General features: G+C 37.0%; 6 protein-coding genes across 6 annotated transcripts in view; 5 read left to right on the forward strand and 1 right to left on the reverse strand.

The window, feature by feature from the left end:
• Positions 1 to 1,529: 1,529 nt before the first annotated feature.
• LOC120625207 lies at positions 1,530 to 16,294 on the forward strand. Its single transcript, XM_039892235.1, has 2 exons — positions 1,530 to 3,284; positions 16,145 to 16,294. Exons 1-2 carry the CDS (start codon positions 1,530 to 1,532, stop codon positions 16,292 to 16,294), a joined length of 1,905 nt encoding a protein of 634 aa, XP_039748169.1.
• A 33,379-nt stretch (positions 16,295 to 49,673) lies between these two features.
• On the forward strand, positions 49,674 to 51,095 carry LOC120625546. The gene is made up of 2 exons (XM_039892632.1): positions 49,674 to 49,700; positions 50,454 to 51,095. Exons 1-2 carry the CDS (start codon positions 49,698 to 49,700, stop codon positions 51,093 to 51,095), a joined length of 645 nt encoding a protein of 214 aa, XP_039748566.1. The 5' UTR covers positions 49,674 to 49,697.
• A 3,412-nt stretch (positions 51,096 to 54,507) lies between these two features.
• LOC120624780 lies at positions 54,508 to 56,036 on the forward strand. The gene has a single exon (XM_039891515.1). The coding sequence runs from the start codon at positions 54,582 to 54,584 to the stop codon at positions 55,989 to 55,991; it is 1,410 nt and encodes a 469-aa protein (XP_039747449.1). The 5' UTR covers positions 54,508 to 54,581; the 3' UTR covers positions 55,992 to 56,036.
• Positions 56,037 to 56,833: 797 nt separating this feature from the next.
• LOC120626729 (kxDL motif-containing protein CG10681) lies at positions 56,834 to 59,263 on the forward strand. The gene is made up of 3 exons (XM_039894391.1): positions 56,834 to 57,065; positions 57,615 to 57,788; positions 58,504 to 59,263. Exons 1-3 carry the CDS (start codon positions 56,926 to 56,928, stop codon positions 58,811 to 58,813), a joined length of 624 nt encoding a protein of 207 aa, XP_039750325.1. The 5' UTR covers positions 56,834 to 56,925; the 3' UTR covers positions 58,814 to 59,263.
• A 631-nt stretch (positions 59,264 to 59,894) lies between these two features.
• Positions 59,895 to 63,072, reverse strand: LOC120625667 (ubiquitin-conjugating enzyme E2 T-like). The gene is made up of 2 exons (XM_039892789.1): positions 62,384 to 63,072; positions 59,895 to 61,435 (listed from the first exon to the last, which is right to left on the reverse strand). Exons 1-2 carry the CDS (start codon positions 62,634 to 62,636, stop codon positions 61,215 to 61,217), a joined length of 474 nt encoding a protein of 157 aa, XP_039748723.1. The 5' UTR covers positions 62,637 to 63,072; the 3' UTR covers positions 59,895 to 61,214.
• A 196-nt stretch (positions 63,073 to 63,268) lies between these two features.
• LOC120624457 (oxidative stress-induced growth inhibitor 1-like) overlaps positions 63,269 to 72,089 on the forward strand; it is a 65,649-nt gene continuing 56,828 nt past the window's right edge. The window contains exon 1 of the mRNA XM_039891014.1: positions 63,269 to 63,539. The gene's annotated coding sequence lies outside the window, so the exon portion shown is untranslated. The remainder of the gene's footprint in view (positions 63,540 to 72,089) is intronic.

Consider the following 72,089-nt stretch of genomic DNA (forward strand, 5'->3'; position numbering starts at 1 on the left):
GAAACTAGGTATTTAGCTTCAATAATACTGTTAATTAATGAAAGATCTAAGTGCCATCCTGAACATTGTTGGTATTGAAGTGAATATCTGAATACCTGGGCCCTTCATTTCTCTATATTTTTTTAGCATCAGAAGTGGGATCCTATTCATGTCCAATTTATGCCTTTCTCTAATGCAGATTTACTTTTTTTAGAACCATCCCGTCAAATGTGGAAATAATAAAGAATTTGATGTTTATGATGATGCCTCAACTTTTTGCTGCTATGTGCTGAAACAGAAACACTCTGGAGACAAAGCACCATGCTTGTTGAAATTCTATATAAGGATATGTGGTCCGGAGAACCAATTGATGTGATATTTTTATTTTTTATTTTTGTTGTTTCTACTTTGCAAAGATAATACTTATTATTTGAAACTGGTATGGCCTAGTGGCTCTTTTTTACTTGGAGTCAAAAATAGAATTGATTTATATTTGTTTTGTTTGTTATAAACCAACTAGTCAAGTTAGCCAAATAAAATGTGTGATAAGTTTGATAAATTTGAAATTTCAAGTTTTATTTAACTAGTCAGGTTAACCAAATGGAATTTGTGTTAAGTTTTATTTTATTAGTCTGTCCAGGCTAAAATAAATTAACTGGTCAGGTTAGCCGAACGGAATGTGTAACAGATTTTTCTTTTAATTCTTATTTATTACATACAAGATTTCAAGTTTATATTGAGCAACTAGTCAGGTTAGCTGAGCTGTTAACTTTTATTTAGGAACTTTTCTATGTACTTCGAGATCGAAGTACTTGTCAGGAAAGCCGAGATAGGAGAGATTATGTAAATTATTCAGAACATATCAAAGAATACACATAAAACAAAACAAAACAAAACAAAAAAAAAATTTGTTGGTAGAATAGAATAGAATATGATTATGTATCAGAACAATACATATAGGGAAAATTACTAGTGAATAGCTAAATGAAATAGTTTATATGTTGGGTTGTGTGAAGAAAAGAATTAGGAGTCAGCTTAAATGTTGTGGGTTAGGTTAGGTTAGAGATCTTTCAGTATGATGTTGAGAGAAGTTCTTAAAAATGATATAAATAAAATACAATTATAAACAAAATAATGTTGCTGCTGCAAAGGAAAATATATTAGTTGCATTATAAATAATTAGATTATATTCTGTTAAACAGGTGGTTTAATTGATGTTTAGATTGAAATAAAGAGGTCAGAGGTCATGGGGGTCAGAGTTGCTCGCGTCCGTAGGTTTTACCAAAGACAGGTTGGAACCCTCGTTACCCTACACGTGGCCCCTGGGTGGTGCAAAATGAGCAACAAAAACAAAGGTGGTAGGTTTGGTCCGTGGCTTGAAATACCACCCTGCGAGCAAAGCCGCGCCGCTAAATGATTTGCCATGTGTCACGATTTACTGTGTCATACGACTGGTCGTGTTCCGGAGCGATGCTCGTAGTAGCTAATTGAGGGGAAATGGGTTTGTACAGTTGTGCTGCATTTGATGATAGGTTTTGATCCGTGTTGTCATGGCGCCGGGCGTCTCGATTTGGAGAGCAGCGGGATCCGAAGCACGGTGCACCGCTGGCCGACCGCAGGTAGTAGGGGGCCCAATTAGTAGGTTAGCCACCTATGAAAGGCTGCCCCGCCACCTCGCGAAAAATCCTGGGATGGCCTTCATCGTGCCGGTTGGCGACCGGAGAGAGGTCCCGATGGCGATTCCCAGGGGGGTTCGGGCGTCCCCGCGGTCTCCAGTCGAGTCTACCATCAGCGTCGCGGTGACGAAGGTCATGGTATCTAAAATGCTGCATCTCGTACAACTTCCAATTCCCCTACCTATCCACTACCCCCACATAATAATGAAGCGTAACAGAAAAAGAAGTAAGGTTACACAGCGGCTGCACTACCTCTCATTCACAGTGCACCTCTCTAACATTCGAGGACTGCACTCCAATCTCTACGCGGTTCATCACCATCTTGAGACCTCTAAGCCGCATATGCTTTTCCTTACGGAGACGCAAATAGTCAGTCCTGCAGATGTAGGATACCTGCAGTACCCCGGGTACTCGCTTGAGCACAATTTTAAACCTCGCGCAGGGGTCTGCATGTACGTTCGAGACAACATCTGCTGCCAACGTCTCCGTAATTTGGAGGTACCAAACTTCTCTGTTCTGTGGTGCTTGGTAGATACGGGTTTAGAGCGTACGATTTATGCGTGCGTCTATCGTTCGCATAGCGGCGACCAGGAGACCACTCAGCTGTTCAACTATCTCTGCGAAAGGGCAGATACCGTTCAGCGTCGGTATCCGACTGCTAGGCTTGTATTTCTGGGGGATTTTAATGCCCACCACCAAGAGTGGCTATACCCGTACCAGAAAACCGATCATGCTGGGAGAGAGGCGCGCAAATTTGCATTATCGTTAGATCTCTCTCAGCTCGTTCACGTAGCCACGCGGATACCTGATGTTAACGGTCATACACCCAATTGTTTGGACCTTCTGCTAACAACCGACCCAGACAGTTTTTCGGTGTCAGTTTCAGCTCCCTTAGGTACTTCCGACCACTGTCTGGTGAAGTCTGTATCAAACTACTACCCTCCCGCCTCTGATTCCACTGTTAAGAGACGAGTGTGGCGATACAGGTTGGCAGATTGGGATGAGATGCGTCATTTCTTTGCATCCTATCCTTGGCGGCAAATTTGTTTCTCTTCCAAAGACCCTTCGAGCTGTGAGAAAGCTATATCAGGCGTGATACGTCAGGCAATGGAGTTCTTCATACCATTCTCTGACGTATCACTAGCTGGCAAAACTCCCCCGTGGTACAACGCTGAATGTGCCAGTGCAGAGGCACGAAAACAGTCTGCGTTTGTAGCTTGGGCGGATGCTCGTGCTCATAAGGCTTTGGACGTCAGGGATAAGAAAAAAGAATTCAATATTGCCGCCAAATCCTACAAGCGGGTCCTCAAAAAGTCTCGCTTCGGCCGCACCAATCGCATTGGACGTAAACTAGCTGCTCTTCCCAGTGGTAGTAAAGCTTTCTGGTCACTCGCGAAGTCGGTCGAGGCAAACTTTTGTCGTTCTTCGCTGCCGCCCTTGCAGAAACCTGACGGGTCATTGGCAGTGTCTGCAGCAGAAAAAGCAAATCTCCTTGCATCTCTGTTTGCGGAAAACTCGCGTCTGGATGCTGGAAGTACCCCCCCACCGCGCTTTCTACCGTGCGACTCAGTCATGTCTGAGATCCATATACACCAGCACGAGGTCTTAAAAGCACTTCGCAACCTTGACGTGAGTAAAGCCAGTGGCCCAGATGGTATATCTGCAGTTGTCCTGCGGAACTGTGCTTCTGAGTTGTCTCCTGTGCTGACACGCTTGTTTCGACTCTCTCTAAATTCTGCTCAAGTCCCAAAATCTTGGAAGATTGCGAATGTGCAGCCAGTACCCAAGAAAGGTAGTCGTGCGGACCCGGCCAATTACAGACCTATTGCCATCACGTCCATACTCTGTAAAACTATGGAACGTGTACTCAATAACAAGCTCCTCTCATACCTAGAAGGAAACGATCTTATATCAGACCGACAGTATGGTTTCCGTAAGAACCGGTCTACTGGTGATCTTCTAGTGTATGCCACTCATACATGGGGCGAAGCCATTGAGAAACACGGTGAGGCACTTGCTGTCTCTCTGGATATCTCCAAGGCTTTTGATCGGGTCTGGCACGGCGGCCTTCTCAGTAAGCTTTCTGCTTACGGAATACCTGCTGGCCTTTGCAGCTGGATATCTGATTTTTTGAGGGAACGGTCTTTTCGAGTGGTTGTCGATGGCCACTCTTCTAACCTCATGGCTGTCAATGCCGGTGTTCCTCAGGGATCTGTCCTCTCCGCTACTCTCTTTCTGCTACACATCAACGATCTTTTGAATCCCAATCTTTTTGGGTACGCTGATGACAGCACCGTTACGGAGAGGTACTTGTCCAGCCCTAGGGCCAGTGCTAATGATATCCTTGAGCATAGAGAGTCCTTGGTGGAGCGTATTAACTTGACTCTAAAAGAGGTGTCTGATTGGGGTGACGCCAATTTGGTTAAGTTCAATGCTGCCAAGACGCAGTCGTGTTTATTTTCCGCAAAAAAGAGCCCTTTCACCTTGGCTCCCACTTTCCGGGGTGTATCCGTACCAATTAGCGACCATATTGAGCTCTTGGGTGTCAACATCTCATCCAATCTCAATTTTGGCAAATGCATCGAGTCCAAAGCCAAAGTGGCAGCTAAAAAACTTGGTATCCTCAATAAGGTTAGGCGGTACTTCACGCCAGGTCAACGCCTCGCACTGTACCAGGCTCAAGTGCGAACCTGCATGGAGTACTGTAGTCACCTGTGGGGTGGCTCTGCCAAGTACCAACTTGAAGCTTTGGATTCGGTGGATCGTCGCGCCAGGAGAATTATAGGCGACAATTCGTTAACGCAGGCGAAACTACATAGTCTCCAGCACCGACGCAATGTTGCCTGTTTATCGGTTTTTTACCGGATATACTTCGGTGAGTGTGCTCAGGAACTTCACAATCTTGTTCCCCCTTCCCCGTTTTACCACAGAACAGCGAGACACCGAGAGCGGTGGCATCCTTATGTGGTTGATATCCCATCAACACGCACGAAACGTTTTTTATCCACGTTTCTGATACGTGCCGCTAAGATGTGGAACGCCCTCCCGGTAACTGTGTTTCCTGCCACGTATAATTTAGGTACCTTCAAGGCTAGAGTGAATAGGCTTTTTCTAGGCAAGCGTGCTCCAACCTAGACCTCATCATTGCTTTCTAACGGGCATGATTGTCGTCAAACGCTGGCCTATCGTTAATAAAAAAAAAAAAAAAAAAAAAAACATTGAATAATAGAAATAACAATTGAACAAACATTGAATATATACCTTGGCTTTTATGAGATGATAAAAAAAAAAGATGTAAACTAATAGAAATAATTCCATCTTAGCGTTTTTATATTAATTTATTTATATTTATCTTATATATTACTTGACTTGGACAGTGGGAAAAATATGAATATCACCAGTGGGTGATGATGTTATTGATATCACTTGAGAGTGATGATGATGTGGATATCACCAGTGGGTGATGATGTTATTGATATAACTTGAGAGTGATGTTGTTGTTGATATCACCAGTGGGTGATGATGTTATTGATATCACTTGAGAGTGATGATGTTGTTGATATCACCAGTGGGTGATGATGTTATTGATATCACTTGAGAGTGATGATGTTGTTGATATCACCAGTGGGTGTTGGTGTTTTGGTATATATTGGTTTGACTATTAGACTGTACCTATTGCATCTGTGACTAAATGAGACTAACAATGCAAATAACAGAATTGAGGAGAAATACAATTATGTGTATATTTTGATAAAGTTGGACTGGAGGCAAATGGATAAATTGTTTGAGATTTATATTGAGATGGAAATATTTGGATTGTGATTGTACATGTTAAAATGTACAAGATAAATGAAAATGAGTATTTTTGATTTACATTGTTGAAAATTAATCATTTTTTTTTTTTTTACTTTGGTAGAGGTATTACATTGTTATAATTTGTTAAATGGTGTTGAATTTTGATGAAAATATTGTTTACAGTTTATTGATAAAAGTGTATACAGAATGTAACTGATTTGATGATTTTTTATGCTTATATACCATTTGAACTAATTTTATAGAGGTGTACATAAGATGATGTACTTATAAGGATGTTCTTTGAACCTAAAGACTTATGATACAATACATATACCTAAAAAGAATAACCCTATGTACTTCGAGAACGAAGTACTTGTCAGAATGGCCGTGTTAGGAAATAGGGAATTACAGCACTTTATCTATGATAAACCCGATGATTATATTAAATATATCAACAAATAATAGTTTGTATACTCATTGATAATGTATTGAAAATAGAATAATGGACTTTAGTAGACTGTCAAATAAAAGTATAGGATCTATGGCGGGAGACGCGAGTTTGACAAGTTAGATTGGCGGCAAAGAAAAGGGAGGACGGATTTAAATTAATGAATTGAGAATAGAAGATTAAGTAAAGTATTGTGGATAGAACGTTACAAATTGGGAATAGATGATTTATAATGGAAACGATAAACGTAACGAAATACTGTTGTGGCGGAACAAGAGTTGTATATACTGGTGATGGAGTTGAGATAAGTTGTTAAAAGTTGTTGGTACTATGGTTGTACCTGATGTTGCATCAGATAAGTATATCTCATCCTTTGGGTTATTTATTGGTATCATATATGGAGCCCTAGCATTATTTTACACACACAGTTTATGTAGCAGAGGTTGCTCTATACAAACAACTTGTTCCAAAAGTCCTGATGTTATAAGTGATCATAGTAGTTATGTTTTAACTGTCTTAAAATATGTCTTGTATCAAAGGGCCTAGCGTTATTACATATGATGTTGTAATTGTGTTTATAAGTTGTTTTAATTGATTGAATAAAAGAGCAACGGTAGAGTTTCTTGCCAGTGGTCTTCTCTGCCGAAGACAGCATTCCGAACTGGTAGTAGAGTCATTTGAAGGTAACAAGTAATATGAATTATAGAGAAGCCTAATATACAGTATTAGAGTCAGTCTAGTTGTTTTATTTCACTCCTTGGGAAGTCAGGTTTATCTAGTACCGACCCACAACACTGCTCTAAAGCAGGTTGGTGGGCTTTAATGATGTCTTTTATAAAATGAATACTTTAATATGAGAAACTAGGTATTTAGCTTCAATAATACTGTTAATTAATGAAAGATCTAAGTGCCATCCTGAACATTGTTGGTATTGAAGTGAATATCTGAATACCTGGGCCCTTCATTTCTCTATATTTTTTTAGCACGCGCATGAATGTGATGCAGCGATTCATTAAAGTCGAAAGCTGAATCGGCCGCGCATAGACAGTGTAGCGGTATCAGGCGATATAAATAACCCGATCGCACGGTCAGTTTATATGGCGCCAAATGTTGGGATTAAAATATTAAAGAGCGGCCCTAAGATTTGCCAATCCACAATTTTTTTTTTCATATACCCGTTACTATATCCCATCTCAGAAAACAAGCACCTATATCTAATTATAAAATGTAAAATGTAAATTGTTGATATTGGAAAAGAGCAACTGCTGAGTTTCTTGCCGGCTTCTTCTCGGTAGATTCGCCTTCCGAACCGGTGGTAGAGTCACAACACACCGGCAGACTGTACGTTCCAAAAGTGCTTATATTAGGCCTACTTGAAATAAATGAACTTTTTTTTTTTTTTATTATACGTATATGTGCGAAATACACGAAGTTATCCAAAAAGATACCTGACATCGATAATTTCCATGACTGACCCACAGCTTTTAGGAAAAAACTCACCGAATACCTTATCGGTGAGTTAAATTTTACATGTTACATGACGCTTTGTCAATGCTATGTGCACTTGTAATTGATGTGCATATCAGTGCATGTTTTTGTGCGTGTGCTATGTTTAAAAACGTGTATTATGCATGTTGTTAGTACTAGCTCTTAATAAATAAATAAGACTATTGTATTTGGCGAGTTAAATTTGCCGATCTCCCTGGCGCAGTGGTGACCGTGGTATACAGTGGAAGGTTCCGGGTTCGATTCCGGCAGCGGTAATTTGGAGCAAAAAACGTTGGCATTGTATTATGGCCCTTTGAAAAAGGTTCTTAATAGATGGCGCTACAGTCGCTATAAGACTGACCGATTGCTTAATTGGTTAAAGTCGCAGGTTCAACTTCTGTCGGTTTCGAACATTCTTATATGCATTTAAAAACACTAATTAAAATTATAACATAGTACATGATCTACATATCTCTCATTAGTCGGTCCCTCGCGAATAAGGTTCGTAACTACTTCTATGGCGAGTAATCTTGTGATATATGATGTCTCTAGATAGGTTCTACATATCCAACCATATTTGCGAGCAAATTTATGTTTATTTATTAAGCTAATTTATTAATAATTGCCAACCCCTTATCTGCGTTGCGCGGGATACGACAAGCCGATTGAAACTAATCGTGTTTTAGCGCTTCAGTTACTTTAGTTCTCTGTCTTATTCCGTCGTTATGCCACCATTAATAAGGCCCATAAAGTGTTAGGTCCTGAACATTATTTATCTGGCCTTTAACGCACGTGGGAATGGTGAAACGCACCTGGGGCATTCGTTCGCAGCCAATACATTACACAGACTCGTCAGACATAACGTAATGCGGTGCAGAAGGCCATGTGCGTTGCGGGCGCGGCGCACCCACTTGGAATATTTAGTGTGTGTACACGCACGTCATTGGGCACGTAATACGTGCAACGGAAGATGGTTTATGTTTGAGTCGACCTTACTTGCGTAGTTGGGTACAGTTGTATGGGGTTACGGGGGTAGTTGTATGGTTTTAATTATACCTCCCCATCATCATCATATCAACTCTTTACCGGCCCACTATAGAGCACGGGTCTCCTACGAAAGTTAGGTGGAGTTAAGGCCGTAGTCCACCACGCTGGCCCAGTGCGGTTTGGTGGGCTTTAACGACTTTTATCTCAAGTTAGTGATAAAAACCGGGACTGATGTGATTGCTTAACGTGCTCTCCGAGACACAGGACACTGACAATTATCTCCGTGCTGGTACTGACAACACCCGGACTTAGTAAATTGGATTTTTTTATATGAATATGCTAACACGTAATCCGGGTTTCAAACCCAGGAAAGCGTTATCCGTAAGCTGAGCATGCTAACCATTCAACCGAGCAGTCGTTGTATTAGATATTAAGTGCAAAAAGCTCTGTGTACATACAAACTAACTTTATTTTCTGCGCAGTAAAACTAAAACAATTTTGAGTTTAGTGGAGCGGAGAATCAAAGTTTTATATACAATTTTAAGCAAATGCCTATCGATTGCGCCAGGGGGCACCATCTGGCGAGAATCTTTTCTATATTAATGCGGGCGACAGTTGGCGACCACTGATATCAATATACTGTATTGTCTATTATGAAACTGGGAGTAAGATCTACAACTTTGGTAACGGATGTGACGTTTGCGGTGTGTTAAATAACAGACCAAGTAAAGCGAGATTCCAGAATTTACTTCGGTGAAATACTTTTTATGAAGTAGTTTTTCAAGTTGAAGCGGTGATATAGCCTAGAGGGTAAGGCTTCGGCCTCTTATCGATGAGACCAAGTTCAATCCCCGGCATGCACGTTGAACTTTTCGGAGTTATGTGCGTTTGTGACTTAAGCAATTTAAGTTGCTTTAACGGTGACGGAAAATATCGTGAGAAAACCTGCATGGCTGAATGTTTCGGAAGTCCACCGATCCGCATTTGGCCAGCGTGGTGGACGCCGGGCCTAAGCCCTTCTTGTTCTAAAAGGACATCCTTGCCCTGTAATGGGTCGGAAATGGGTAGATATTAAAGATGAGTAGAGCTATTTTTGACAGAGCTCGTCCGAGAAAGTGCTACCGCGGTCCTTTTTTCTTTCACAAAGCAACATAGCAGTGTTCCGATCTGTAGGGCGTATCATCATCATTAATCAACCTTTTACTGGCCCACTATGGGCACGGGTCTCCTCCCATAGCGGGAAGGGGCCAAGGTCCACCACGCTGGCTCTGTGCTGATTGGTGGACTTCACACACCTTTGAGAATATTATGGAGAACTGTCAGGTATGCAGGTTTCCTCACGATGTTTTCCTTCGCTGTTAAAGGGGGGGTTGGGGCTAGGGTGCTGCACCTTACATTGGCACAGGGCGTTACTTTACGTACTTTATACACACGTATTACAATAAGAATTTTTAAAAATGCCCCTAATAGGTTGGCTGGCTACCATCTTACACTAATTCGTCTCACCATGAGAAACTAGTAATTATGTCTTTCTCGTCCTATTTCTATGAGATAGAGCGAGACAATTGATATCTATATCTATTATAATTATCTAAGCTAGCAGGTGACATTGCTGACAAAGGTTAGTGTTTAAGGCAAGAAAAAGGAAAAAAATATCGTTGTTGCTGCGCATTATACAATTGGCTACAGCATGTTTGTTTGTACACACGTATGTTTTATCGCAAGAACCAAGTAACGTAGCGTTAAGTCCGTTAAAATGCGCTTTAACAAACAAGCAAACAGAGAGCGGTGCGGGCCGCAGCTGACGCCCCTGGCCGCGCGCGTAAACACGCATAAATACGGGATAATTACGGATTTGCGCGACGGACGGTGTGTGCGCTTAGAATTACTTAATGGGGCAATACAAATTTTGGTAATACATTTTGAGTATGGAAACAGTAATAGCCCAGTGGTGAGTGACTTCGCGCATGCATCGCTAACTTATAGTAGCTACGTGCGTTATAAACAAGATCACTTACTTTAAAGGATGAAGGTAAATGGCGTGAGGAAACCTGCATGCCTGAGAGCCCTCCATAATGTTCTTAAAGATTTTAAACTAAGATTTTCGTGGTTAATCATAATTTGTTAAATATAGTTCAACGGGTTGTAGCGGTCTCCACATTACAGAACTAGATGGCGCTACAAAAATCCTGTATCGCGGCAGCGAAGTGTTAACGAAGAATGCCTATATATACAACTTCCAAAAATTAATGTTCGGACCTCAGTCCCCGAACACGATCATCCGCTCGGAGGAAGATCTTCCTATTGTTACGGTCGAGCGTATGACCATAGCTCCCGTACATGACCCTGTGGTCATACGGGGGATATTTCAACCTAGTTGCATGGATCGTGGTCACGACGGGACTGCGGAGGTACGATATGTCAAGTTGGATGTCACGAGCAGAATCTGACTACCCTTTTTTTTTTTGTCGTGGTGGAAAAGCTTTATGGCTACCTCTGTTCTTTTGGGCAGGACAGAGGTTATGTGGGACTCGTTTACCCGGACTAAAAACCACCACGGCATGTCCCTCTCGTTGGCTTTATTGGACGTCCGGGGAACCCGTTGTATGCTTTCCAGACGTCTACCAACAACCCCAACTGATTGCCAGGGCTAATACGCTGAGGAGGAGGGCATCAGGACAGTTTGACCCCCCCTCGACAGTAAGGAGACTCATATAGGGACGTGTAGCTAGCCCAATAACTACCCGCCGCCTCCCAGGGCAAGCAGACGTGCGGCAAAGAATCTGACTACCCTAGAAATATCGATAAATCCCCAAATATTATCGTGGTATATACCGGTTGAACTATATTTAAGAAATGTTCTTAAAAATGTGTGAAGCCATTATTTATTTATTTATTTACTTGCATCCATGCCTTTACATAGTCATTCTGCCCTAACACTACGTATCAAATTTTGGCCATTTTGGTCAACCGAGGAATTATTTGTATGGAGCAGGCATGGAGGTAGTTTAAAGGAAGGGGAGTAACATAGGTTTTAACTTTTTATCCCAGGAAACTAAAGGTTCCCACGGGATTTGTAAAGAAAGTTATTAAACGCTAGCGTAGATCAGATAGTTATGAAAAATTTACCACATAATTTCTCCCAAAACAACTGCCTAAGCTATAAACAGCTGAGAAGTTTTTTTATGTATCACAAGCTTATTTAAAGAAATGCCAGTCAAATTAAAACAATTATTTGTCTGTGTACCTATTAGGTAAATCAGTTTGTCTATTGAGAAAGGACGCTTCGGGTAATGCGGGTGGAAAAATACGGGTGTGCAATTCTAATTCAAACTCAAAAGTAAGTAATTAAACTTAGCTAGTGTTATGGGAACTAACATGACTGACGAATATTGTTTTTATGAAGAATACATATAATACTCATAATATATATACATGTTCACCACTCAAACATTTTTCAAATCGAACACACGGCCTTGGACTCAAAAAGCAGGGTGGCTGCCCACTGCGCCAATTAGGCGTTCATACATAGATATATGTTATTTTTTTTTGGTAGGAACTACATTTGTTAACTTAAAACTAAAGCTACGATCCGCTATGGCAGGTGGAACGCCGAATTCAAAATTATGACGTCACGTCTATATAAACATAAATTTGTACCGCTTCAACTTCGAGCATCTCTGCTATATCAAGTATTTTCCGATTTCATACCATCAGTTGCTAAGTTTTTGGTATCATAACTTGATTACCTAGCTAGCCTAGCTATTAAAAAAGGTCGTACTAAAGATTTCATTTGCCTATGACGTAACACCCGGCGAGCGTTTTAGCGGGATATATTTTTTTATTAATTTAATTTGCAATTCATATCAACAAAATAGAATTTATTTTTTAATATAGTAGATACTTCCGAACGTTATAGAGCATATTATATCGTTCATGTGATTTTATTTTATATTAGGATTTTTCTATATGTTGACATTTGGTACCAAGTTTCAACTTATTAAGATTGATACAATTGTATAACTCCTCATTTTGGAAGTCGGTTGATAAATGAATGGCTAATGGTTTCCAGGGCACGGGGCACTCCTGGCACAAAATCCGCCATTATCCACAATATATATGTTTACGTACAGCGTACTCGCGCGGCCTGGACACGGCATCTGCGGCCCGGGATTTATATGTTTGCTGATAAAACACACACTTTGTTGTCTTTAGGGCAATTAATATATTAAACGAACATACCTACCGTTGATCCTAGCCTGGTAGTTAGGGCGATAAATACAATTACGTTCAAAAACCCGGCTACTGAGAAATTGAATTTTTCTAGAAATCTAAAAGCTATAAGCTGAAAGCAAGTAGTTAACTATAAAATGTTTAAAAACCGCTATTGAATAACAAAGATCTTCTATTAATCTCCTAGGGACCTCCACATACAAGACCACTGCACCAGGAAGTCGTCAACAAGGAAGTCCATCATAACACGGTCGTTTCTACATGTGCATCGCGGCCTATTAATTTTTTGGTTTGGTTGGTACTTCAAGGTCACGTTTAGATAAGTACTTTTTTACATGAGAGAGAAGAAAAATATAACGTAGAAACTAAGGCAAAAGCCAAAGTCAAATATTTCTTTATTCAAATAGGCACAAAATGTTTTTATATACAAAATGTGTACATAGTAGTGAGTAGTGATGGCGATAACTACATTTTTTTTTAATTCTTTACTTATTCGGGACTTACATAATTTGAATTTGTAAACTTAAAACTAAAGCTACCCTCGTAGCTTCCAAAGGCGCCCTGGTCTAAGAAAAACAAACTTAGCTGGGTGTTTTTTTGTTGTCACCATCTCACATTGTCATTTGAAAATATTTAAGAAGTAACCTGGTTAGAGCAATAGTTCACATCCAAGCATTTTTTATCGTTTACGTAATCCTTTATACTACGTTAAACATTACGTTCCTAAGATTACGACAAGTAATTATACCTATTTGTCAACTCAAAACTAAAGGTACAGGTTTGAAGTGCGTCCAAGAGTATTAAAAGTAGTTCACAACAGACTAAGTGGGTATTCCTTTTGTTATCACTATCTCGCAATATTATAATGGAAAATTTCAAAGGGAAGTACGCACTTTTAACTTGGAATAGCTTGTACCCCTAGATGTATTTAACATTATATAAACCGGCGAAGCGGAGGCGGGTTGCGGAGTGCAGGGGCGAGGGGGAATGTCAACAACATTTGCATTAGGGTTGAGGGTCGACGGATTTTCCAAGAACATCGATATTTTCATTACTATGATCGATATTATCTACCTCAACAGGAAAAATCTGAAAATTTATTTTCCGATTTTTCTATACGATATGCCTGAACAAAGCTAGTTCATATCTAGGTTGGATTACTCTTGCTTAGAAAGATTCTTTCAACTCTTTCCTATTTCTAAGGAGCTAAAGAATTCGGAAGGGTGCTACGAGCTATAGCAGTTTGTTCACTCTAGCTTTATATGCCGGAAGGGTGATCAACGCGTCAGAGCTTTCTATCTCAAACGGAAGTCAACCAGTCACGTGGTCACACTGTTTTGTGGTAGAAATGTAGAGAAAAAGCGAGATTGTACATACACACTTATCGAGGTAAATGACTCCGAGCCATAAATACACTATAATTTTTTTAGACATAAATAAACAGATAAGTATACTACGACAATACTCACATCGCCATCTAGCCCCAAAGTAAGCGTAGCTTGTACTATGGGTACTAAGATGACTGATGAATATTTTATGAATAATAGATGTAAATATTAAATACTTATAAAATACAGATAAACACACAAAACATTCATGTTCATCACAGAAATTTTTTCCAGTTGTTGGAATCGTTGGGCCTTGGTCTCAGAAAGCAGGGTCGCTGGCCACTGCACCAATCGACCAATAATCCAAACTAACCAATAATCGGACCAATTAGGAAAAAACCTAAATTATTTCACTTCGGGATGACTATTAATGTTTATTCTGAATTTGTAGTATGTGAAAGTACAACATTTTTCTATACAGATCGATGTATTCAGTAATATATGGATCGATATTATAATCACATCGATGGTGAACATCGATATGTTAACTAACGATGCCCTTCCCTAACTTTCATACTCGTGGGAAACACCACCTGTGTCATCTCCGCAGAACATCTCTGCTACTCAATATAAAGGACTCGCAACACTTTAATAACCTCTGGCGCAGTGGTGCAAGCGGACTTGTCTGAGAGTGGCCTTATCGCTACATAGCGATCTCTTGCAGGCAACCAAAGGCGTAAAAGAAAAGAGGTAGGTGGCACAATAAATAAGATATAAACATTATATATGAATAAAATATTTTGGACATGTAATCCGGAACACCAATAAGAACTTCTTCAAATTATCAAAATTACAAAAAAAATCTTAATTCATTTATTTCAAGAAGGCCTAGTTTAAAAGCACTTCAAGTCAGTCTGTTGTAGTGACTCTACCACCGGTTCGGAAGGCGGATTTCACTGAGAAGAGCCGGCAAGAAACTCAGCAGATTGCTGTTTTCCAACATCATTTTATAGCTTAACAATCTTTGGAATTTTTCTGTTTTGTGAGAGTTGAGAGCCTGCTTCCAAGCAGCCTTGTCGTTAAGGCATACATCAATCGTATAGTAACCACGATTGGTTAAATGTGTTTTCATATAAGTATTGTTTTAACTTAGGTAAAGGTATATCTAAGAATACCTATGGTATCATGTTGTAAAAGCATATACCCATCCATACAATGTCAAGTGGCAGACCGAAGAAAGCCCGACCATTTTCTTTCCTTTGTGAAAAATTTAAACAAATAGGATTACTAACAGTTTGACGGCCAACTGGTGCATTGGCCCTGCTTTCAGTGAGTCCAAGGCAGTGGATACGATTCCCACAACTGGAAAATTTGTGTGTGATAAATATGAATATTTTTCATTGTCCGGGTGTTTATTTGTATTTTATAAGTATTTATGTAAATTATTCATAAAATTATTCAGTCATCTTAGTACCCATAACACAATCTACGCTTACTTTGGGGCTGGATGACCGTATTGTCGTAGTATATTTATTTATTTACATTAGCATCACAATATGGCCAAGGGAGTCCAAGTTTCCACAAAATAAATGGAAAATGTTTTATGCGTCGCTCAAAACCTACGACAATGGTTTGGAAAGAGCACAAAATCGTTATTTAGAGCAGCGGTGTCCAAAATAGAGATAGCCTTAAAGAGCAAACCTTCGTAAGGAAACACCTAAAGCAGAAGAAGAATGTTATTACTGTTACAAGCTAGTTGCACAAGACGCAAGCTACATGTGTCTGGGAATAGTGACTGTAAAGTGCTCTAAAATCCTTACTTTTCACAAATTAAAGCGCCGGATGAGAAAACACAGCCAGTTTACGACCTTTCAGTAATACATTCCTGTAAAAAACCTTTCATTCAAGCTTAAGTTCAGTACCCCATCAATAACTGCCAGATTTATACCACCTGCTACCTAAGAGAAAAACTATTATGTAACTCCGGGCAATAAGCTATATTCGCACGTTTCTATTTTTCGCTGTCCATTGCCCGCTCGCCATAAAAAATGTTAAGTTTAATAACAACAAACACGTAATGTATTGCCGAAGTTTGTTGTAACAAATCAGATTACGCAGTGCCAGCACAGCGGCGTATACAAATTACAGCTGTTACAATGTTGTCGCAATGTAGCCTATATATTAACGGTTTTGTGCGGCGGCATTTCCAGCTGCTGCACTGTGGAGCGGCAATGTATTTGGGGCAAAACAATATGGACGGTGTGGCACAGTTCGTTTGGAGCCGGGCGTCAGGTGTGGACGACGGGCGCGCGGGTTTGGCAAATTTTAATGAATGTCGACACTGGAGTGAGGTTCTCTAGAAGGGGTACTTACACTCCTCTTTTGGACAAAAAAGTTACCAATTCAATTTATTTGGAATTCCTACTCTGGTATTGAGAGCGAGAAGCTCAGAATCATGACCTATATATACTCAGAACACTCCAATCGCTTACTAAAAATTAAATAAAAAACAGGATTATTTACAGAAGCATCACATTATATTTATAATAACATAGTCTCTGTGAAACAAAATATTACCTACTCTTTATAAAAAAAAACCTGTTATTAACAACTTGACTTACTATTAAAGGAAATAAATTTGTGATATCTGCATATCTCCTGCGCAAGGTAAGAGCGCCGGGAGCCGCTGGAAACAAGCGGCCCATTAGGGACGTAGATTTTGGAACTCCCTACAAAATACCTATTTGCAGCAGTGGACGTCAATCGTTTGATTTGATGATAATGATGTTGATACGCTTTCAAAACTCAAAAGCTCTTGCATAAGCATTTAAATTAAGTGAACTGGTTGGTTTAATATTTTATACAATGAGATAAATTGTAAGAGAACTTTAGCTTTAGTATAAGTTAGTTTAAGTATCGACGTCTCGGGCTGTTACTGACAAAAAGGGTGTTAACAAACGAACAAACGGAAGGAATATAAATGCAATACCACACAGATCATGTATAAAAGTATCGCTTTCCCTGTTTCAAAGCGATACCAGTTCGGGTCATCTCCAGATGTTTGTTTATGGGTTTCACAAGTCACAACGCACAATTGCAAAACGTCCGTAGAAACAAAACACTCTGTATTTGTAAAAAATTGTAGGAATCGTTTAAAGAAAAAAAGACATCACACCGTACGAGACTTTACAAAGACAAAACCGTGTTTGCCTCTTAATGTATTTTTTGTATTATTATGTATTATTGTTGTATGTAGTTGATGCAGTTTATGTTATGACATATTTTTAACACATTGCACTAACCCGTTAACATAATCATTAATTTTATTGTTTCATTAAGCGTTGTCTGTAGGAGATCGCTTAAAGCGATAAGACTGCTTTTACGTATTAATTATTTTTCTTGTATTTCTGTTTTCAATATTTATTATCGTTATACCTTAATTGTGTGAAATAAAGAATTTATATGTATTTTTTTTTATGTTACGTTTAAGAGCGCCAACCGGTGATCCAACTGGTTTGGTTTAATTGAAGTGCATTTGTGTATTTAAATGTAACACCAATTTAAAAAAAAAAGTAAGTACGCTCAAGCCTCATCCAGCATTAGCAGGTCCGCGAGCGCCACCATATGCCACCGACTGCTGTGTTATATGGATTTTCATTTAGGAAATCGTATAATATTATAGCACTTAGCCACTGCTAATGTGGATTTTTATGCTTCATTTTTTCAATTAGCGCCGCCCGAACCTGCCCGTGCTTTTGAATTGGATTATTGAAATTGCAGCACGGGCAGCTGGAGACAAAAATGATATCCCCCGATTATACCCCCTGACAAGGGATATAATTCAAAGTCAAAGTCAAAAATTTCTTTATTCAAACTGGCAAATAGATGGCACTTTTGATGCGTATAATACATGTAAAATATGACATAGAAGTGAGTTGATGGCGATAACTAAATTCGTCAACTTAAAACTAAAGCTACGAGGGTTCCAAACGCGCCCTAGTCTAAGAAGAAGCCCACAAAAAACTTAACAGGTTGTTGTTTTTTTTTGTTATCACCATCTAACATTGTCATTTAAAACTATTAAACGTGTCCACCTGCTAAAGCATGGGACCATGAGAAGTTTATCCCCGTTTATAGTTACACACATATTATTTGGATATTATTTCCACTTGTGAGCCAATGCTCTGAGAGTTCGTAACGCTGTGGCAGAAGATACATTTTTAAATAAATAAATAAATATACTACGACAATACACACAGCGCCATCTAGCACCAAAGTAAGCGTAGCTTGTGTGCTAAGATGACTGATAAATATTTTCTATAAATAATATACATAAATACTTATAATATACAGATAAACACCCAGACACTGAAAAACATTCATGTTCTTCACACAAACATTTTCCAGTTGTGGGAATCGAACCCATAGCCTTGGACTCAGAAAGCAGGACCGCTGCCCACTGCGCCAATCGAACGTCTTTATCGTATCCTCGGGGAGAAAATGGTCTCCTGTCCATGCTAGCCGTTCTGTTACATTTAAAGAATACGGTCAAGCACACCTACCGTAGACGACCTCCCTCGAGCAGCGGTGAGCGCTGTGAACTTAAGTAGGATGCCCGGCTTCGATTCCCGGGGAAGGGCAATTGAGAATTTGTAATTTCTGGTTTCTGGTCTGGTCTTGTGGGAGGCGTTGGCCGTGGCTAGTTACCCTACCCCTGGGGAGCTGAGACCCTGGTTTTATTTGTAATCTTACTTCAGGATTCCCAACACTTTATAAACTGACTAATATTTTAACAAATTTCATTTACATTTCATGTTCATTCATTTTTTTTTTTTTTTTTATTGGCATTTACTGTGTTCTACTTTTGTCTTATTGGTGCTATACATTTATTGTTGGAGGGGGGCGTTAATTGTTGCGACACAGTTTATACTACTGCAACAGTTATCGTGGCACCATGTTTATTGTGTCAATTCTGTGCCCTTACCAATATTCTGAATAAATGAATAAATAAATGAATTTATGATTTCCGAATTTTTGTCTGGTCTGGTCTGGTGGGAGACTTAGACCGTAGTTAGTTACCACCCTACCGACAAAGACGTACCGCTAAGCGGATTAGTGTTACGGTGCGATGTCTCGTAGAAACCGATAAGGGTTATGACTACCACACTCCCTAACTGATTAGCCCGCTACCATCTCAGACTGCATCATCATTACCCATCAGGTGGGATTGCAGTCAAGGGCTAACATGTAGAGCAATAAAAAAAATACAGGTTTCCTCACAATGATTTCCTTTGCACAGACAAATATGTTTATATACAATAACTTATTGTTATTTTATGTTGACTTTAAAATGAACTACATCGGTAGTTTGTAGATCTTCAATAAATTTAACATCACGCAAATAAATAGAGGTGCTGTTTTAGACAGAGAGGGGGGAGTGCACAGCTGTTCTCGACACCCTGCGCTGCCACTGAGGCCTTTGAAGATCGTAATTATAATAAGTTGATTTCGAATATTGTATTGATGAATGGCGAAATAAGTGCGTTACGGTTGCGGTCTTGTACCACAGTGAATAAGTGATCAGGATTACGACAATACATACGTCGCCATCAGTGGCGTGCTATTCATGTAAACACAAATGCACTGCCTACCCTAATTTTTTTTACATAGGTCGCTTAGGAGGGGAATTTTTTAATTTCCTTTAGCTTTATGCCTACCCCGGTCAGAAACCCTGTGCACACCAATGGTCGCCATCTAGCAATAAAGTAAGCGTAGCTTGTGTTATGGGTACTAAGATAACTGACGAATTATTTATGAATAATACACGTAAATACTTATACAATGCAAACACTGAAAAACATCCATTTTCATCACACAAACGTTTTCCAGTTGTGGGAGTCGAACCCACAGCCTTGAGCTCAGAAAGCAAGGCCCACTACGCCAATCGGTTTGACTGTGAATCAGGAGGTAATAAGTCGATTCCCAGGTCAGGTCCAGATTTAAGAATTCCGAATTATTCTGTATTATCAATTTAGTGTGATACAAAACTAGCAGTTTAAACTAATAACAGCTTTTACTATGTGCTTTTACTTATTCAAAGGTGTCGCGTTTATATGAAATTTAAACAGTTTTTTTAGCTTATTTTAAAATGATTTCTCGCAAATAAATCTCTTCAGGTAGACTAATGTATAGAGGTACTCCCTCAAACTGAACAGATTTATTTTTCTTTAATTGGAAAACCAACAGTTGTAAACACTAAATAGTTAACAAATTGGTTGACTTACAACTAATAAGAGGTTTCCCCAGATATGGTAGTAACAAATAACCATAGTTACATATTAAATCAATGGTTTAAACGCTATAATTAGTATAACCACTTGTTGTTCTTTCGTTTGGCACGAAAGTTAAACGTGATGATAACTGATCTGAGAATGCATCAGTGTAAATAAATATACTACGACAATCCACGCATCGCCATCTAGTCCCAAAGTAAACGTAGCTTGTGTTATGGGTACTGAGATAACTGATGAATAGTTTTATGAATAATATTCCACTGAAAAACATTCATATTCATATTCCAGTAACAAACATATTCCAGTTGTGGGAATCGAATCTACGGCGTTGAACTCAGAAAGCATATAAGATGTTAGCAGTATGGAAGTCATATTATACGCATATCCCTAATCTACTGTTTGGTTATCTATCCTCAGAAGAGCATTCAGAAATTTAAAATTTCTAAATTGTCTCTGCCGGGAAACAACCCGGGACCTGCACCTAATAAGACCGCAGCTCTAACCACTGCGCCCGAGAGGTCAACCACTACACTAAGCCATTAGTCGACTAGGCAGTCCAACAGTTCTATTGCATTAATGAAAAATCAACAATGGAGTTTTAACCTTTCCCAAAGCATGGCAATACTTCTAAGCCTTCAGGGGGCATGGGCCTGGGGGCGCGGGCCCGGGGGCGCTGGCTGCCCCCCGCCTGTCAACCGCAGCCTCCTTTTATTTATTAGAAGAACCCAAATGGGTGCGAGTGACGTGGCCCGTAATTGCGTTTTTGTAGTTTTCGACAAGGCTCGTGATCCCTGATATGATGTTCAGGTTTTTGCGTTTATTGTTCAAATGGGATTTGAATTTTTTCGAGTGAATTCTGTGGCTTGTCATATTTTTGAACGACAATCGAGTATCAAGGTCACGTTTAGGTACCTCCTTTTTCCTTTTAGTTATTACGGATCAGAATACAGGTGTCACAAACCCTTTTCTTTCTGCGGGTGTCGTACGAGGCTACTAAAAAATATTAACATCTAAAAAGTTAAGTTTATTATATGTGTATATTATATTTGTATATATAGGTATATATGCATGTTTATTTAAATGCAGCACCTACCTCTCTTCTTGAGCTGTTTTTAACGCCTTTGGTTGCCTGGAAGAGTTTGCTATGTAGCGATAAGGCCGCCAAATTGTATACTTTTTGTTAAATTTTTACTTATAATTTTACTATATGCTTACGTGGTGTTCAATAAAAGAGTATTCATCAATTCATTGATTCATTGATTCATCCATTCATTCATTCATTGATTCATTGATTCATCCATTCATTCATTCATTCGTTCATTAATTAATCTCCTGCGATCACCAACCCTTCTGCCCAGCGTGTTGATTATAGGCAAACCCTGCTGTTAGGAGTGCCCTTTAGTCCAGCAGTGGAATGTTATAGGCTATTGATGTTAAGGATCATTCCGTTACATGAAAGAGAAGAATAATGAAGAGAGAAGGAGAAAGAGGGTCATCATCATCATCATCACCAATAACCCATTATGAGCCGTATGTGTGTAGCCCGTAGTCCACCACGCTGACCTAGTGCGGATTTGTAAACTTCACACGCTCTTGACAACATTATGGAGAACTCACAGAAAAATTCCTCACGATTTTCCTTCACCATTAAAGCAAGAGTTAACTATAATTCTGCAAAAGGTGCAGAACTCCTTTGTGGGGTTGATGAAGCTGTAAAAGCTTGACATGATTCCTAAGGTAATTCAGGACCTACCGTTGCGTGCATTTAAATAATGTGTAAAAACACTGGGACAACGTAGATTGGAAGCAGCCAGCTCCGCTCTAATCTCCCACAGGATAGAAAAATGATTGTAAATGTTAATATTGGAAAAGAGCAACTACTGAGTACTGAGAATCTGCTTTCTAAACCGGTGGTAGTCACAACTAACAGACATACTTTACGTTTCAAAAGTGCTTATAAAGTATGCCTACTTGAAATAAATGAATTTTGAATTTAGTTTTTTTTTGGATTTCAGAGAATTTTTGATATAAATCGAATATTTCGAGCGACCTGGCGTTCCAGTACGAGATGGCGTAGAAACTGATTGGGGATTCAGGAGTATAAACGAAATAAATAGGTTTAATAAAATATAATTAACTAATTTCTTAATAAACTTTTCACCAATCGATTTTCACTTGGTAACTCAAATTATAACCTAACTTTACTATGGTCTTTGCCACAAGGTGTGGTATTTTGTGTTTGGATAATCATATTATCTATAATCTATCTATATATATACGGCAAAGGCGACTGACTTACTGACTGACTGACTATCAACGCACAGCTCTAACCACTTGATCGACTTGACTCTACAACGTAGGCATCCGATAAGAAAGGATTTCTGAAAATTCGAACTCTAACCTGGTAAACGGGATTCATGAATGTTCGTATAAAATCCTTTATTTATTTTGGAACTTACATCCATGAAACTATGATTTTAGGTTTTCGATTAAAAATAAAGAATTACCTGCTTGAAAATTCGACCCCCAAAGACATTAAATAGGGGATGAAACTTTATATGAAAGTTTCTGATTTTCGAAGTCATTTTTTTAAGTTGGTATTTCTATATAGGCAAAGCTGACTAACTGATTGAGTGATCTGTCAACCCAGGAGTCCGGACCTAATCTATGACGATATACGATGATGATAGAATACGATCTACCCGCCTGTCTACCTGCCTGTTTACACGCCTGCCTGCCCGCCTGCCTGCCCTGCTGCCTGCCTACCCACCTGCCTGCCCGCCTGCCTGCCCTGCTGCCTGCCTACCCACCTGCCTGCCCGCCTGCCTGCCCTGCTTCCTGACCGCCTGTCTACCCGCCTACCTATCCGCCTGTCTACTCGCCTGTCTACCTGCCTGTCTGCCCCCCTGTCTACCCGCCTGCCTGCACGCCTACCTGCTGGCCTGTATACCCGCCTGTCTATCCGCCTTCCTGCACGCCTATCTACCCCCTTGTCTACACGCCTGGCTGCCCGCCTGTCTACCTGCCTGTGTACTCGTCTATCTACCCACCTGTCTAGCCGCATGTTTAACCGCCTGTCTAGCCGCCTGTCTGCCCGCCTGTCCACCCGCCTGCCTGCACGCCTATCTACCCACCTGTCTACCCGCCTGTCTGCCCGCCTGTTTATTTTATTACGTATCCTTAATTATTCGTACTAAATTAAGGTTATTTTTCATCTGTCAAGTGTCAGTTTACGATTCCGTTAAACTTTACGGTATCGTTCCTTTAGACGGTGCCTACGACGAAAAGATTTCTTTTCTAGGTAAAGGAATCAATGGCTTGGCTAATCCAATTAAGGCGATAGGTTTAGTGAAAACGGGCATAAGTCTTATTTACATTACAAGAGGACGTGGTTAGGATTTTTCCGGGACATTACATTCAAGAGTAGCTAGTAGTAGCTAGTGAGCCTAAATTTGAGCTGTGCCCAAAACCCGAAACCTCTTAGTCTTCACGGGGATAATCTAGCGATAATTGTTCACCCGCAGGGGGTGGGGAGGTGCTACCCTTGGGAAGTAACAGCTGTGCATCGGCTAACGCCTTCTGTTACCAACAAGTACTCTCTAACTCCAAAACACTATTGCAAAATAGGTTCCGTTTTAAATGAGTTTTCCGATTGTGTATCCTACAATCAAGATAATCATACAGAGATCCGAAGAAGCCGTCTGGCTTTAGGAATCGTGCTCTAAGTGACGAGAAAAGGTATTAAGGGTCCTATATAAATATAAAGTACTCCCTAATAGGTTAGCTCGCTACCATCCTAAGCTGCATTATCACTTACCAGATGTGATTGCAGTCAAGGGCTAACAAGGGCTAGATCTGGAATGATCTTTCTCCTCCGTTCCGTACATGTGATAATATTCTATTTAAACACAAGCTAAAAATTTTTACCATAGCTTACAAATTGAAGCAGCGAGATTCTGAATGAGTTCTGTTTGGAATAAATGAATAAACAGGAAGTCATTTAATCAGTTATATATATTTGTTGTTTTGTTTATTTTTTAACTTTTTTTTTATTTTTATTTATTTATTTTTTCTCCAATTTTATTTACTTACTTACTTGTTGTTAGTTTTACTTTTGTTTGTTCTCTTTTACAGTTTATTTGATTTTTATTTTTTTTTTTTATTAAAATTTACCCTAGTTATAGTAATAACGCAACGGGCGACGCGGTTGTTTGCTCAGTCTGATGCTGGTGCAGAGTGAAAATCAGCGCTGAGCATTGTTGATAATGCACAACATAAGGCTGAGTTTGCGGCCATTTGCCATATTGTTAATATTAATTGATAACCATTTAGTTAATAATCTTGTATTAACAATAGTGTATGGCATTAAAAGATTTTTATTATTATTATTATTAGAATAAAAAAACGAAGAACGAGTACAACAGATGATGATCAAATGAAATGATCAAAACAATATATTCTACATAAAACATTATTAGTACATAACACATCACCTGTCAGGTGTCACAATCTTCGTCATAAACTACAAAAATTGGATTACACTGCAGTGGTACAAGTGAGGTAGTTATGTCAAAGGAATCAATTTGTATTGAGAGAGGCTGCGGTTGACAGGGTTGGGGAGGTTACAGCTGATGCCTCCCCCAGGCGCCATCGCTGTTCCAAAGGATTACAATATCGATAGGTTTTCCCTAAACTTTTAGAACACATACCACGCAAAAGCTCTTTTGATTTATATAAATTGCAGGACATGTAAAAAACATACAATCAAAGCAGGGACAAAAAAGTAACATATTAAATAAATTCCCAAGCCTGTCTGTGGTAGTTACTACAAGTAACTACCACTGGTTCAGAAGGCAGATTCTACCGAGAAGAAACCAACAAGAAATATTTTTGAACACGGGCCACTTTGATATCTTTTATTTATTTAATTATTTCTTGTTACTTAACAAGATCTGACGAATTCACTAATTAAATTAATTGACTGAATATAAAATAACATTGTTAAATTTAATTAACTTTTAATTAGTAACCTAAGTTCAGTGGCGTGCATAGAGGGTATGCACAGGGTATGCAGATGATATAGAATGAAGAACATCTCCAGTAGGTACGAGGTATAAATAACTTAAGGATAGGCATTGTTAGAGTTATAAAAAGCCTACCCTTGAGTGTCTATAACTCGTACTGGAAATTTTCATCAATTTGTATCATCTGCATACCCTATGCAATATGCAAACCCTCTATGCACGCCACTGCCTGCCTAAGTTATTCTCCGTCCATCCAACGACCTCTATGCCTAAAATCAAGTAGATTATTAGATTAGTAAGGGCGTGAAGGAAGGGCAGACAAACATACAAACACAGTTTCGCATTTATAATATTAGGAAGGATATAGTCAAAGTCAAAAATATCTTTATTCAGGTAGATGGCACTTTTGATGCGTACATTACATGAGAACTGTGTACACGGTAGTGAGATGATGGCGATAACCAATTTCGTGAACTTAAAGCTAAACCTACGATGGTTCCAAACGCGTCCTGGTCTGAGAAGAAGCCCTCAACAAACTTATGCGGGTTATTTTTTTGTTTTTACCATCTCGCATTGTCATTTTAAATTATTAGAAGGGAAACCTGGTTAGAGCAACAATTTACATCCACGATTCTTTATCGATAACAGAGTCCTTTATACTATAATAGGACTTTTCTATAAGCTTACGTTTAATACAAACTTTGAACTTTTTAAGAGACATCCTCGATTTGTCAATGGGTAGTTTATTTGTAATTTTATTGGCAATTTCCTTTAAACGAATTACGAATTTCATGGAACCTATTGCACTGTAAGTTTATTCTTACTTCTAATGTTCAAATTGTTGCAGTCACGTTTTTTTTTTTTAAATTTAGAAATGTTTTTATGGACCTAATATAGATGAAAACGCAGCACCACACAGATGTTCCAAAATACGCTCCCCGTTTCGCTCCGATACCGTGATCGTCGCCTCTACAAAGCTGAAACGCAAAGCCCTGCTCGCACCCAATAACTGTTAAAAAATACCGATATTATTTCATTTGGAATCGTCAAAATCCATTTCGCGGAACCGCTTACAAATCCAAAAAGGTTCCCACGGCGTTCGCTTCACCTTTAATAATACCGGTGTGTGCTGTATTGGAAGTTTAGTTGATTGGTTTGGTTTTAATCAAACTTTTGCTCGGATACCTGCGGCTGACAGGCCGGTTATTGCCGGCGGCTTTATGCCGTACATGCGATTATACCAACCACACCGAATGTATGAACCTACCTGCCGTCTAGGTATATCGAATACTATTTCAATTTATATTTAAACCGACTGCCTGAGTTCGTCGACGTGATGTTTTATTCAATATCCCAAATCTGGATTATTTCATCGTCATAAAAACGTCTGTAAGTGGTATTCCTAAACTGAGGGTTTAGTAACTTCATAGGAAATTAACAAAATATTAAATTGGGACTCGAAAACAGATAAATACCAGCTTGTAAACCTGTACATCAGTTTTTTTTTAATATGTTTCAGTTTATGGTCTTCATACATGCAATTCATTGCAAACGACGAATGCAGGTGGCTTTAGAGTTATCGCGGGCTTATTTGGAGATTTCATGCAATCCTTCACGTTTCGTGAGATTTATTTCACGCTTTCACCTGCAAGTATCTAGTAGTATCTATACACGCGTAAGTGATACAAACACTACCGGGTTTCTTGCAAAAGTTATGCCCAGTACGGATTGGTGGACTCCACACCTTTGAGGACATTATGGTGAACTCTCAGGCTTGCAGGTTTGTCCCGATGTTTTCCTTCACCGTTGAAGCTAGTGATATTATCATATTATAATTGCCTAAAACGCACATAACTTAGAAAAGTTAGAAGTGCGGGCTGGGATTCGAACTCGGCCTGAAAGTGAAGTGGGATATCACCGGACTTCAATATAGGGAAGCACATGCTAGTCACTGGGACATTCTGCGATGGATCACTGCATTCTGCTTGCAATTGATCGCTGCAACGAAGTATCACCCGTGCATGGGCGCCTTAAGCGAATCGTTTTATTTTTCCCGTAACATTTACATAAATCTGTAACAACTGTAATTGTTTAAGATTTTCCGCTCCACAAACCTTGGAAACACGGAGGAGTGGAATTATTATACACAACTAGATTTGCCTGCGGCTTCGCTTGAGTGTCAGTAGCCCTACGTGTCTACTAATGTTAGTTATCGAATTAAAATTCGGACATCGGATTGAATTAACGCATAAAGCTTGCATCCTAGAGATGGGAAAACCATACTTTTTATTTACGAAAAGCAGCCTTATAAATAATGTCAACTTCACTGATAAATTTGGTTAGACCGGTTGTCGCGATTATTAATTCGAAGTTAAAGCAAAAGTATAACATTATATTTCTGATTCAAATAGACCTGAAGGCACTTTTATGCAGACATAAAAGGTTCATGGTAGAAAATTGTTATTAGTTACAATCGAGGGTTAAAAATGCATACCCCCTTAGATAGATTGTTTATTAATAGCGTTAACATTTCAAAAACCCCCCCGATTGTGACATACTATACATGAAAAGAAGGTTAGATAAGACACATGGCAATTTATCTTTAACGTGTAGGTAATAGACTAGTGTCTGACTAATCTGACGCTCTTATATAGAACATAACTACAATAAGTTTATTTCATTTCACAGTTACACAGTAATTAAAACCAATACGAAAAATTAGGCGAACATAAGGTAATGTGGGTTAGGAACCGAAATTCGATAACACTGCTACAGTGCAAGAGAGCTGAGTCGCAGTTCTTATCGTCCGTCTATGATAGATAGATACATAGATCTTTATTTACATAATACACACGTTTACATAGATGTCATTTCAATATCAATTACGAAGCCACAGTGTATTTCCATTAGCTGGCGTGCAAATATTACAAACCATTGGTTGCAATGTACACACAGAATCAATTTAAAAACATGCAATTTTAATACTATACAATAGCGGTTCTGGAGCGACAACGCTGGATATCTTTAACTCAAGAGGGAATAGGCAAAAAAAAATAAGAGTAGGTACATCAATGAATTCGATTGAATTTAATTTAATTTAATTCAAAAGGTTTTCAGGTTTGGTTTTTATTCATCTCACTATACGCACTTTAAGTAAAAATAGTGAGATTAACAAAACCTACAAACCTTTTGAATTAAATTAAATTCAACTGAATGCATTGATATAGTATATTAGTCAGTGAAACCTGTAACATTGTACTGTTTGCAGATGACACATCTCTAATTTTTAAAACTGATAGAGGATAACTCTGACGATGTAAGCCGTGCTATGTCGCATGTGTCGCACTGGTTTACTGTCAATAATATACTTTTAAATGCAAAAAAAACTAAGTGTGTGGAATTTATTTTACCAAATGTAAAGAAAGTTAATAAAAATATAATAATAAACGGAGAATCAATAAAAATGGAAGATTCAACAGTTTTTCTGGGTTTTTCTAGACAGATTACTGACGTAGAAACAGCAAGACCTGTTTACTTTGCGTACTTTCATAGTGTGATGTCTTACGGGATCTTATGGGGCAAAGCTGCTGATATTGAAACTATATTCATATTGCAGAATAGAGCTGTACGGTCAATATATAAACTTAAATCACGTGAATCCCTCCGTGAAAAATTTTAAGAAATAAGTATCCTTACGGTAGCCTCACAATATATTTATAACAATATAGTATTTGTAAGACAATATACTAATCTTTATAAACAAAAAGTGGATATAAACAGTCGACTTACAAGAAATGGTCATAAATTAGTGTCATCTGCATATCGTCTGCGTGAGGTACAGGGATCATTTGTGGGATTGAGTATACGCTTTAATAATATGACTCCTAAGGTGATTTTGGACCTGCCAATGCACAAGTTTAAAGAATTTGTTAATATTGTTTTATGAATTTGTTATTACAGCGAGGTTACTATACAATTGATGAATTTTTTAATGACAAGGTTGCTTGGAAGCATCCGGCTCCGCTTTCATCTCTCACAAGATAGAAAAATGAACTTTAAAATGTAAATTGTAATTGTTAATGTTGGAAAAGAGCAACTGCTGAGTTTCTTGCCGGCTTCTTCTCGGTAGAATCTGCCTTCCGAACTGGTGGTAGAGTCACTACACACAGACAGACTTGACGTTTCAAAAGTGCTTATATTAGGCCTACTTGAAATAAATGAATTTTGAATTTTTTGAATTTATTATGGAGAATACTCCAGTTTACTTGAGTTATAGATACCCAGCGCGAAAGAAAGCTCGATTTTACTACCACTGTACGTCGCCGGTCTTACCCGACGTATTCGAAAATATCAATCACCTTTAGACAAATACCACAAGAGCATTTTATGTCGATAGTCATTCGTGGTTGAAATAAGCAGTGGTGATACACAGGTTCAGTTTTTTACCGTTTTGGTGGGGAGCCCTAAAAATGACAAATAAGATGGGAATGCATTAAAACAAAGCGTGGTCAGCGGCAGATAATGGGCCTCAATGTGTAAACGAAGATAAATCGCCGCCCGGAGCGTGCGGGCGCGGCCTTACAGCTCGCATGCGGGCGGCAGCGACAGCAAAAAAAACTAAAGTTATACTATTGGATATTGGATAGAAGCAGGCATTACTTTGCGGAAATACATGATATGTTATGAAAATTAAGCAATTAACCCTCCACGCACGTTTTTCTCCTAAATCGGAGCATCCTCAGGAGATGTTGACTTTAAAATGAATAATTGTAAATGTAAAAGTAAAAATTATACTTACATCCTGTCTATAAAAATCTTAAAAATATTCTAGGAAGCGGAGATAGAGCATTGGGTAGGAGCTCGACTTCACATTCGGGGAGCCGAGTTCGAATCAGCGCGCAAATCTAACTTTTGTAAGTTATGTGCCTTTTAAGTAATTCAAATGTCACTTGCTTCAGCGGTGAACGAAAACATCGTGAGGATGCCTGAGAGTTCTTCATAATGTTCTCTAAGGAATGTGGAGTCCAATCCGTACTGGGCCAGCGCTAAGACCTTGATATGATGTGTATATCTTTTGCACCAGTAACTTTTGCAAGAAGCTCGATAACGATAAATGAGTTGATGTGATGATGATGGCGAGGTTTTTAATTTAACTGGTTAGGTTATACCGAAATTCTATCAGGCGCTAATTTAAACGCTCAGCAAAATAATTAAATAATGACTACAATCAATTTGTATATTATGTTATGGAAGAGCGGGGCCGCCTGCCACAAGTGCTAGTAGTAATACTAGTAACTTACTCGGATGACCCCAATTTCAATGTATTATTTTGCTGTACGAAACGAAATAAAAAATATATATTAAAAAAGAAAAAAAAAATCCCACAGCAAAATAATTGTGTTAATATCAAAATGTATTTATCATTACCAAAAACCGTAAATTTGTCAAACACCGTAGCACAACCGTAAAGTTGGTTAAATTAATATCAAATTGATCTTTTGGACTTTTCTAACGCTTTAGTGCTGAAAAGTACCAATTAAAATAAATAAAATATAAAAGGTAACTTATTTACGAAAAAACTTTATATAATATTTATAACACAAGCTACGCTTACTTTGCGGCTAAATGGCAATGTGTGTATTGTCGTAGTATATTTATTTATTTATTATTATTATTTATTTATAATTTTTTATCTGCTGTCGCTACCGAGGCCCGTATGAACTGCCTACGCCGCGTCGCCCGCACTGATAAAGTGCGCGTTACACCAACATTCCTCCGTGGGATATCTCCTTCATATTAGCTCAAGGTTGCGGCTTAGGCTGAGATCTATACAGCCTACTTTGGCTTTGCTTACTCAAAGGAAGCGGTGATAGCCTAGTGTTTGTAGTAACATTCTCCCTTTTGTAGTAACGAGATCGTACACCGGCACGCACCTCTTACTTTTCGGAGCTACGTGCATTTCTTAATGGAGAAGAAAATAACGTATACGTATACATAACGTTCTCAAAGGCATGTAAAATTTAACAATCCGCAATTGGCCAGCGAAGTTGTCTATGGCCTAAACTGATCATATCTAAGAGGAAATTCGTGCCCTGCAGTTGGCGGGTAATGTCATACTAATTAATATATAAAGCTGGAGAGTTTTTTATAGACATTCTTATAGACATCGCATTAATCATTAGGCATTATATTTAGGCGATTCCTTGGTTTAGTGCAAACGGGCATTACAATAAAAATTGAGTGTATGGTCACACTCAGCATTTACTACACCTGTAGAGTACCCATACGCTGGTCTCCAATGATACAGAGACGCGGATGGATAATTAAATGAGAAAACAATTTTAACTAAATTTATATGATTACTTGCCACAATATACTTCACAAAACATGAAGTCAAAAGTCAAAGTCAAATATTTCTTTATTCAAATAGGCACATAGATGGCACTTTTGATGCGTACATTACATAACAAAACAAAAGCGAAAACTAAAACTACGAGGGTTCCAAAGGCGCCCTGGTCTAAGAAGATGCCCACAACAAACTTAGCCGGTTGTTATTTTTTTTTCGTTATCATCATCTCATGTTGTCATTTAAAAACTATTAAAGAAGCAACCTGGTTAGAGCAATAATTTACACCCAAGCATTTTTATCGTTGACGTAGTCCTTAATACTAAAATAGGACTTTTCTATAAGCTTACGTTTAATAAAAACTTTTTCAGAGACATCTCCAAGATATCAACTGGTAATTTATTGTAACATTGTATACAATTTCCTTTAAATGAATTACTTATTTTATGTAGTCTAGCATATTGCACTGCAAGTATATTTTTGCTTCTAATGTTCAAATCATTGCAGTCACATTTTCTCTTAAATTTGGATATATTTTTGTGAACATACATTAAATTTTCAAATATGTATTGGCTAAAAACTATCATTATGTTAACATCTTTAAATTTATCTCTCAATAATGATGATTATTTCGGCCAGTAGTAAGTCAGTTGAGTTATTTTAGTCCGGCCAACTTAGGTCCCGCGTACTGTATAGAGAATAATAAGGCAACATATCAGCATGGCACGGGTCTCATCCCACAATGAGAAGGGCTTTAGGCTGTAGTCCACCACGCTGGCCCAGTGCGGTTTGTAAACTGCCTTTGAGAACATTATGGAGAACTCTCAGGCATGCAAGTTTCCTTAAATGTTTTCCTTCACCGTTGAAGCAAGTCATATTTTACTTACTTAGAAAAGTTAGAGGTGCGTCCAGGGATTCGAACTCGGCCCCGAAAGTGAACCCGCAGTCCTAACCACTGGCCTACTACTAAGTGGTGATAGCCCAGTGCAAAATATATGCGCAAAGGCGGCCTTATCGCTTGAAGCGATCTCCTCCAGACAACCTTTGAGAGTAATAAAGATAAAGAATAAAATGAAGAAATGAGGCGGCACGTATAAAATTTGGTGAGTTACGATTTCAATGCTGTAGATAATCAGGGCCCCATTATTTCCCCATGCCAGTTACATACGAAATCAGCTCCCAAACATATTATTATTGTCAACTGTGAAGGCGATGCGGGCGCCGGCATCCCTTATCAGCAAACAGCGCAGACGCAGGGTAGAGCTGGCTCGATGATAAACGAACCAATGAAACTACCCGCACTTCTGATTCACAGGCAGTGCTCACTGACTTAAAGCTCCTTACTCTTTTTTTAACCGACTTCAAAAAGGAGGAGGTTATCAATTCGTCGGAATCTTTTTTTTATGTATGTTACCCGATTACTCAAAGACCTGAACCGATTTGAAAAATTCTTAGGGCATACTTTCCAGGTGGTCCCGTTTAACTTTTATAGAAATCGGTCGAGTGTTTTCACCGGTGTAATTACAGGCTCTTGTGCCTGTTATTACACCGGCTTAAAACCTACGCCTCATGATCCTTGCATGCCTCGCGAAGTGGCATTTGTTTATAGGCAATGGCCACTGTCAAATCCTGAAAAAAAAGAACTTTGATATACAACCAAAAAGCAAGAAATAAATATTATCTACAACATTTTTAAGTCGGTACCAAGTAAATTGTTTGTGAGTTTTTCCTGCAACTGGATGGGTTTCACCAGGATAACTGTATAACATGCGTGAATTTGCGAGCTTTGGAGTGAGGCTCGTCTTAAATTTGACGGCCGATTGGCGTAATGGACAGCGATCCTGCTTTTTGAGTCGGCCGTTCGATTCAAACTACTGGAAAATGTTTGTGTGATGAACATGAATGTTTTTCATTGTAGGGGTGTTTATCTTTATATTATAGACTTTAGATAACTGATGAATATTTTTATATTACTTATATAAAAATATTCATCAGTTATCTTAGTACCCATAACATAACACAAGCTACGCTTAATTTGGGGCAAGATGGCGATGTGTGTATAGTCGTAGTTTATTTATTATTTATTTATAAAGCTGAACGTTGGCTGAGAAGAAGATTCAAATGAGTCGCGGTCGCGAAAAAAAATACATCTACTCCTAACTTAGTTAGAAAATGTGGGTATATTTCGTACCCTGTCTGTGCGTGATGTTTTGTTGTGTGATTGCGTAAACAATGTATGTTTATGCGATGCAGCAATCGCGGTTGATTTGCTGCCATTTTTTGAAGAGTTCCGTTGTCCCTCTCCGAAACTCTTTATGTGATCTATATGAAATTTCAATGGGACCATTTCAGAAAAAAAACTCTTTAGAAGAAGAATACAAATGATGGATGCCCGAAAATACATGAAGAATACACAAAAATGAATGAACAACCGAATGGATAACTTCTTTTTTGAAGTTTCAACTGCTAAGTTTCTTGTCGGCTTCTTCTCGGTAGAATCTGCCTTCAGAACCGGTGGTAGAGTCAATACAAAAAACAGACTTGACGTTTCAAAAGTGCTTATATTAAATTGGATAGAAGCAGGCGTTACTTTGCGGAAACCCATGATATATTATGAAAAATAAGCTTAATTTGCTATTCTCCGCGAAAAGCAGGCGGAATTGTTAAGACTGGTACAATTAGGTATTCATTGTAAAGTCGATCCAGGCACGCACTCCCGAGGATGCTCCGGTTTCGGAGCAAAACGTGCGTAGTACATTTTCGAAGATCTGTTTGGTGTGGAGTATAAGCATTGAAGAAATTATAAATTACACCACACAGATACTCCTGCTTTTCACGGAGTAAAGCAAATTAAGCCTAATTTTTATAATAATGCTTATACTACTTGAAATAAATGAATTTTGATTTTTTGGACCACTGCTATTTTGACTTTATTCTGTAATATTAAAAGTTAACATTAGATTATTAAAGAAGGCAAGTAACAAGTAGTCTTTTTAAATCTTCCAGCGAGTTATTTCGGAGGGGTGGCAATAGATCGCAGCTGGACGACTGCGCGCAGCTGTTGTGTACTCACTGACACAACAGACCAGCCGACGGGGTGTTGGTGGGATGAGTGACACATCGCCCTCGACATAGCTACGTCCTTCATTATATTGGGTAGGTTTTTGATAACGTGATCTCTGAATTTGATAATTTTGAGATGCGCATGAGATAATCGAAAATGAAAATTGCAACTTTTGTGAGTCTCTCAATAATGTAACAAAAACGCTGTATTTTTATAAAAAAATATGGATATAATATTCTTAATATTGGATATTCTTGATTTAAATCTAATAACGTCAACAATCAAAACATTTCCTCACAAAAAGGGCAGGGGGCACACACTAGACACGTTAAACTAACACAGACACGTCAAATTATCACTCTAACATTTTGCGTCGGGTTTTAAAAATTCGGGTGTTCCGAGTCTCGTTCGCGGCGACGACGCATGCACAACACTTCTAGTGTTTTGTTATTAAGATTTGTATGGTTACAACAATAATAGTCGCGAGACAATGGCGGCGCTTTGTGTGGCAGCGTGTCGGCACACCACTTGTGCAAAGCACGGTGTCAACAGCACGCACGCGCGCCGGCTTGCACAGCTGGTGGCCGCTTCAATTTTAATTTTAGCGCCTTCAGCATGACGTGACGTTCAGATGGAATAACTTATTCGCTTTCGATTTTACAGACGTAGTTGGCTGACAATTAACGAGAGAATACAGCGAGCTCCGTGATCGCGGAAGGCTGCAATCTTGAGCTGTAGTACGAGTATGTAATGCGACCGTCTAAGATGGTAACTGGGATATATGGCGGTTAAATATAAACAGTTACCCCTAGGGAATCGGTGCCTTACATTTTAATAAATATAATACGACAATACACACATCCCCATCTAGATTGGGGCTAGCCCCAAAGTAAGCGTAGCTTGTGTTATGGGTACCTAGTAAGATGACTGATGAATATTTTTTTTGAATAATATACATAAATACTTATAATATACAGAAAAACATCCCGACACTGAAAAACATTCATGTTCATCACACAAACATTTTCCAGCTATGGGAACCCACAGCCTTGGACTCAGAAAGCAGAGTCAATGCCCGTTACGCCAGTCGGCCGTCATCATTGTAATGAAAAACCTTCCCCCATAAACAGAGTAAAACTTCGCAGAGTCTGACTTCGAACTTCCATCAATCTGAGACGTAGATGTTAAGCCACATTTGCCTTTAATTACACCTGCAAACAAGCCCTTTAGCAATGCCGCTTTGCGGCAACAATACTGCTTAGTGGCAGTGATAAGCATGGCGGTACTTCCCCGGACGAGATCTGTCACTAAAAGCTCTAGGTAGTACTTCTGGGTGGTAGTAGGTAAAGGCCTAATCTTGGTTTTATAGTAGTAAGATGAGACCCCCAGTTAGTTTCTACCTGCATTGTACTGGAACGGAAAATTACTTTGCTGTACTCTTTGTTGGTAGGACGGTAACTAGGCCTGGCCTCGAAGGGAATCTTGAGACATTGTTATCTTACAACGTTTAATCGTTTTAGTATCTCTAATCCGCACATCTCACTTTTTATTAACTACGTAGAGATAACTTCTTCAATTTTCTCTTGACACTCCTGTATATACTCTTTTGTACCTCTATTTTTCCCGCAATTTTATATGAACTTCCTTTTTGATCTGGGTAACTGTCATTTTGAACTCCTACTCCAACTTATACCGACCACAGATTATGCATGATTTTGACCAGTGTGAAAGAAGATACCTTTTTATCTTTAACCAAATGTACATACAAAGTTTGATGGGATCACTAGTTGGTTTCTACCTACATCGGGAAGCTACATCACTTTGCCGCATATCTTTGTTGGTAGGACAGTAACTAGGGACGGCCTGGCTCGAGGGGAATCTTGAGACATTGTTTATTCCTACTAGGTATGCGATGTTGTCTATTGTCAAACTGAGTTCTTAATTTCTGGAGCTAGAGAGAGCCCAAAGACCTCTTTTAGAAGTAATTATTTAAACCTTATTTGTTGTTTTCTTCACAACTTTATTCCATTTCTGGGTTGCTTACTGTCAGAAAGAAGATTTATATTACCAGTAAACGAAATAGATATTGTGCGGCTAATGTTAAAAACCAAAACTGCCTTCGCGCGGAAACAATACTTGTCAAGTTGTCTTGTGTTGACTTGATTAACAGAAAACTTAAAATATACCCACTAGAATTACATAAATGCAAAGAAATTTTAAATAAGTACCTTTTATTACTAAATTATGATGAGGTGGAATCTTTATTAGAACGATTTATATAAAATAGCTTACGACACCCAAACGCATACCCATTCAAATCGCTCCAGCCGTCTAGGAGTAGTTCAGTGACATACACACGCACACAAGAAATATATCGTGGATTTTCACAAATTAGTAATTTGTTAAGTTTATTTTAGTTGTAATGGAAGAGCGGAGTCTTTTGATACTACTCTTAAAATAAGACTTCAGCGATATATTGAAACAACTTTGTTTCTTACCGAAATAAACTATTTTTATTTATAATTAGAATGCTCAGATAAAAATATTTTTTGAATAATTCCTTTACTTTTATTGCACGTTTTAACGTACCAGAAACTTGTTTAAATGTGGTGGTGAATAGATTGATATTGGGGCTGGAATGCGGGCCAGCGCGAGATAAATAGCGATGCGGGGCCAGGATGCGGGTGTGCACGCTGGATTATACAGGCAATGTCTTCGATAGAAGCAGGCGTTACTTTGCGGAATTTCATAATATATTATGAAAATTCAGCTTAATTTGCTATACTCGTTTCGCTAAGAAACATAAGTATTAAGTATACGTATAAGTAGGTATATGACTTAATAGTCAAACATCTCCCGAGGATGCTTCTGTTTTGGAGCGAAACGTGCGTAGCCGAAGATCTGTTTGGGGTGGAGTATAAGGATTGAAGAAATTATAAATTACACCAAAATTTTAAATAATTAAGCTTAATTTTGATAATACAGGAGGCTACGTCGTCTTGCAACGCTTCTTTGGTAGATTAAGAGTTAATTTTAAAAATTAAATAAATGAGACAACAAAAAAAACAAGCTAAACATGTTGTTTAACAAATATTTCAAATTTATCAAAAGAAAAAAAAAACTGTTTTAGAATAATTTTAATATAGTTTTAAATCATTTCCATCATATTGCAATACCCTCACGGGGCTTCATGTTACCCCTGCCAACCTCTAACTTTTCTAAGTTACGTGCGTTTTAATTTCTGAGTTACGTGCGTTTTAAGTAATTACAATATCACTTGATTCAACGATGAAGGAAAACATCGTGAGGTAACCTGCATGCCTGAGAGTTCTACATAATGTTCTCAAAGGTGTGTGGAGTCCACCAATCCGCACTGGGCTAGCGTGTTGGACTACGGCCTTAACAAGGGGTCATTGTCGGAGACCCGTGCTCTGTAGTGGGCCGGTAATGGGTTGCTATGATGATGATGATGATAAAAATCCAGAAAACCATTGTATGGTTTTATGAAACCATGGTAAAAGTGAAACTTTTTTTCACATTTTAGACATTTAACTAAAAATTGTCGGAATAATATTCCATTAAGGGTATAAAAAATCGCTGCATTGAAAAATGGGAATTATAACTAATATTTTTATTGAGCTCTGTGTTTTAGAGTACGACATTCATAATTCTTAACAATTATTAAGATGATATACACATATTAAAAACATTATTATAATTGTGAACGCTTCATAAGTGCCCAAGATAGGCCTAAATGAACACAGATTTTTATTCGTAAAGTCTCATCTACCTACCGCCAATAAAAACTTAATCTATCTACAACTTGTGATAATTAAAATAAAACGTCGGTTTTGTGTCCCAATTTTTTTTAATTATATGGTAAGTAGTAGTAATACTCGAAGTATAGGTACTTCTTAATTTAATGGAAAAAAACAATGTAAATTATTTTTGATAAATAATTAGTGTACTTTTTAATATAATATTATATTTGACTAAAATGAATGTTAAACGTGGTATGTGCAAAACTGGTGTACAAAATAAATGTGAACTTTCCTCCACGGATCCCTGCAAAGCTTCGGAGAAATATGAAAATGAAAACAATAAAAATCTCCTCGCCATAAGGCGAGGAACGCCGGCGGAATGAATTGAGATCGGCCGCACAGGTGTCGTCTTAAGAAATCTAATAACATTTTATTTATATAACTACCACCTGATGCCCTAGTATCCCGTCGGTGTATCAGGCTGGCTTAAGAGTGTAACATGACGGCTTCAATTTCAGAATGCTGCTAACTATACTTTATGTCATGGCCTCTCCATGCTTTTTATTCCAACATTATTATGCCATCTTTAGTTGCAAATAAAATTAAACAAAACTCTTAATTATGAAATAACTGGTAACCAGACCAGCGTTTATTATGGTTTTTTACAAATCCCGTATGAACCCTTTGTTTTCTTGGGATAAAAAGTAGCCTATTATAATATATTACACTCCGTCCGCGTCCTTTCAACTAACTGTATCCCTAAAATCAATTCTATTAGTGGCTTCATTAGGCCGTGAAGGAATGACACACAAACAAAAATATAAACACACTTTCGCATTTATAATATTAGTAATGTTTTTTGTTTGAACCCTAATTATTAATTAATAGGTAACTAAAAAAATACGTAAGAAAAAGTCCGCGTTTGAAGTAAGAGTAGGTATGTAATTTTTTCGTCAAGAAAATTCGTGTCTGCTGCACACGAATTTTCTTGACTTAACTATTTTTTTTTGAGGTTATCCATTTAGAAATATGATCAAAACTTATATTTTCTATGAAGAACTCAATAGATTGAATAATAGCAGTATAGTATATCCCTTAGGTATAAGCACTCGAAACGTCAAGTATGTTAGTTTGAAAGATTGAATTTTTCGGCCGCTCCAATGACTAAATGTTGCTGTTTTCATGTCCCTTTCAGGTAAGGGAAAGATTAATAATCATACAGCCTCTTCAACCATCTTTTTTTTTTTTAAATTAAAACTTCTATAGGCACGTTGAGCACTTTTTCGGTGAACAAAAATCATATATCATCGTCACCGAACGCTTTTCATAAGTTATTTCTTTGAATTATTTTGGGTTTGTGAAGAAGTCTTAATGACAAATTTTAACTTTAATCGCTGATCATAAGCACTTCCTTATAAACCAAAAATAATTCGAAAATACTACTCTAATATCTCGACGATACAACACACAAGTACTTAGTTTTCACTGCCAGCGGCAGTCCTCAAAGTCTTTCCCACAAGTTTTTTTTTAATTCTTTCCCGTAGAAAAAAGGCAAAGGTATATCACGGTACAGCTATGTCTTTAGTTTTTTCCACGCAGAAAAACTGAAACTGAAAATTCTTTAAAAAAGAGCAAGTGACGTTCAGAAAAGCAAATATTCAAGGCAGCAGCGGGCGCCAGTTTAAAAAGTTTAATGGCGCTATATCAGCAGCAGCTGGGGCGCAGGTGCCGTTTCTATTAAATCTAATAACCTTTTTACCGATCAAGGACTTTCCTCTTTTGCACAGCGCGAAAATTTTACACAATTTCACTTCTCTTCGGAAAACCTTTATGTTGTGCTTCATTAAGTTTTTAAACGACTTTTAAAACGAAGATGGTTGTTTATTCGACTTATTGGTGTATATATAGACTACTAGCTGTTTCCAGCATTCCTCAACTGCGTTGTTTACAGTTTTTTACAAATCCTGTGAGAACCGTTTGTTTACCTGAGATAAAAAGTAGCCTATATTAATCTGCGTCCTTTCAACTAACTCTGTGGCAAAAATCAGGTTGATTGGTCCCTTAGTTAGGGCGTAAAGAATGGACAAACATACAAACAAACAAAGACACTTTCGCATGTACAGCGAATAAATGAAAATCGAAATATTATTTTACAGGCTAGGAGGTAGATACATTATTTACTGTCTCTGACTTATATGTGAAACCGCAACGCTAATAGTTTTTAAGTAAACCACTGACGTAGTTTTCACTGAAAGAATTCATATACAGTCCAAACATCACATGCAATACTAAAATTAAGTAACTCCTGTCACTTTATTAGGTACGCGTCGCGTAGCGTAGGTACTATGCACGTGTCGGTCTTTTATCTTCAATAGGGTTGTCATAAGTAAACACTTAGAATGTGTAGAACATTCTGTTTGGAGGAAAAATAAATAGATTATACTTCTTTTTATTTTGGTAATATTTTTACAGGGTGATTCAATTACTTGAAACCAATATCCCTTATCGGTTTCTTCACGATAACATACCGGAACGCTACATCACTTCGCGGCACGTCTTTCATCGAAGACCAGAGCAGAGAAGATTCATTTCCATTTTGCCCCAGCCGTGGATAGAACCCGGGACCTCCCACTTAAACCACGACGCTCACCGCTGCGCCAATTATTTCGTTTGATGTACTTTGTGGTAATGAACCTACCAAATGGCCTCTATACACTGTCAAGACGATGTCGGCATTTAACAGAAGATCAAAGGCTTCGTATTAATGTATCTCCGCTATTAACTGTGTTAATAATAGTGTAATGGACATTTAATTGAATTCTTAAACAACGACATATGTACTACAAGTTGTTAAAATTACTGCATTTCCTTAGAAATGGCATAGCAGTCTAAAAAAATTCTAGTCCAAAGTCCTATTCCTATCTAACTGAGAAGTTGCGTCGAAATCGGTTCTGTATTGGTCGCGGTAAACAGAAGCTTAAATTATTCCTTTCAACGTATACACTTATTTGTGAAAGACCTTAAAATTTGTTGCAGAAATGCCAAAGATCGGTCCGGACAAATAGACAACAAAATTTTCAATAACGTATATTTCGGATAAGCTATCATTCGAATAAACAATAAAATTGGTGGTAGTTATTTCGAAATAGTAGAGATACATTTAGTATTTATCTTTCTGCAGTAAATGTAACATATATAGCTTATTAAATTCTGTGACTTCTCAATCAAACACTAAACAACTCATGGAGAACATTTGCTATACCGGAAATACTATGACCTCCTAGAGAGTCGATTATGAAATCAGCTACATAAATTTGTGAATAAATCGGGTTGTACACGTGTACGAAATTCCAGACATGCCTATTTTTTGATATCCGCCATATGTTGACGTCCTAGAAATAAGGATTATTATTTTAAAACGAATTTTAAAATTATTCTACTTGCAGCGATGGTTAAAAGCCCCAAAACCTTTTTCAAGAGTTTAATGTAATATAAAGCCTAACTTGAAATAAATCTCGTCAAATGAAATTTATACGTGTGTTTTCATAAAATTTTCACCTTTAAAAAATTAACACAGAACATATATCCCTTTATTTTATAGCGCCGCAATAAATCTCAGTGCGCTTACCTCAACGTTTTTGACAGCTGACAGCCACCGGGTTTTCTCCCGGCTTTTATTGCCCACACCACTCACTCAAATAAATCATACAAAAAATCACAAGTATTTAATTATTAAAAGTATGAAATAACACAGAATTTCTAGAAGAATGTTTTGTTGTTAAATTTCGTATTTCCGAACGCGATGTCAATTTGACGCAGGAAAACGCGGGAAATAGCAATGGCGTCCGCTTGGAAGCGCGCCCGCTAGCCAACTGAGGGCGGGAACTCTGCCCGTCGCTCTGAAAGTGATTTTTTTAATGAAAATTGTTGTTGGGCGGCGAGCCGCGTTTGTTTTCCGTGCGAAGCGTTTATGGGGTGCAAATTTTTGCTTTTACAACCTCTGGCGTTCTGTTCTTGACGACTCTTTTAGCGGGCTTTTGAAAATCTTAAATATATAACAAATTCATAGACTTTATTTTAAGAATATAAGCTTTTAATATAGAAGTGATAAGACGACGAGGAGGTACTATCTAAAGCTTTATCTTCGGGCAAATTTTTATAGATTATTTTTTCTTGTTTAAGGGTGCCGTACCCGAAGGGTTATCGGGTACTTATAAATAAGACTCCGCAGTCTGTCGGTCTGTTTGTCTGTCAGTCTGTCACCAGGCTGTGTCTCATGAACCGTGAAAGTTAGACAGAATTTTCACTGATGCCTTTAACGCTATACTTAACAACAAATACTGACTAAAAAAACTGCAGAAAATAAATGGTATTTTATTAAATGGGCTAGGATTACAGGTATGCGTGAGTCCGGTATGCGTTGACCCGGTTTTTTTACTTTGACACGTCTATCTATGTAGGTATCAATACGATATGAATCATAATAATAAATAATGTTCTTAATCTTACGAGGAGACGTCGATGCTATATATTCATAACCGACTGTGTTGTATACGTGCCCCAAAAGACAATAACCTTCGTCCACGAAAAAACAAATTACACATGATCCCTTTCGGTAACACTGTTGCACGAAGCATGGCATACCGCTTTCATTGTCGTCATTCAATGCGCTCTTGGACAGCAATGTTCAATGGGATCTATTCCATGACGGGTGGACAGCATTGTTCCGTGAATTGTTGAGATACTCTGAGAATATTGAATGACCTTACTTCAATATTCGCAGAGTATCACTTTAGTACACTATATTAATATCAATTATCATGTCTTTTATCATTAATTAATGTCATCTTTCATTCATTTGTCTTATATCCATAAATTATGTATTTCTATCTATAGTGTAAGTGGCCCTGCCGTACTAACAAGATGGAAAATAAATAAAGACATACCTACACTCGAAAAACTTAACCCTGCTTCTTTCGCAGCGGGATAAAAAGAGTTTAGCAGGTCCCCACTTACACCCCAATATGTCTGTTAAAACAAGTATACAAACATAAAGCTAAAGCATAATGGCGGCCATTTTTCGGTTCAGCAATACGTCGTTACGGGACTCAGGTGGAAACATTAAGTATACGAAACTGATATTACGGGTATAGTCGTCGACTAAAGTTATACTGTACATTAAATTTTTTGACTTTTGACTTTCAATAAGAGCAGGTGTCTACTAAAAGTACTCTGATGGGAAGCTTATGCCGGAATAACCGTACTCAGATAATCTTGCAGCCAAGCGTTTTATTTAAAAAATAATTAAATATTCTAGGACTCACACACATCGCTATCTAGCTCCAAAGTAAGCGTAGCTTGTGTTATGGGTACTAAGATAGCCAATGAATATTTTTATGAATATAATACACATAAATATGTACTTCTAATATACATATTAACATCGAGACACTTAAAAACATTCATGTTCATCACACAAACATTTTCCAGTTGTGAAAGTCGAACGCACAGCCTTTGGCTCGGAAAGCAGCGTCACTACACCAATCGGCCGTCAAGATGCAGATGGCGATGTTGGCGCAACACCATCAGAAATAGGATTTTCCATGGCAAGGATCACGGCCCTCAGCAGCAGCATCTGTGAGGTTGACGATGCATGGAGGAGGAATATTATAAATGCGAAAACATGTTTGTTTGTTTGTCCTTACCTGACTTTGTAACTAAGCAACCAATCCACTTGATTTTTGGCATAGAGTTAGTTGAAAGAACTAGTAACATAGTCCATACGCCTCTTTCGTCCCATGAAAACAAAATAAACGTAAATAAACGCGGACGTGGGCAACAGTATATAAAAATGACTTTTCGGACACACCACTGACTTTTCGGAGTTATGTGCGTTTTTAATTTAAGCAATTTAAATATCACTTGCTTTAATCGGTGAAGGAAAACATCGTGAGGAAACCTGCATGCCTGAGAGTTCACCATAATGTTCTCAACGGCGTGTGAAGTCTACCAATTCGCACTTAGCCAGCGTGGTCAATGGTTTGTTATTGTACACTACAAAAGTACATAAAATAGGCGACTTTAGTATTGTGGTAGCGACAGTACTTACTAAGCTAGTACTCATTAAGCTAGCACCCATGCAAAATTGCATTACAATTTATGCCTTCGATACCCAGTGACTAATGACGTCACATGAAATATCGACCTCACATGATATTTGAGGGTAGGCTATAATATTATTATAGTTATATTTATATTAATAAAGGTTATAATACAAACGTGTCCCTTCAACTCTTGGTGCAAAGAATAGAATAATGTACACGATTTTAAAAGAGAGGAGTTTTTTAAATTTTAAAATTTATAAATTATTTTACTCTTTTTTGTGCATCACAGAATTAAGAACATACAGAAGCCGTGTACACGACTAATATTAAAGTAACAAAAACGACTCCAATTTAGTAGTGTTTCTCAAACAAACGTTCCGGTTTGAAGGGCGTGGTTGCCGGTGTAATTTCAGGTACATGAGGCTGAACACCTACCCCTCAGGTTAAAGTCAAAGTCCAAGTCAAATATTTTTTTATTCAAATAGGTACATAGATGGCACTCTTGATGCTTACATTACATGTAAAATATGACATTGGAGTGAGTTGATGGCGATAAATAAATTCGTCAACTTTAAACTAAAGCTACGAAAGTTCCAAACGCGCCCTGGTCTAAGAAGAAGCCCACAACAAGCCGATTAGCCGGTTGTTATTTTTTTTATTTTGTTATCACCATCTCACATTGTCATTTAAAACTATTAAAGATGCAATCTGGTTAGAGCAATAATTTACAGCCAAGCATTTTTATCGTTGACGTAGTCCTTAATACTATAATATGACTTATCTATTAGCTTACGTTTAATGCAAACTTTGAACTTTTTCAGAGACATCTCCAATATAATATCAACTGGTAATTTATTGTAAAATTGTATACAATTTCCTTTAAATGAATTACTTATTTTATGTAGTCTAGTATATTGCACTGCAAGTTTATTTTTGCTTCTAAGTGTAGCTCTGTCACTTTTAGTCAAATTCTTTCATTTCATACCAATATTTAGGGAGATATGAAAACACAAGTAATCCGTCATTTTGTGTCGGCGCCCTTGGACAGATTTCCATCAAATATAGAACACTCCCGACTAATTCACCTTTCAAACAAAAAAAAAACAGAATCAACACCGATTAATTTAAATTAATTTTTTTCTCTTTTATCTTAGTTGTAGTACGTTGTAATTTACTGTGTTGATAAAAATATTTATTATTATTATTATTATTATTCATCCGTTGCCACAGATTGACACACACACATACACAGCAAAAATATTATAACACCCTGTCGTTTTTGCGTCAGGGGTTACTTTTTTCGTAATTTTATATATTTTTCTATAAAATTACGAAAAAAGTTGTATTGTCTGAGGTGTTACCATCGGTCACAGAACAAAACACACGAGCACGGGTAGGTTTACTTTTGACGTGTGTTCGTACGAGGTTGTTGGCACAACTGGTGGTACGGTTAGGACAGGTGGTAGTTCTGTGTGTTTAATTAATATCGACAAGTTGTTCCCCGCGGTTACCCGCAGTAACGCACTGGCCACGGGACTTTCGCTTAGTGATTGAACTAAAGTATCGTATGGATATATACCATACATTTATTCACTAAATCCGCTGGGTGAGTCACGTGGCTGGAGTGCCTAGTGCGCATTAAAAACGTTTCAGTAGTTTTTAAAGTCAATCGATCACAAACAAACAAAGTGCCTATGTGATAGAGCAGACTTTGAATTACTTACAAAATCATTTGTTTGGGATAATTCCCAATTTCCCTAAGGTGCATCCTTCATAGCAGGCTCATTCATAGGAGGAACGGTTTTAGAGAATAGTCTCAACACGCTGTCCCACGTGTGTGTGGCGGGTTGGTGGGCTTTAATGGCTATTATAACAGGTTATTAACTAAAAATTTCCGAATCCTACATTTTAGAACTATGGATGATACTGTTACTGCACGCGTTTTGTTAGTTTTTCATAAATACCGCGGAAACCGTACATTTTACTGGATACAATGTTAAAATGGTAGCCTATGTTTTAATCCAGGATATAATCTATCTCCATTCCAAATTCAAGTCAAATTGGTACAATAGTTTTTGTGTGAAAGTGTAACAAATACCCATCCACAGAATTAAGAGCATACAGAAATCGTGTCCACGACTAACATTGAAGCATCAAACACCACTAAACCTTAGTAGTGTGTTTCGAACAGGCGGTTAATCACTTCATTCTATTTAACAGTTGACAGTAATTATACAACCTCTCTATATACAACCTCTATTATAGTACCTCTAAAATTCTAAGCGTTTACCATAAAATGGGAAAAATGGGCCTAGTTTGTGAGCTAGATACATTTCGCGGATGTGAATTCCACGCGCGTGGGGCGTTCACACCAACGTTGGACACAATGCACTGCATGCAAAAATAGCGGAATGAGGTTTCTCATCATCATCATCATCACATAAACCCATCACTGGCTGACTACAGAGCACGGGTCTCCTCCCGCAACGAGAAGGGGCCAAGGCCGTAGTTCACCACGCTGGCCAGTGCGGATTGATGAGGTTTCTGTACGTTCCTAATTCTGTGCACCCTTCCATCCATACAGACTTTCTCTACCATAATATTAGTAGGAAGGAAGTAGTATAATAACACTTAACTAGTTTTAACAAAATAAAACTCTAATACAGTTTTTGTCATCGCAAAAACACCAGATGCGCGGGAAAGCTGGAAACGAAATAAAACACGAGCGCCGCGGTAATTATAACAACATCAGAGCCACGTGCCATCTGCGAGCGGACGTGACGTCACGACGCGAGCCGCCATTTGCATTTTTTTCAGCACGCTGTAACTCTACCGAACGGATTTGCGGTTTTGAATGCAAAGAATTGAAATTGGAAAGCACGTGTTTATGTATTCAAAGCATTTGTGAACTTTTTTTAATTGTTGTTTTGATTAAATGAAGATCTTAAATATATTAGGATTGGAAACGGTTTCACGTGAAAGGTTCCGTACAGTAAATATTTGAAAAAAAATTCAGATCAATTCCCATGGGTACAGACTTTCTTGTACACAATGAGTACAAGTATAATAGCTCAATTTTCCGCGTAATTTTGTCCTATAAAATTTTTGACTTGGTAGTTTAATAGTTAAGGTTCGATTTCACCTGAGGTTGTTTGTTTGTGTTTGAGTGGGTAATCTTTAGAACTTCACATAAAATTTGTTTTTTTTTTGTTTTAAATATACAGTTTACAAAGTGGTGGACTACGGCCTAACCCCTTCTCACTATGGAAGGAGCCACGTGCCTAAAGTGGCTGGTAATGATTAAATATTAGGATGTTGATGATGACACCGTTTATTGAGCATTTATAATAATCATAATCATAATCATAATCATTTATTTGCAAAAAAACATGTGAAATTATAGATGTTAAAAATATTATAAGGAACAATGTTTTAGCCCATTTAGAGGCATGCAAATCTTAACTTAAAAATAATTAAAAACATTCATAATTAGATTACGTCAATTATAATATAAATTAATTAATTACAATGTCAATTTTATGTCCGATGCTATATGATGACAATGAATTTAATTTAGGCCTTAAGTACCAGCAAAGTACTCATCTACGGAATAATAACATTTTTCAGTAAGATATTGTTTTAATTTGCGTTTCAGCTTATATGTACTAAGATTTTTATCAGTCAGCTCCTCCGGTAATTTATTGTAGCAGATGAATGTTTTGAAAAACAAATTTTATTTCGCCTCCTTACACTCTCAGAAAACCTAAACAGATATCCATTTAATTTGATGAATACAACAAGTTCATAAATGTACAGGCATGCATATTTTTAATTTTTGGAAGTGAGGTTTGCATGTGTCTGTTGGTTTTAAGTGACAAATAGCACGTATACATTTTTTCTGTGATTTAAATACTCTTTCTCTGTCAGTTGCATTTCCCCAAAAAATAATACCATATCGCAATGTAGCAGTCACGTACGAGTTATATGCTATCATTACTGTATTATGGCTAACCACCCTTGAAAGCATTAACAGCGCATAAGAAAAACGATTTAATTTAATGCAGACATTTACAATGTGAATTTTCCATGTTAGGCAGTCATCATATATAAGCTGTAATAGCTCGGAGAACCGATGGACGTTGGGGTTCCAAGGTACTGGAATGGCGACCCCGCCCAGGTAAACGCAGCGTTGGTTGGCCTCAACGAGTTGGACAGACAACGACAACTAGTCGCTGGGAGCCGCTGGAAACAAGCGGCTCAGGACCGTGGATTTCGAACTCCCTAAAGACCTATGTCCAGCATTGGACTTCAATCGGTTGAAGTGATGATGAAGCTATAATATAACATGACGATACGACTTTACTTTACTTTGGGGTAATGCTGCTGATATTAGCACTATTTAGTAAGAATAAACTTACAGTGCAATATACTAGGTTACATAAAATTCATAATTCGTTTAAAGGAAATTGCATACAATTCTACAATAAACTACCAATTGACATCTTGGAGATGTCTCTTAAAAAGTTCAAAGTTTGTATTAAACGTAAGCTTATAGAAAAGTCCTATTATAGTATAAAGGACTACGTAAACGATAAAAAAGCTTGGGTGTAAATTATTGCTCTGGCCAGGTTGCTCTTCTAATAATTTAAAATGGCATTGTGAGATGGTGATAACAATAAAAAAAAAACACCCGGCTAAGTTTGTTGTGGGCTTCTTCTTAGACCGGGACGCGTTTGAAACCCTTGGAGCTTTAGTTTTAAGTTTACGAATGTGGTTATCGCCATCATCTCACTACCGTATAATTCTTATGTACGCATCAAAAGTGCCACCTGTGGGCCTACTTGAATAAAGATATTTTTGACTTTGACTTTGACTTTGACTCGTAGACGCGAGTAGAACCGCGAGACGCAGTTAGAAAAGCTACAACGTCAAATATATTCTCTTTCCACGTGTAATTAATAATTTAATTGGACAAATGGCTTTTACGCTTATTATACATATTGAATGGTTTATGGTTGCGGATTCAATTAATGAAAGTCATTCCAAAGTTACTATTCGATGCACAAAACGTACCGAAACTTAGTCATAACTCTCTATCGGTATCTGCATAAAATAATATAAAATTTAATAGAATTGCAATATCTAAAAAAGTTGAAAAAAAAATTGGGACTATGGTATGAGAAATTTTTAAATTATATTAGTTATACATCTCTACTAATAATACGAGTATGTTACCTATTGTGTAACATTGCATGCCAAATTACTGGCAATACACCAGTGGCGTGCATAGAGTGTATGCACAGGGTATGCAGATGATATAAAATGAAGAAAATCTCCAGTACGAGTTATAAATACCTAAGTGTAGGCTTTTTATAACTCTTACAATGTCTATCCTTAAATTTTTTATAACTCTCACTGGAGATTTTCTTCATATTATATAATCTGCATACCCTGTGCATACCCTTTATGCACGCCAATGCAATACACTGTACCCCAAACCAATATGCAAGACCTTTTTGACGTGTAATTTGCAATAAATGATTATTATTACTTATTCGTTATGATTTGATATTAACGGGCTTTAAAAATACCGTACAGATACGGATAATAAGAGTTCCAGGTCGATGGTAGTCGGTCCAGAAATTCATAGTCCCTATTGAATTTTCCGGTCACGACATTCACATTGACCGGTTCCGTGCGTCGTAAATCCCGTAGTGATAATAGTAGTTTAAGACCGCCAATCTGCATTGGAGCGGTGTCCAGTAGGCACGGCTTGGCGGGTCTAAAAACTCCTTTCTCGCATGAGAAAGAGCCCATGTGATGATGATGTCAAAGTCAAAGTCAAAAATATCTTTATTCAATTAGGCCCATAGGTGACACTTTGTCGCAGTGTTAATATATTTTTTTAATTTAATAAAATCTTCTAGAAACTTGCAATCATTAGCCTGGCCTCTATCATCGTCCCATCATTAGGTCAATACGCTATCAACACTGGCCTAAGAGCTGATGTTACCTTCGGCGAAGAGAACGATAGGTTTGACGTCACCAACCTCATCCGCCGACAGACGAAACACTTGAAACCCAATCTCGACCCGCAGTCCGGAGAATTTAGAAGAAGATATAAATCAAAACATAAATCCATAAACAGAGATGTACCCTGGCCTCAATTACTGGATTCGGCATCGGGGAGAGATGTTTTAAGGAAACGGATACAGGCTAATCTAGAAGAACATGTTAATAATCTAGCTAACACTATCATCTACAAGATAAGAGGAATGCGACGTAATCAAGAGTTTGCACATCATGACAATATGGATAGTGGAGGTGAGGATGTCGATGATTTTAATAACAACCTACGTGTATTTGAAAATAATCGCGATTTAAAAGAAAATAATAAAGAAGATGATTCGATGCGCAGGCGAAATCGTTTGCAGGACATCGTTTACAAATTACACGGTCGGAAGAATACTAGGCGTACGGCGATAGACCCAGAAAAAGAAATTTTGTTTCACTACGCGTTTCCTATCGACATGAAGATTGAAGGATTTTTACAAGCGCCATTGGTTTAAAAAAAAATATCTGACAAAAACACAGCCTCTAAATTCTAATATGTTTTTTTTAATAACTCTCACCCAGATCCTAATCCGTATGTTTTTTTTTGACAAAATCTGTTGTAAATAAATCTCTAAGCTAGAAAAACAGACGGTTATTTATTTATTATTTTTTTCCACGGGTTCCACGGTAATTTCTGAATCAAAGTCAGAAATATCTTTATTCAATTGTGCCCATAGATGGCACTTATGATGATATGATAAATTTGTACATGGTAGTGAGATGGTGGCGATAACCACATTCGTAAACTTAAAACTAAAGCTACGAGGGTTCTAAACGCGCTACATATGAAACGGGCCATACGCTACGCCGACAGTGTCTGGTTTGTCGGGGATACTTCTGTTCAAATCTTATTTTTTAAGTTTATATACTTCACAGTTATGGATCAGCTACAACAAAAGAAACCTTAGATACCAGTACAACGACTGCTTCGCATTTTGTGTAAATAAGGCGAGGTTTTGAATTGCGTCAGGCATGTTCGACTTCTACGCCGTGCTTTGTAAATTATTGCGGGTCTGAAATAATATTACTAAGCTCATTAGAGTCATCAGGCATAGGGTATTCCTGAGCGACGACTCACCTTCAGCGTATTTTTTAAACATTGGCAAAAAGTTCACCAGATTCGGAACCTAAAATAATATAAAATAGATTTTGATTTTAATTTATTTAAATTTAATTATTAATTTTAATGTAAATTAATTATTGTTTTTTATTTAGTTTATTTTTGTTGTTTCAAATCTGAACTTATTTAATACAAGCGTACCCAGCCCGCTTCGCCGGGCTAGATTTTGCTTTATTTTATTTAAACAATAAACTTACATCATTAAATTTTTAATTTAAGTCTCATAATATATTAAATAATTTATTTCTCTCCGTATTCATTCTCTTGAAATCCCTGAGAGTTTCATTGAAATCGGTCCAGCCGTTTCAAAGCCTATACGGAACATACCCACACACTTTCTCTTTTATATATATAGATTTATTTTGGCTTTTAATCATTTAATTTTAATGTTCTTTTGTAAATGGGCTCCGACTTAAAATAACATGTTTTTTTTTTTTTACCTAATCTCTCTTTGATAAATTAATTTATTTTATATTTAACTCTATTCGAGAAATCATCAGACTATTACTGTCCTACAGCTGGACTGGACAGGCCTCCTCACTTTCACTTTACTTTTTTTTATTCCACTACACGTTATCCCTTGTCTGCGACTGCTCTAAGATGCTTGGCGGTACGTCTTTATCGGTAACGTTGTAACTTGCCACTGCCGTCCACGAGACCAGACCAGATTATATTAATAAAGTTTTAATTCCCAAACGGCCTCTGTCCAACCGGGGCCCGGGACCTCCCACTTATCACAGCAGTCACCGGTGCGCCGGGCTTTAATGATTATTAGTTGACTTTAACTTTTATTATCAATAATTAGTAATGACAACTGAAACCTACAGCTTAACTTGCTCTGAGGCACGGAGTAAACAATGCAAATTTCCAAACTGCAAGCTTGTCTTGTGTGTAATACCAATATATTCGACAACAGAATCGAATCGGGCCCTCGTGATCCGTAGTCGAACATGCTAACCAATGACCAACGAGAAAATTATCGCGCGGGGAAATCCAAAATGGCACCACCACGTGACGTCACGTCCACTCGCAGATGACGCGTGCAGCTGATGTCGGTATAATCGCCCGCGAGCGATTTATTTCCAGCCGTACATCTGGTTTTTGCTCCATTGATGAAAACCATAACTGTTTCATATAAAACTAGGCAATGTCCGCGAACTTTCTCGTGTAGGTGTATTTGATGTATATGAAATTAGCTAGCTTCTGCTCGCCACTTCGTCGGTGTGGATTTAGGTAAGATCTAAAGGGAACTTTTTTAGCCCTAAAAAAGAATGACGCCTGCCCATGTTAGGCGTGCTGGGCCGAACTCATAGCGACCTTTCGCTCTCGCCCCCATCCCCCGGTGACGCTGCTACCACTTTTATGTGGCTTACCTGTTACAATCTGTTAAAACCTTAATGTAACTTACGTGGCTTACCTTTTAAAATCTGTTATAACCTTAATGCTACGAGCGTTTCGAAACTAAAACTCTAGAACCGACAGGATTTGAACTTGCTCTCTGGCAATCGCGGCCTGAGCGCTTTCTCCAATTAAGCTAAGGCTCTCCTACCTTCGATGCCGAAATTAATATATGCCTTTCACTTCAGACTCATAGCGACTGTAGCAGAGACCAGAGAGTCGCAGGTTCAAATCCTGTCGGCTCCGAATTTTTTTAATATGCATTTTAAATTTATAAAATTGATAATTCCTCCAAGTAAAGGTAAAAACACTAATAAAAAATTATAAAACTCTATTACTCTAGAGTTTTATAATTTTTTATTTAGATCCAAACTTCAGCGAGGTCGTTGGGGTGAAAAAGCACAACCTTCACAATTATAATATGAGCAGAATTATGGTGGTTTTAGAAAAGCTCCAGAGCAAAAGGGTGGGAGATCGGATAATTATCCAAACCCAACTAATGTTACAGGTACTTTAGTTGGGTTTGGACAATTATTTTTTATAAATAAAACATTTTACTCTTATTTACACTATTATTCATTTGTATTATTTTTAACACCATTCTTAAATAAACTTTATTAAAATTTATTTGTTAGTTGGAATTTCTATAAAAGCGATTATTTATTTTGTCACTTGAAAATGATAAGTACTTTGATCATTACTACTAAACTATTCATCATCATCTCCACCCATTACCGGCCCAATACAGGGCACGGATCTCCTCCCACAATGAGTAGGGTTTAGGCTGTAGTCTACCTCGCTGGCCACGTGCGGATTGATGGACTTCACACGCCTTTGAGAACATTATGGAGAACTCTCAGACCTGCAGGTTTCCCCACGATGTTTTTCCTTCATTGCTGAAGTAAGTGATATTTTAATTAATTGCCTAAACAATTAGCCATTACATATGCAAAGGCCTGCTTCTAGTCACTTTTACATTTCAAAATCATATAAATGACAATGTGAGATGGTGTTAACAAAAAAACAACCGGCTAAGTTTTTTGTGGGCTTCTGCTTAGACCAGGGCGCGTTTGGAACCCTCGTAGCTTTAATATTAAGTTGACTCACTCCTATGCCATATTTTACATGTGCCTAATGCACCAAAAGTGTCATGTATGTGCCTATTTGAATAAAGAAATATTTTACTTTGACTTTGATTTAATTAAATTATGCATACGTAGTCAGATAAAGCATAACTTAAAAATAATTCAATGTTCACGCGTGCTGACATATTAAAAAATCTTTAATGTTCCTTCCAGCAATTTCACGCATAATTTAACATCGTTTCATTACATACGACACAACTTCGAAAAACCAATCTCATTTCTCATTTAACTTCTAAAGGATAATGTATCATTAATTTTGGTGTATATCATTTGGAAAAATGACAGAAAGATCTCTCCAAGTTTTGATTTTCATAACCATTTTCTATATAAATACTATAAAAAGTGACGACACCATTAATGCTTTGAAAAAAATACTTAACGAATTAAATGCGCCGACTGCAGACAGACATTGGGGAAAATATCCAAAACAACTATATCATCCGCATAATTACAAACATGGCAAATCCAAACACATCAGTGACTCTCCAAATCTTATGAACATTCAAACGATGAATTTGTTTTTAAAACCGAATAAAAGACAGCGGGAGGAATCTCAGGTAAATAGAATGCTACGGACGGATGCTGATACATGCGATGCCACAGGCAGATGTGGATGCACTGGACCCAGGTGTGGCAATAGCAGGGAAGATGACTTAGCTGATGAGGTGGACAGAGTTGTTAATGAAATAAGCAAGCAGTTAACTAGAGATGAAAACATCAAAGACAATACAGATGGCGAACAGCGTGAAAGGGATAGGGCAGAAGGAGATGGCAGAAATAGTGATAGGGATGAATACCATCAACAAAGAAATAAGGATGGTGCAGACATAGATTTAGTCAAGCAAAAAAATAGATATAATGATGGTGGTGAAGCTGGTTATTATGAGATAAATAACGACAGAAACTATGATGATGATGATCTAGAAAAAGACTTGGGTGAAAAGAAAACTAGTTATTATAATGACGATTTGTTGAAAAACAAAAGGATCAAAGTCAACGATAACCTCGATGTTGTAATATTAGATAAATCGGATTTAGAAATACTGCTCCGAAATCAAGATTTCGTTGATCTCACTAGAAACGACCACAAAGATGATGAGGATAGAGTTCTTGCAGATTACAATAAATTCACCGGCTACGAAAGAAAATCTGTAGAGCCCCACAGGTCTACTGATGATATCAAACCGGAAGATTTTTTTGGCCTCTACGAACCTATTAAAAATCAAGTTATAAAAAAGGTTTCAAATTACGTGAAAAATAAAAACCCTTCCACTTCTTTAAACATAAAACATCTTACACCAAATCACAAAAAAAAATTGCGAAATTTGAAAATGAAATATAGACGTGGGGAAGTAAGTAAAGGTGCTCTAGACGATGAAATTGTAAAAATTATATTTAATGAGGAGAAAGTTGTTCCGCATGATAAGAAAAACCAGCATATTTTCGTGCCCAAGTGGATTTACAACAAGGCACTTTCGATGAGCTCCAAGGAAACATTAAACCAGAATCTAAGATCTCAAAAGCGTATTTTACCGTTAACCTTCCAACAAAAGGAGAGACTTTACAATAAAGAAAAGGGAAAACCTATTCAGAAATTGGTGTGGCGAAAAAACTCTGAGCATCGTGCTCAGAGATTCGGAATACCGTTTGATTTAGAAGTTCACGGCTTAGGTCAGCTAGCTCCATAGTCTATACAGAAATTAATAAAAAAATTGACGCTTCTTATTTTACTATCCTATGATTTTAAAACTTCATTTTTAGAACTCACAATTTAATTTTATAGATTAGACTAGAGTTTAGAGTATCTCAGGTTTAGAGATTTGCATTCTAGAAAATATATCAGAGTTTGCATCATTGCCTGGTCCGAAAGTAGTGTTATCCTTTTACAATGTCTGCCGTGGAAATGATGTTTTTAAACATGTATTTGGTTTAATCAAGAGACACAGATCATATCAAAAACTCTAATGAAAGATTATCTATTTGACTGGCCAGTTAGATGTGTTTGCTCTGTGAACTTGGCGGACTTTTCTTTTGGCTAAAGCCTGTAACGTCCGTTCACAGTTAGTTATTTTACCTCTGCAATTGGCCATCTTAACATTACGCCAACCTTAAAGCAACTTGAAATAACTGTGAACGGGCTCTACACCCTTGTACAGCCTGTTCACAGTTTTTTTTTTTAGATTAGATATTTTACCTTAAGCTCTACATTCCAATGCGACAGAGCGGGCTTCAAGCCCGGAACTGACAGCGCCGTGCTTTACGAGAAAAGTGATGCAAACTATAAAATACTCGTTCAAGATTTCTTAACTGCTAGATTACATCGCTCAAAATCTTCTTTTTCTTCTTTTAGCTTTTAGGTGTGCCAAATGAGCACGTTATATTTCGCCAATGTCACGTAATTATTTATTGCAAAATTTATCAATTAAATTTTTTTTATATAAAATCGATATTATTCTGTCTAATTTAATAATTCGTTTCGAGTGAACATCACTATATATTGTCATATGTCATTGACAAATGTCAAATGATTTCCGCAAGGTACCTACGCTGTTGCAGACTGCAGTGTTGATTTGTCAGTTTTTTTTTTATTTCTTACAAATAAAGCTTTGGGATTACCCAAAAATGGCAAATGACACCCCTGAAAGCGATTTCTCGATAGAATGCTTCCAGAACTACTCAGCTCCAGAGGTATTTGTTCAGGGCCTAGCTGGAATGGTGGACCAAACGGACGTTGAAGTGATCATACGAGCGCAGAAAACTATGTACGTTTGTTTTAATTTACTGAACTTGGTAGGTGAGTGCAAATTAAGATCAGATAGGGTACCTATGTATCCTCACTATGTAGTTAAAATAATTTTGTTTCTCAATTTAACAATCATTGCAATGCTTATATTCAAATTAAAAAGGAAACAAAACAGAAGTTGAATAAAAAAGATGGCCTTATCGCTGACTATTAATGAAAGAAATGTACTAACATTTATTTTATTTATTCTTATATTCAAACTTGTTTTTCCTATATTAAAACATATTGTACGCCGTAATAGAGTAATTTATTGTTATTACTATTAGTCCCCTTATCCACACTTGACCAATGAAGTGGACTACGGCCTTAACCTCTTCTCATTGTTCGAGAAGACCTGTGTCCTTTAGTGGCCCGATAATGGATTGACATGATGATGATGAAATAAATTGTGTTATTCTCATAAAATTAAAAATCAAAATTTCATAGTTCCTAAATTTAATTTTTACCAGACAAAGGAAGGTTTAAGTTTTTGTATAGATGGCTCACTTTTTATACTGTCACATTGCAGGCTGCAAAGGTTCGAGAAGACTACGGAAATGTTAACAAACTGTAACCAGCTGTCAGCAAGCAGACTCCGAGCTGCATCGGTGGAGTTCAAGAAGCACACACAACTGCTGCTAGACATGAAGAAAGACCTGGACTTCATATTTAAGAAGATACGTGCTATTAAGACTAAATTGAGGTAGATGGAAATTTTAGAGTCTCTATTTATTTTATAGTCTTTCCCACTAAATACTCAGGGTATTAAGGTAATACCTTAAAAGGAAACACATGATCCCAAAACAAACATAACATTTCAGCACTCAATAGCAGATTGTATCATAAACTATTCAGTCAACTTAACATGAGGATGTTATATTAATATTATGACCTCCTTGGTGCTGTGTCTTGAACTGTTGTCTTGAAGTTCCCAGGTTCCATCTGTGAGCAATTTACCATTCAGCTAGAAAAGATTAGAAATAGAGATGTTTAATATTACTGCCATACCCTTGAAGGTTAGACTGCTAATATTTTAAGACTACATCATTACTTACCACCAGGTGAGGATGCTCTCAAGATCTTGCAGTGGAATAAAAAAAATAATTTAAAAAATGATAAGATTATCATAGTTTTTTGTTGTAGCAATATTGAATACTGCCTGAATTTGATAATCCAGAAAAATCTGCTGTTCAGTTCTGCCCTTATACCACATTAAGTGGGGCTGGCACAACACATCTTCAATTGTGAAGACAAACTAAAATTTTTAGTTTTGCCATATTTTTTACAGCCAACCTGACATCAACCCTAGGAATGTTAATTTGGTGCAGTTCTTAATATAGAATGACCAAATAAAAATAACATGGAAAATGTGCTCTTAATAAAGTTTTATAAACACAACAGATTTTTTATCATTCCAGCACTCAATATCCAGAATCATATAAATTGGCTGTGGCTGATGCTGTGATCACTAGACAACCAATTGAAGAAGAGGAAGACTTTCCATCGGAAACCAAGATAGAATCAAAAATGGTTGCAACTGTCTCCACAGAAACATTAAAACCTACCACCAGTGATGAAAAGAAACCAAAAAGGAAAACAGAGAAAGTAGATTCAGAAATTAAATCTAAAGAGGAAACTTCTAGAAATGGAAGGAAAATTAAAAGTAGCAGTTCTTCCGAAACTGAAAGCGCTAGTTCCGGTGACGAAAGTAGTACAGACACTGGTTGAAACTGGTTAGAATTAATTTTAGTTGGGAATTTAAATTATCATTTTGGAAATTGTTAATAAGTAAAACGATTATGTTGTGTCAAATTATAAAAAAATTGATCTGAAAATGTAAAATATAGGCGTATCAAATTGTTGAGAATTTGGTAATCACTCATAACATGATTTACAACTGTTTTTTTTTAATTATTGTCTTAATACAAGATACCTGACTTAGGGTTTGTGTTAGGTTTCTATCAATTAAAACCATCAAGAATTCATCTGTGCCTCAACGCACAACACCTATAATAGTCATCCTGAGAGAAATAATTATATTTGGTTCTTGTCAACAATTATGTGGTAAAAATGACCTTGCTGACTTTTATGTATAATATACAATCGCTCATGTTAAAATCAATGAAATACTAGATAATCAATCATAGTGAAATGAACGAAGTAAATATATTGTTACAAGCAAAATTGTTTTTTTTTTTATCATAATGGCTTTAAATTCTTGTAAAATTGTAAAAAAAAAATTATCATTCAGTTCTAACAATATTGGTGGAAATTATAATACATTTTTAGATATGTTTATATACTGTTGAAATTTGTGAAACTTAAAAAAACTTTAATGTTTATAAATAACAAAAAACAAACGTTATTTGTTATTTATAATGTTAAAAAGAAAAAAAAATAATTAGTTTAAATAACATTTATTTAGGAAATATTATAAGAACAATTATATAGATATGATGCCAACTCTACTTTACATAAATCTCTAAAATAACATTTTAAGGTAAACATCCTTTTCAATGAAATTAAACTCTGGTTCATGGCTTTGTCTTATATTTTTTTTGTTAGCCCTTGACTGCAATCTCACCTAGTGGTAAGTGAAGATGCAGTCTAAGATGGTAGCGGGCTAACCTGTTAGGGAGTATGGTAGCCATACCCTTAATCGGTTTCTACGCGACATCGCACCGGAACACTAAATCGCTTAGCGGCATGTCTTTATCGGTAGTGTGGTAACTAGCCACGGCCAAAGCCTCCCATCAGACCAGATCAGTGAAAATTCCTAAATTGCCACAGCGCTCACCGTTGCGTCGTCAAAAACGTATGCTTAGTATAAGTTTTGAACGCTTGCAGTTGTAAAGCCATAATCGAATATCGAAACATTGTAACTTCAAAGCAAAATGTACCAAACTGTATTTGTTTTTGAGTTGCAAATTCTGTAATCCTGTTTTTTTATTTTACAAGGAGCACCATGTATTTACAATACTGGGAAACAGTACCGTCAACAGATGTACTGTGAACACGTAGCTTTCATATCAAATAAGTATGGATAGAAAATCAATCACTTTACACTCAGAAGCTTATAATACTTATACTAAACAAGGTCCTTCGCAAATGTTTAGCGAATGGAGAACGCACGAAAGGAGCCAGATTGGTGAAATGTTGCTATGGAAATGAAGTTCAGCAGAATTGGCAAAAGAAACAGTATTTACGGCTTATATTTATTAACATGCAAGCTATTTACATAAAGCTAACAAACAAAGATTCTGTCATAATGCTCAAATATCATAATTAAATTCAAAAGTTAAATTTTTTATAAGACATGGAAATTTCAAAAGTTTGTTCTTTTACCACTGTTTAGGAAAGGCAGATTCTACTAAGAAGCTGACGAAAAAAGTCAGCAATCGTTCTGTACCAAATAGAAATTATCTAACAATTTGTAAGTATCAATATTCTACCCAAATTCGAAAATTCAACTTAATTTTTTTTCACAGCACTTTTTCAGCTTCATTCAATTATTATCCTTAACGATACGCTTGTTTTAATTTTATGGCACATGTTTGTACCAACTGGGTACAATTTACTCCACTATTGTTACATGGTATGGCGGAGACAAGCTTGTAATAATTAAAACATCTGAGTATCAATGGAAAATTCTTAATACTAAATAGCAGATTTTTAATTACAATGACTAGGACACAAGACATCTGGAATGACAAACATAACTTCTGGAATGACAAACATAACTTTTCTATTTTTTAAAGTAGTTAAACCATAACACTCTTAGTAGTGGAAATGGTGTATCCACTTCTTGCCATTTTAGTGGTACATAAGTATGCACCAATTTGAGCACCCAGTGTGTACTCACACTAGTGTAGTATGTTTGGTTTGAGATTAATATTCAACAACAAATCAGAGTCCATTAATTGGACCAACCTTGATTGCTAATGACCCAAGTCAAAATCCAACTAATCCCTAAATAAAAAGGTTAGTAATGCCATTTTCATAGTAAAGGGAGAAAAAGGATAGCCACTACTTAATTCAGTCTACAACCTATATTTTCGATTAGATTGACTAATACTGTCTTATAACAATCAAGATTACAGGCAATTATTTAAACCATATTTCCTCTAATTCATACTGCATGCTTCTCAGTGTGCTTAGTAGCATTAAACATGAATTGCTCAATGTCATATTTATATTCATATGCTATGTCTAGCATGAGGGGATCATCTGGGTTGGGGTTTGCCAAGAGTGATTGTATAGAGATGAGAAGGGTCTCAATCGTTATCGTTGGCTGCCAGCCGCTGGACCCCTTTGTGGGCATCTTTAGCATGTTCATACAGATTCTGCCACCTGCAAAAGACAAGGAATTAAGATAGATTGATGCAGCAAATCTAAAATCTTTCAAGGCTACAACTAGAACAGCACTAATGTCTATAGTACTAACTTGGCTGTTCATCAAGAACTGCGCAGCAGTTAAGTTGTACAGAGGTAAGAAATAAATAGACACACACTTTCATTTCTTGGTCTAGATCAGTCTAGATGTAGGGCCTAGATCCAGTCTGTCCTGGCCTAGACCAAAACCACTGGATAAGGACCAACTGGATTGTAAGGCTCTGATTTGGCCTATTAATCATGATGTCCTGGTTTGACTGCTGACTATCCTCACTACCAACTTTTGAAAGACTCTAATATTTAGAGTGCAGTAACAGGTCTTAACTCTAAATTTCATCTTAAGAGAGTAAGACTGTCCCCAGCCGTGAAACTAAAAGCTTGAGAAGCCAGCAAGAATCTTAGGAGCATCTTCCAAGCACCTTTCTCGCCCTGATATCTGGTCCATTGAAATTCTAAGAAAACACTCTATCACCTTTAAGTGTGTTGTATCACCTTTAATATGTTTACCTTTTACAGAAAAGTATGCACAATTTGACCATAGATAGACCTTGAGATGAAGTGGCGAAGATACCTGGAGGTGTTTAACACATACAATACATAAAAAAAACATTGTAGCATCCAAGCATTTCCAGTCGTTTTTATGTCTGAATCTTTTGATGAATACTTCGGATAAAAGTACTTATCTGTAATCGATGTAGTGGCTAGTCAAAATTACCTACGTACGTTTACAATGCTTGATACAAACATGAAAAAATGCTTTAGTTTGTAATGTTTTAGAATTATAAAATTTTAAACTTTTCCCTAGCTGATAATAGCACTTGTACCCTCCGGCTTATAAGGCCTATATTCTCATCGCTACGCAGAAAAAAAATATTAATATATTAAAAAAAAATATTAACAACCAACCTTTGTCAATATTTGGATGGTACACTGACGTTATGAACTTCACTTGCGGCGGTTCGAAGGGATATTTATCCGGTACATTGATAACGAGCTCAAACTTGCCCTTTTCGTACGGCGAGCTTTTGGGGCCGAGCATTTTGACGCGTAACTCGTCCAGGACATCAGCTTTTACTGGTTTACAAATTATGCCCCATGGCGGATTATCTTCTAAGCTTTTGATCTCACGAGTTAAACGGTTTGTTCTTGCGCTGGACATACTGATAATTTTTTAAAGAAAATCGTAGAACAGTTTATTTTGTCCAGATTCACTAATGTTTTTAACACGGTAAAACCCAAAAACCATAGACTGCCCTGAGGTGGCCCTAAGGCTCCAAAGAAAATAGGTACATAATCTATATATTATTTGGTATTTGGTACGATCAACTGAGCCTCACAGTCACAGTTAACATTAATCTAATAAACTTATTCTCAGCGTTTACAAACAAAATTACAATTATTATTCCGATGTACAACAGAATCGACGATTCACTATAATATTCGGCCTGTCGCATCGATCACTATAATAAAAAGATTTTATCAACATCGATGTTTTTCCAATAACAAGTCAGAGACGGGACCTAATTCAAGCCCGAGCATCATGCATCGCTAGGCTAACATTGATTTTAGTTTAGTAAATAAGTAAAGTAAATACGTCCTTATTTTGCATTTTGTTAACAGAACGCCTACTACCACGAACCAATGCAAAAATCAATTACCAATAATTTATAAATATTAATAGAAAAATCAATGCATTAATCTAAATGTTACATAATCATTAAAGGTCAACGTTTTAGAACGTGGTTTTTAAATGTCATGAAAGCACAACAGCGCCACATTTTTTAAATCCGAATGGAAATTATAGAGAACTACATTCTTCAAAAATTCGAATTTTTTACAAGGTGCAGCAGTGAGCAGTGTAGCAACTAGCAAGTTTACTAGAAAAAGATGAATTGGACTACCGAATGGTTACCTGCTACTGAAGTGCTCTCGTGCATTCTACGCGTTGTGCTGAAATAATAATTCATGTGCTAGTTTAACTTAAATTAATTATAACGAAATAGTTGCTTTGTGTGATTTGAGTTTAGAATTTAAAGTTTGCCTTCATCAGCGTAATATAATGGTGAGTAAATTTATTATTTTCCTGTGTTATGTATGTGCTTTTGTGAAATAAAAGCAAGGGTTCTTTAACCGTACGATACATTAGTATAGTTTTTTTACTAGAAACAGGTAACTTATGGTATGAATATAATTTTAACCTATCGATCTATCCATTTCCATGAGCCACATTCAGTTTTCCCTAAGTTATTTCGAGAAATTCACGTGATTGTGTACAATATACTCATTAGTTAATAATGTTTCTGTTTGAAAGTGATTTTTTACGAGTTTAAACTTAGCAGACAGTCTATGTCGTCAGCGAATAATTCTACGAAACGCCTTGTATCTAAAACGTGTAGGTTGTGCGCCGTCATACTTGTGGATTTGAAAATGGATAAATCTTAACATAAATACTTTTTTAGAGTAATAACAGAAAGTCGTATTTATGTAACAACATCTTTTTTACATAAAAATAAATCATCCTTGAAAGAATATTATACAATAATAATTTTCCTATTGGATGTGATTATTGTGAGAATTATTGAAAAAAATAAACTTAACAGCTCTTAGCAACTACTTCGATGTTGGTACCTAAATTACCTTAAAGTATGTGGTTTTCATTGTATTCTACTTATTGCTGGGATGCCTGCCATAGGTAATTGTGGTTAAATTTCATTTATAATCCTTACTAATATTATAGATGCGAACAGTGTTTGTTTGTACTTTCTTTACTCGCTAACTAAGCCATGAATCCGCAATTTTAAAATCAGTTTTATTTTTGGCATAGAGATAGTTGATAGGTTAGAGAGTAATATAGGCTGAATTCAACTCCCCACCACTACTTCTCTACACAGAAAAATAATGCACATAAAAAAATCATTATCCATAGCCTACCAGAAGGTGGGTGTGTAAATGGTGCATTTTTGTTTTCTTACCCTTATGCATATTGTCAGCTGGTGCATCATCCTGTATTTTTAATTGTTGCATTTTTGTTTTCTTACCCCTATGCATATTGTCAGCTGGTGCATCATCCTGTATTTTTAACATGACTCTTTAGGAAAAGTCAGTAATATAAATCATACTACTATCGTAAATGCAAAAGTTTGGATAAATGATTGTTATTTAATCACACTAGAACCACTGAACAGATCTGACAGCCAATTGGCACAGAGATAGATTATATGTAGTTGGTTGGAAGGAATAGCACATGCAACAATACTTAAAAACTATAAAAAAATATATATATATATATATATATATATATATACAGTCAAAACCGTTTATGGCGACATCGTTTAGAACAACATCGTTTAGAACAACATCGTTTAGAACAACATACCGGTTAAATTGACCAAAATCAAAGGGCCTGGCTGAATATGATATGACCACCTTATCGGAAAACATTGGTTTTTACGACATTGTTTACTATGACATACCGCATTAAGCGACCACATTTGGTTAATGTTTTCGGAAAATTATATCTGTAGAACGACCGGTTCAGCTGTATTGTAAACAATTTGAATAGGTAACAGTATCCACATCTGGCACAGTATAATGGTCAATGGCTATTATCGTAAAAGTAAACAAAGTTTAGGGTCTTTTATAATTCTTAGAAACAAAGCATGTGCACACCCTAGCCTCAAGGCCCGCTTTGTCATACCTCTTAAGTCTGTTTGTTACTTATCTTTACACAAGATGCACTAAAGCATATTGATGAGTTAACTGTGAAAGTTGTAATATGTCGCAAAGAAAACAAATCAATATCAAAGAAAAATCGCGTATTACATACATGTATTGTCTTTCCTATTAATATCTGTCACCGGTTGTTACAACTATCGGTTTTTACGACTAAATATGAGTAGTCCCTTCGATGTCGTTATAACAGATTTTGACTGTATATATACCATAAATACTTAAATATGAGTTAGAATAAAATAAAAAATTAGTTTTCTTTATTAAGCAAGATAATGAGCCTTAACAGCATTTTTTAATTTACAACAAAACAATGTTGAATTAATACCTAACTGTTTCTTTCTTAGCAGTATAACAGAAATCATAATATTATGTTTATAGTTACAGTAACTTTATGTGCAGCTTGCAAAACACTGTTACTTTTTATTTTTAGTACAACAGTGACCCAGTTAATCTTTCCAATGTCTTCATTCACTAATGAACAATAAGAAAGGTAAATTACTAATAAGCATATTTAGGAAGAATCCTATGTAGAGTGTGTGTGGCATGATGCAGTGGCTGTGTCAACGTTTGTCTATAAAATAAGCTCTGGATAGATTTAGGATCAATATCTTTGTTAGGTTGTCTTTTTATCACCATTCTGATACAGCTTGGTGAACTATTCCATCTACTTCCTACTGCACCACACCCTTTTACAACCAATAGTAGTAGTAAAGATTTAGTGGCAAGAGTTTGTCAAGGAAAGTACCCTGTATTGCCATGATTATTTCTGTCGCCAAGCAGCATTGTTGCTATGTGCTGTGTTCTAGTCTAAAGTGTCTCTGTGATACTAGTGGAATTACAGATACATGATGCATTACATGAACAGCTCATGTTGATGGAAAAAAGGTAGCATGCTGGAGGACATGTTCCTAGTATTCTCTGTGAAGTGTTGCTCTGTCTACTCTACACACCATGGCTTTTTACTAACCATAAAATTCTAATTCTAATTTGGACATGTTGTGTTTATGTAGACCTCTAGGTCGGCCATATGCCTTGGTCTGTCTATTAATTATTACTCACGAACTCCCTGGCGCAACGGAGAGCGCTGTGAATTTAAGTAGGAGATTCTGGGTTTGATTTCCGGCTAAGGCAACTTGCGAATCTATAATTTCTGAATTTTCTCTGGTCTGGTCTGGTAAAAGGCTTTATCTGATGTCACGTAGAAATCGATTAGGGAGGAGGATTACCTTACTCCCTGAGAGGTTAGCATGCTACCATCTTAGACTGCATTACCACCTGGTGAGACTGCAGTCAAGGCCAAACTTGTAGGGGAATAAAAATAAAATCACAATATATCACAAAGATTTGCTTTGTTGCAAGAAGTATTGTAGTAATGTTATATATTATTGTTAGACCTCAACCATGAGACAATGGTTTATGTTACAGTAATATTTCAATAATATTATAAAAAAACTTAGGCGTTATTCTCTTCTTGAATATTATGGTTTTGTGAGAAAGAAACTAACAACATTTCAAAGTTTACATTTTAAGTCGATGCTTACATATGTCATTATATCAACTTATGTACGGCCCACTACAGGGTACGGGTCTCCTCCCACAATGAGAAGGGGTTAAGGTAGTCCACAAAGCTGGCCCAGTGCAGATTGGTGGACTCCACAAACCTTTGAGAACATTATGTAGAACTCTCTGGACTCTCTACTCCTTCCCCGTTGAAGTGATATTTTAGTGTAAAACGCACATAACTTAAAATATTTAAAGGTGCGTGCTGGGAATCGAACCCGGGCCCCCCCGAAAGTGAAGTCGAGCTCTTATCCAATGCGCTATCTATTTTGATCTACAAATGCAGTAAGTAAAATCTTCAACCGGATACAAAAAACAGATAACCTTTTTCAGAAAAAAAGCTCTAATCACGATATTTGATTGAAAATACAAATGTGAAATAAAGCGATGTTCTGCGAAGTAATTTACGCTACGTCATGTCAATTAGAGAATTAAACACAACTTGCTAAGTCATGGTGGGTGATGTACATATAATATGTAACTAATTCTATAGCACCTAAAGTAAATATAGATATATTATTAAATAGCGCTATGGCTATAGACACTCGGTTAAAAGCCGTAGTCGACGGGAAAATTATTGCGTAACATTTCGCAAAATTTAGAATTTGTTTTTTTTTCGCCCAAGTGTCTTAGTCATCTGTCATAAACTTGCTATGTTGTGTACTGACTACTGGTAGGGTTGTGATTACAACTTAAATAAAAAAAAAAATATATATCAGCTCACATAAACCCTGTGTGGTTTGATACGAAGTCACCTAGTCGTCGTTAATTGTTTTACTCTAAGATGATCAATAAAAAAAAAAAGTCAGGGTGGGTATTGTCTCTATAGCAGTGGCGTGCATAGAGGTTTTGCACAGGTATAGACAGATGATATAAAATTAAAAAAAACTCCAGGACGAGTTATAAACACTTAACGCTAGGCTTTTTATAACGCAATCCTTAAGTTTTTTTTAACTCGTACTGCACGGCTAGCCTGCAGGAGACAATTATATCCCGGGGAAAGGATATGCATTTATCTTCTTCCACAGCTTTATCAACTCTCAGAGCACTGGCGCACAAGTGGAAATAATATCCATATAACATGTGTATTAATACACGGGGGTGACTTCTCCTATTCCATGTTCCAGTGATTTAGCCACCTGCTAAATTACTGGAACATGGAATAGGAGAAGTTCATTATATCCTTTGTCAGGGTATATAATTTTTGATCTCCTAGGACGGGCTGGAGATTTTCTTCTTTTTATATCATCTGCATACATAGTAATTCTTTTACAGCTAATTGTGTCAGACTCTGGAATTCCCTACCTGATGACATACGTCAGGCAAAATCCTTGCCTCTTTTTAAAAGTCGTTTGAAAAACTATTTTTTATGTATGTAGCGTTATAGTATGTAGTTTATTATATTTATATGTATGAACACTATATATTTTATATAATAATTATATGTTTAGTATTAGAATTTATACCATGTATGTAGTTTAGTTTGCAATATTTTTATGTAGGTAGAAATTTTTATTGCCGCACCAACCCGTTCCTTTCAATAACTACTATCGCCAAAGGTTGTCTGGGAGAGATCGCTTTAGCGATAAGACCGCCTTTGCACACCTAAACTATTTTTTTTTTTTTTTAATTATTTCTGTAAATGTGTTTATTTGTATTTTGTTTTTGTGTGTGCAATAAAGAATTTATTATTATTATTATTATACCCTGTGCATACTCTCTATGCACGCCACTGCCCTATACTTACTTACGATTATTTACACACTCTGTCAATATCCATAATCAACGGGCAAATTGTTGCATAATATTTCGCAAAATGGACGCTTTGTTTCGGCTCAGGCTACATGAGTGATTTTGTTGCTGCGGTGCCGCAGTGTGCCTTTGGTTTCTTACATAAACCGGGCATGGATTCCATGGACACATTACCGGCCCACTATAGTGCACGGGGCTCCTCCCACAATGAGAAGGGGTTGAGGTAGTAGTCCACCACACTGGTCCAGTGGCGGATTGGTGGACTTCACACATGCAGGTTTCCTCACGATGTTTTCCTTCACCGTTGAAGCAAAAATCTAAAAGCTCAATTGCTTAAAATAATTAAAAAAGACGGGCGGTGGAGCCGAGTGATTCTGGATTGGCAACCGCGCACTGGACACAGAAGCATTGGCCGACCACCTGCTCTATGGCGAGATGACATTGTAAAGGCCGAGGGAAGAACTGGATGCAGCTAGCCATCAATAGACCGAGATGGCGTGCAAATGAAGAGGCCTTAGTCCAGCAGTGGACTGAGATAGGCTGATGATGATGAATTAAAAAAGTTAGAGGTGCGTGCCGGGCTACCCGCTGGGGTATCACCGCACCGCACCGTCAAGCAATAAGTCCACATAAATGTACCTTTCTTTTTTCAGTTGTGTTTGTATACTTAATGTATGGTGTACACTATAGTGTATTTTCTTTTCATCTTAACGACCCTCTACCAGGCAACATCGTCCTTAGCCGATGCCTGGAACTCCCCAAGCCCCCTCTTGATAACTGTACACATACCACTAGCAATTGATTTTTGTAATCTTTTTGAAAATCAAGATTTTTTTTTTACTATAAAAAAGCGTGTGCGTACCTTTACGCGCGATTGAAGTCAAACTTGTACGATTATTTATTGATGAAAGAGTAAAATGTTCCTGGGATTCCGCCATTTCATTTAATATTCACTATTTCATTTTATATTTATTTAAAATTCATTCATTCACATCAAAGTGATATTACTTTCACATTATATAAATATTTTCATTTGTTAAATAGAATAATTTTGAGTGTCATTGAATATTATAGAATGTCGCAATCGTCAGAAAATTTATTAATAATTTATTTATTACAAAAGTAATAATAAATAAACAAGTAAATTTAGAGATTTTCAAAAAACTTTGCAATCTAAAATCATTATCATCATCATTTAAAACTGTTGAATTTTTATTAACTTTGCTATTCACAATTGATACGTTTGAAAATATTGGAAATAAATAATCCTAATTGATTATGACATTTGCCACTAGCTCACATAGACATATAGTTACGACCAATCAAAATTATTATTTTCAAATAGCGGAAACTACACAGACGTCTGACGTAAGCGTTACTTCCGTCAGAAAAAAAACCGAGTCACTCCTTAGTCGCGCCTAAAGAAGTTTTACTTCAAAATTGCATCGCACTAAAAGTTGATTATTCATCTTATTGACCTGCACCATGTAGCAATTCTTCAACACCTTAATATCCGTAATTAAGGCATTTCACCGAACCGAACCATCAGGATAAATTTACTGTGTTATAAAAATAATACAATTATAAAGTTAATATATCTTAGATTAAAAACTTAATGAATAAATTCTGAATTATGTACTTATTAGTATACTCTTGACCGGTATAACGTTTATATATTAAATATTCCTGCATATTTTTGCTCATTTAGACCATCATTATTTATATTTACTAGTGGCAGTGGTTTCTAAGTCAAAGTCAAATATTTCTTTATTCAAATAGGCACGTAGATGGCACTTTTGATGCGTTGGTTTGATGACAAATCCCCGCAGCATATCCCAAATTAGCACGTAGACGTCATAAAGTTGGCCAACCCTATTAAGAGTTGCGAGTAGTACATATTGAGTTGATGCGTTTTTTGTTGGCATAGATTCGCCATGTCTGAACTAGCCCTAACTAGAAGGTTAGGTAAATATAGATGCGTTATCTCCGGATGAAAAGACACGGTAACGGGTAACACTGTTTACCGCCGCGTCTTATAGTAACTAGGCTTAATTTGATCTTCTCGTCCTAATGAAAGTTGCAAAAATATTTAAAACCTTACTAATATTATAAATGAATAAATATACTATGACAATTCACACATCGCAATCTAAACCCAAAAGTTAGCGTAGCTTTTGTTATGGCTGATGAATAATTTTATGAATATAATACACCTAAATACTTATTATTATACAGATAAACACCCAGACACTGAAAATCATTCATGTTCATCACAGAAACATTTTCCAGTTGTGGGAAACGAACCCACGGCCTCAGACTCAGAAAGCAGAGTCGCTGCCCACTGCGTTTGCGTCCTTAGCAGTGGTCAAGATTGCGTCCAGCGTGTGACCAATTTGGCATGGATGAACGAATGAATGACCTTTTATTGTACACTAAAGAAAAAAAGTAGTTGCTGGGATATAAACATAGAGCAAGAGAGTACAATTTGGTGCAGGCATGATAACTAATTTTGAAAAACTGCCCTAAGATGTTCGAAAGTATTTAAATATCCAAATAATATCTTATTCTTGCAGGAGTTAAAGATTTTGTTAATATAAATTGCAAATTATATTTAAATAAATTATTTTCCGCGAAAACGCTTTCCGGGGTTACCTTACTTATGATGTCAAAGGTAAATTGGAGCCTTAGTTAGTCCTTGTCCAAAAAACTTAGCAACTGATTGTTTAAAATCACAAGATATTGATATACACAGAGATTTACGAAGTTCTAGAGGTACAAAATTATGTTTATATAATAATAATAATAAATAAATAAAAATACTACGACAATACAAACATCGCCATCTAGCCCCAAAGTAAGCGTAGCTTGTGTTATGGGTACGAATATTTTTTTTAATATAATACACATAAATACTTATAATGTACATATAAACACCCAGACACCGGAAATCATTCATGTTCATCACACAAACATTTTCTAGTTGTGGGAATCGAACCCACGGCCTTGGACTCAGAAAGCAGGGTCGCTGGCCACTGCGCCAATCAGCCGTCATATGGAAGTGACGTCGTAATTTTGAATTCGGCGTTTCAACTGGCATCATGGCGGATCGCTAGACTTAGCAGTTTTATTTATTGAAAATAAATACCAATCCCATTTAAAATTAAAAAGAAAAGTTTTTCATAATACATATATTATTGGATAAATTCAATGTTTTAGCTTTCTTTATTACTGCCATCTAGCTTATTATTATATAAGCGTGCGTTCGAGTAACTTGTGATTGGTTGCTCGCCAACCTGCGTTCATAGCAGCCTCCAAGTTTGCTACGCGGCGCTTGGGTACTTTGGTCGTACGCAGGACACCAACTTGCACGCCTTTGTGGACGCAGTGGTTCGGCCTAGACTTTGCGTATCGTTATCCGAGCTGATTTAATCCCGTGATTACAAGGAAAATGCATCTGGACGTAAAATTACAAACGCACACGATATAATTAACTTTTTTATGTTTTCCGATCATAAAAATTAACTAAGAATACGTCGTTAAGCAAAGAAATAATAGATAGATTATGTTG

The sequence above is a fragment of the Pararge aegeria genome, chromosome 1 (assembly GCF_905163445.1).
Source record: "Pararge aegeria chromosome 1, ilParAegt1.1, whole genome shotgun sequence".
NCBI lineage: Eukaryota > Metazoa > Arthropoda > Insecta > Lepidoptera > Nymphalidae > Pararge > Pararge aegeria.

Coding starts and splice junctions, on each gene's coding strand:
- LOC120626729 (XM_039894391.1), top strand. CDS start 56,926: ATGGCAAATGACACCCCTGAAAGCGATTTCTCGATAGAATGCTTCCAG. Junction 57,066..57,614: donor ATACGAGCGCAGAAAACTAT/GTACGTTTGTTT, acceptor GTCACATTGCAG/GCTGCAAAGGTTCGAGAAGA. Junction 57,789..58,503: donor GCTATTAAGACTAAATTGAG/GTAGATGGAAAT, acceptor TTATCATTCCAG/CACTCAATATCCAGAATCAT.
- LOC120624780 (XM_039891515.1), top strand. CDS start 54,582: ATGACAGAAAGATCTCTCCAAGTTTTGATTTTCATAACCATTTTCTAT.
- LOC120625667 (XM_039892789.1), bottom strand. CDS start 62,636: ATGTCCAGCGCAAGAACAAACCGTTTAACTCGTGAGATCAAAAGCTTA. Junction 61,436..62,383: donor CCATCCAAATATTGACAAAG/GTTGGTTGTTAA, acceptor TGTCTTTTGCAG/GTGGCAGAATCTGTATGAAC.
- LOC120625207 (XM_039892235.1), top strand. CDS start 1,530: ATGGCGCCGGGCGTCTCGATTTGGAGAGCAGCGGGATCCGAAGCACGG. Junction 3,285..16,144: donor AAGCACTTCGCAACCTTGAC/GTGAGTAAAGCC, acceptor CGGCATTTCCAG/CTGCTGCACTGTGGAGCGGC.